General features: G+C 42.4%; 1 pseudogene; it reads right to left on the bottom strand.

Annotated features, from left to right (window-relative positions):
* Positions 1-59,526: 59,526 nt before the first annotated feature.
* Positions 59,527-70,539, bottom strand: LOC148020330 (THO complex subunit 3 pseudogene; annotated as a pseudogene).
* Between the last annotated feature and the right edge of the window lie 1,550 nt (positions 70,540-72,089).

Below are 72,089 nucleotides of genomic sequence, written 5' to 3'. Positions count from 1 at the left end.
TCTACCTTGCTTTTGGTGCCTCCACAGGTACTATCTAAGAGAAATAATGGAAGAATGAAAGAGCTTCTTACTCATTGCTTGCTTGCTCGAACCTTACTTCTTTTCCTTCACTTCAGCCTTGAAAATCAATCTCTCTCAATGGCCCAGCTCTGATACCATATTAAGAATCGTGTGGTGGGAGGACTTGCTTGAGCTGCTGCACCAAACACACATTGTATACACAAGAGGAAGCTCACTTAAGAATACAAGAAGAGAGATAGAGTCCAAAACGTTTTCTTGTTGATTTCTTCTTCTTCTTCAACACACTATACAATGTACACAAAGTATAGATAAGATACAACATAAAGGAAAGTGCCTACTAAGTCAAACAGTGCATCATTCTTTTCATATTCTTCATAGAATTCTTTGATAGACATAGAAAACACAAAACAATACTCCACTTTGAATGGAAAGATATCACATATGATTCATCTTCAAAGACTCCATAGCTTTCTCTCACAATCTCTCATAGATAGATACATTGTTTGGCATAGAATTGACTATCTCTGACTCTCTCTCTCTCTCTCTCTCTCTCCCTCCCCATCAATAGTACATCATCTCCTCACTACATTACTCAAATAATCACTCACAATAATCCTTCTTTGATCGTGGATGCCTCTTCTAAGAGGTGTGTATGATATGAAAGGTCACCAAAGCCACTACAGTGACAATTCCCCCTTGTTGTTGCGAAGTCTATTTGCTTCTCCTACATCTTTGAGAGACCTTTGAGTTACACTCCTTGTAGTCGCATACTCTTGATTGATCTTGATATTTATATGAAATTTAGGTTTGTTACTTGAAGACAACATTGTAATAAGTTATAATATTTGAAGGGACAAAAGAAAGGACAAATAAACCTCTGTATAGTAGAATAAGGAATCAAGTGAAGCTTCATGCAAGGAAAGATAGGGATGCCAAGCTTCATGGGAGGAGGGACGCGGATGCCATAGAAAAAGGAAACATGGGAGGGAAGAGTTGTTTCAAAGTTCAAAACGTCTATTTTTCTCAAAAGTAATTGAAAACTCACGAATGGCACATAAAACTTGGCAGCATAGAAAGCAAGAAAATCAACTTTAAGTCCATATGTGAGGATATGGATCTAAATATGCTTTAAATGAGCTCTAGTCTCAACATCTATATTTGGAGCCGTTTTGACTCTCAAACCATCAATAAACTAACAACTTAACCACTTTCTTACATAGCCCTTTTTGGCTTGCTTTTGGCCCTAATGAATAACATTTTAGTAGGTGTGAGAAATCCTAAATAGAGTTTACACCTTGTTTCCTATGCATTTATTCATGAGTTTAATAGAGTTTTCAACAAGCCATTTATACAAACATTAAATCTCTCATTAAAAAATATGTCAATTAAGCATTTAGAAATTGTTCAAAAACACATTTCTAGAATTAAGATTATTCAACAAAAAATAGCAAAGGACAAGAATAACAAAGAAGCTCCAAGAAAAATAAATTGATGGAGAGCCAAACCTATGATTTTTTAAGAAGAGAGTCCTATTCACCTTATGAAAGCTTCCATGCTTTGGATATGAGTACTAGCACTTCATAGCACTTCTTTCTCTCTCTCTCTCTCTCACTCACTCACTCACTCTCTCTCTCTCTCTCTCTCTCTCTCTCTCTCTCTCTCTCTCTCTCTCACACACACACACTCTCTCTCTCTCTCTCTCTCTCTCTCTCTCTCTCTCTCTCTCTCTCTCTCTCTCTCTCTCTCTCTCTCTCTCTCATCTTGTTTACTTTCAATTTGCCTTAAATCTTGCTCCTTTTTTTAATTTTTGAAATGCCTAGATTTGATAGAGTAGAGTTCTAAATCAAGCATGTAAAAAATTATACTAAATATATACTTAAAAATGTAACTTCTTTGCATGTTTTTATATGTGGTTAGGAGGGGATTTTTTGGTTGTTGCTAAAGCAAATTTAGTTGGATTAGATACCATGAATTTAAATGTGCTTGCTTATTCATATTTTCCCTCCACATATTTGCTTCCGTTACATTGTAGTGAGAGTACACTGTGATTTTTAAAATACTCTATATGATCCATTATATGAATACAAGAGAAAGGAAATTGGATAGGTAGAGTAGAAAAGCTGCCCAAAGAGGTAATATTGTTTATTGCTTAAGGGTTGCATGTAGTCATATCCAATATATTAAATCTTACAATAGGCAACCAATAGACATGCATGGTGGCTGGCTACTCTAACCATTTAATCAAGATTTTCTAGCAACTAATTCACCTATCCAACATAAGATATTTTAGAATTTTCTTGAATGAAGGTATTTCTTCTTTTGATGGCATGTTTACATCAAAATTGGTACCGAAGAGCAATGATGCTCTTGATGTGGCATGCAACTAGACTTTCTTTACAATATCTAGTGAAGTTGATTCCCTTAGCTTAGTACATCAACAAGCTATATACTATTTGTTTCATCGGCATTATCAAAATCAACACACTACACTGGACATGTACCTTTCATAAGTACTTCCTATTATTACTAAAACCATTCCTTAGGATACTAGAAAGCAATATATTACAATTTTTCACATTTTAAGGTAGCAACAATAGAGGGTGCATTGTTGAAGTTAACATTGTAAGTTTTTCATCTCCATGTCCACTTTAACACTTGTTCATCTTGCAAGAAGGATTCAATTGAGGCTTGATGGATATATCTCCAAGAGATCTCAAAAGTATAGTTAAAAGAAGATTCTCAAAATTGAAAGCACCTTTACTGCATCCATCCAAAGGAGTAGACCTCTATCTGGCTCTTTCCATTAGGAAAATTTGGACTCAAAAAGACCTTTTAAGAGGTTTAACTCACTCTCTCTCCTAAAAAATGGAGCCATGGTAAAAATGTTACAAATGAACTCAAAATTTGATAAGAACTTGGATATTTAGAACGTACTCTTTGAGATTTTTCTGTTGATCTATAGTACGCTATGAGATTCTTCATATTTCAAATATTCCCAAATTGGTGTGACCCATTGATGTGACTTCCATCCAATTCTGGTACTCCATCCTTCAGAACATGTCATGTCAAGACACTCATGTCCCTTTGGAACACATTTCATGAGAGCTAATGCTTCATAGCATGCTGGAATCCCACTTGGAGTCTTGATGTGGCACTGCATTGTGATCACCTTGTATGTCACGTACTCAAAGGCATAAGAAGGTACAATACCATGAGAAGGCACAAATGAAAGTACAACACTACAAGGGAATGGGAAAATAGTGACGACCGTTTGGAACACAAAATAGTAGTGTTGCTATTAGTGTCACTAATAGTGTCACAAATTAAAAAAAGCGAGCGAAAACCCAAGCACGGCATTTTCCGCAAACATTTTTAAGACAGCGAGAGAGATCCTTGCTTTGAGAGGGGGAGGGAGAGGAAGAAGGAAAGAGAGAGAATGAGAGTTTCTCACTGCTGCCGCTACAATATCTGAAGAAGAAGGAGAAGTGCACAAGGAGAAAGAAGGGACATCATGAAGAGGAGACGAAGAATCCATCCTCAGGCCTTTTTGGTAGGCACCTTGCCTCTTCTTACTTTGTTCTAGCATTTTCTTCTTTTCTTTTGTTTGTTTTTCTTTGTAATGAGATGCATTGAGAGAGAAAGAGAGGAAGAGAGAGAGGGAGAGAAGGAGGAAGGAAAAGAAAGAGAGAATGAGAGAGAGAAAAAAGAGGAAAGATAACAAAGAAAAAGAGAAAGAGAGAGAGAAAGGGAGGGAGAGAGGAGAATGAGTGAGAGAAACAACAAGGGGAGGAGAGTAACAAAGAGAGAGGCAACAAAGAAAGAGAAAGAGAGAAAGTGGTATTGGGAAGGATCTAGGGCAATCGTTTGGCAAGGTCTAACTAGATTTTTGGAAATAGATTCTGAGAAAAGATGGACGGATCTCCATGACACATTTTTCATGTTAGCCCGTTGGGAAGAGATGCATGACCTATTTTTAAATTTTTTTTCACAATACAAAAAAATCAAAAATATCAATTCACTCTTATATGTGATATTGAACAGGTAATTTTCCATCCAAATCCCTGACAACCTCAATGCTGGTATGTTGTGCCATCAGCTTCTCGAAGTGCAAGAGTGTATGATAAAAGCAATGTTCCCAGTGTAGACAAGGAGAGTATGCAGTTGGAGGGCTCGATGTTGGGAAGGGTGGAGCTTGAAGAGAGATTCGAGCGTGTAGAGGAGGCAGACATGAGTAACGATGATGAAAAGACAAGAGTCTAGAAATTCTTTGAGAATAAAGTGGACTCCTCATTCTATGGTGACCTATCTATATACCTTCCACTGTACGCAGAGTTGTGCTAGGAGATTGATATGGGACCATAGGCTAGGTCATACTTACTGCGTTTGCCTACTTAATTCGTTGATGATTCACTTTTAAGGGTACTTTAGAATATGCATTTTAATTAGCATAATTTTTTAAAGAGTTATATTATCGTGTTTTACTTAAATCTTTATATTTATTATGCTAACATCATTTTCTGTCTATGCAAGTTACCTTTGATGATACTTGGAGAGCATGATGAGTTGAGGGTTGAGCGATGAGGAGTTTTAGGAGATATTCATACGTAGGTCTCCTGATCAAATCACCAGATTTAGAGATATAGTGGACTAGGAGCTATCTTGGACACCATTGGGCCGTTTTGTGAGATCTACTTTGGGACACTCTCATGCTTCGGTTTCCAATAGATGAGGTCGACACTCTAGACTGGGCTCGGATATGGAGGGAGCGGTTCTGGGGGGTACTGCAGAGATGTGGATGTTGTGAGCACGCGGTCGATTCGAGATAGGGGTGCTAGTCCTTACTCTTGTATAGGTTCAAGAAACGGTGGCTCAGGTGGGTGTTGTGGAGGCACCGATGTAGTGTTTCCATCTTGTTGTTCTAGCGAATACTTGTCACCTTCAGGATTTGTCACACTTGTGGGGACATCTAGTCCAATGACTTCGGGTTTCGCTCAGCCATCTGCAGGTGGCACCCTTATGGGTACTAGTCTGAGAGATATTACCCCCGTGGGTATGCCAAATATACAAGGGTATCCTTGTTATGCCTAGGAGCACGGTCGTAGGTGGGAGAGGACACACCTTAGACATACCAAGGGTATGGATACCTTGTAGATGAAATGACACAGGTGTTGTGATAATGAATGATGAGAAGAGGAGGGTGACGTCTCGTATGAGAGAGTTGTGCCAACAAGCTTTTACGCACAATATCTTGAACCATTGTAATAATATACCAAAAGAAGAAAGGACTATATAGTGGCATGCTTGCACGAGGAGTTTGCGGTACCTACCGTGGTGGGGGGTAGAGAGGTTTTCCACTAGGTGGATGATGGAGTGTATACGTGTATACATATCACATAAACGATCGAACACATGCAAGGCACTCAAGAGTGGTGCCTTAAAGTCCGAGTGACTAGACACAGATGATTGACGCAGACTCAGGGAGGAGACTATAGATTCTCTAGAACATAGGCAACAACAGCGAGAGGCAATGAGGGCATAATTGATTCATGGGCCATGCATCATATGGGAAGTGGCAGCCACATGAATTATCTGGAGGACTTACAATTGTATTATTTTTTCTTTGCAGCACTCCATCATAAATTGCGATCCCACAGGTTTGGAGACTCAATATGCAGAGAGACACGGTCTCACTATACTCATCAATAGATTGTATGCATGCGGCAGCCCAGTAAGTCAATCATCTTTCTTGTCCATAGTCACTATTTTTCTTAAATGCATTATTTATGGTGGATTGATGTGTACTTGTTCATTTTGCAGAGTCTGTTCAATGCTCCTTTGTGTCGGGGCAAGCTTTTTGATGGCGAGAATCTGTAGCTCACACTTGGTGTTGAGAGTGGAAAAAGACTGAATTTTTGACTGATTTTTGTTATTTTTGAGGACTGAATGATTGATTTTTTATGGATTTAGAGTGATGTATGGTTGTAAGGAAAGTATTTGAGAGTGTTTTGGATGATATTAATTATGTTTGGAAGTTCATGATGATTCTCAGTGGAGATATGAAGCTCTGTGATGTTTTGATAGGTTCTGTATACCTGCTGTATAGCTTCTATTTTGTTCTGATTGTCTTCTGTATGAAGCATGGATTGATGATTGATGAAGATTGAGATATTTTGAAAGCTTATTGAATAGTTTTTGATAGTTTGGAATGGTTTGAGTATGAGTTATGAGGTTATGATGACCTTCTGTAGAGCCTCTGTCTCTGCTCTGTCTCTATACTGTAGCTGTACTGTAGTTGTTGTGATGTTGTATTGTGACTGTTCTGTAGACCTTCTGTAAGTGTTCTATAGAATGTATGTGTGACTTTGGGAAAGTTTTCTAACCTTTGGAAAGGATGAATCTAAGTTCAAAAGAGCTAAAATAAGTGGAAGAAATAGCTGCTGAAGACTGAAGAGAAGACTAAGTGATAGTTACAGTAGTGAGCTGTGAAAAGGCACTATAGTGGCTCTGGTGACTCTTCATATCAGACATACCTCTTGGGAGGTGCATCCACGAACTAAGAAAGATTATTGAGAGTTATTATCAGATCATTTTAGTGAGGATATGATGTACTATTGATGGAGAGAGAGAGAGAGATCAGAGATAGTATATGAGAGATTGAGAGAGAGAACTATGAAGACATTGAAGATAAACAATATGTGATTGATTTCCATTCAAAGATGGTGTATTCTTTTGTGTTCTTTGTTATATTGAAGAATTTTATGAAGATGTTGAAGATTATGGTTGATTCTATCAAATCCATGGGAGATATCTACTATGATACTGCGTGAAGATTTGTTATTTTCTTTGTTTTGATGATCAAAAGAATGAAATAAAAGCTTGTTGATGTTACAAGATAGATCTTATTGCAAGAGAATTCCCTTTTCCTTGGTGTTCCTCTTGGGGCTCCATGTTTTTGGTGCGCAGCCGGGGAAACTTGCCATCAACAAGCACCAGAAGAGGCTGAAAATGAAGGAAATGGCATTGCCAAGAAGAGAAGAATTCAATGGATGTTTGTAAAGTTCCTTCTTCCACTGAAGAGTTGGAATTTCTCATTATCAAAGCCAATTTTCACAAGAAGTTCATCCCACAATGGCGGAAACATATCACCATCATGATGCATGCTCTATGTGGTGGGCTGTTTCCTCTTCTTATTGAAGCAACAGAAACTTGCATCTTAGTGGCAAACTGTTTGGGAACAAACTGAAGAGCAGAAACAAAGAGAATGACCATCCGTGGAAGATTTGGCATTCATTGAGAAGTTTCTAGACATCATCAAGTGGGAGATTGTGAAGAAGCTTCAGGAGTCTTGGTCTGTAGAGGTTCTCGAAAACAAGAAGAAAAAAAGTTGAAATTTGTTCGTGGATGCTCAACAGCAAGATACATGGGATGCTTGGTGCACTGATAATCTTCTGTTTGTTCAATTAGCAACCCACTGGAAGTTGGTAGACAGAGTGTTTCTCACAACATACACTGTTAAAACCCTCAGAAGTTGGCATTATTATAATGACGCAACAACGATCCTAAGAAGAATGAGTTTTGATACTTTCAGAACAGAATATCTTCCCCTCTGTAGTGGTTTGAAAGATGAATTCAGAGATGTTGAGGAGAAGGAAGTAGAGGAGATGTTGGCTAGAGAATCCCTCAGAGAGACTGAAGCCCTCTCTGATACTATCCTGTTGAGTCCAGAACAACTGGTTGAAGCCAACCCCCTGATGAATGACGCAATAAAGAGACAAGCGTTGGAACGAGTCTAGAGGTATGTGAGAAGAGAGAAGGCAAAAATCAAAGCTGAGAACGAGCTTGCAGCAGAAGCCTCATTTGATGCCTTAAAAGCATTCTTTATAGAAGTCCCCATGGCGACTCAAGGTCCCCTTCCCAGTCAGATTCGTCCTAGAAATATTGATGGCAGGCCAGCAGATGTAGTCCCATTGCCAGTTTTTAAGGGAGAATACAATGAAGACCCTGATCTTCATGTAGCAGAGTTTATGGTAGCATGTGTGGCTAACAATGCTAGAACCCCTGAGCATTGGTTAGCAATCTTCCCCTCACTTTCAAGGGTGCGGTGTTTCAGTGGTATGAGAGACAAGTAGCAGGAAATTTTGGCACATGGAACGACCTGAAGTTGGCCTTCCTCACTAAATTCAGGCATGAAGCTTTTGAAGAGCGGATGCAGAGGAGTTCATGAACCTAAGTCAGTCCTCTGGAGAAAGAGTAGAAGCTTATGTCTCTCAAATGGAATCCATCCTGAAGAGATTTGGACGAAGGAATCCAAAAATGAGTGTTTCTCAGGGGCCTACAACCAGAAGTTTTCAAGTTCGTAGAATTGAGAAGACCAGTCAATTTGCAAGCTGCAGTAGTGGAAGGTTCAAGATTGTATGACAAAGTTGAAGCAAGGCTATCAATGACTCCAGGAAGAAGAGTCTTACCCCCTCATATTCTTGGAATGGTATACCCATCAAATGCAGTCCCAGGGACAGTTCCCTACCCCTATCCCTAGATGCAAACAGTGCCGCATTATAATGCACCTAATCCAGTGTGGTCACCGCAGACGACAGTGCCTCAAATGATGGTTCAACCACAACAAGAGTGGCCTCAAATGGTCCATCCACCAATGGTGACTCAACAACAGTGGAATCCTAACAACTAGAATCAACAACCCCAAGTCTCAACAGGAGCTCTGAATCAGAGCCAGAGCAAAGGACCTTCTGGATCTACCCAACCAATTTATGCAGTAATTACAGACGTTTCCCAAAACCCTACTACAAGCACTTCAGGAGGTGAAAATCTAAAGGACTACTTATCTAACTCAGTTGCAAGTATCAAGAAAGAGCTTCTGGATGTGATTATAGAGCAGTTACAGACGCTGAAGGTGAATATCGCCAATATATCCACTCCTGCGGGAGCTGGAAGAGATGTGATGCGCTCTAATACCTGGTGTGGAAAGTGCAATCAAGTGGGACATTTAGCCACGGAATGTACCCAAAAACCAACCATTCCTGGAGCAGAAAAACCATACAGAGGATATTTGCTCTCTGAAAGAGATGCATGAACAAAGACAGAAGGATGAAAATGCAAGATTCAACTTGCTAGAATCCAAAATGACAACATAGGATATTGGACCCAAGCCTAGAGGGTTTGGTCCTAATTTTGGTCCAAGGAGGTTTCCCTCTCAAAGTTATAGAGGACGACAGTCGTGGTCAGAGATCAGAGGTGGAATGTTATAGGTGTGGAGAAAAGGGACATATCTCCCCAAATTGTCCAAACCCTAGACGATCTGTGGATTACAAGCCCTTATGCAGCCGATGTAAAGGTGAAGGCCACACTGTAAAGGACTGTCCCAGTCCAGCCCCTATAAAGGCCAATGCCATTGATAGCCAACAAAAGGTACAAGAGCCTGCTTCCAATTTGGTTGAGTTGGAAGTTGCTGCTGTTACGCGCACCAAGAAGAAGGAACCAGTGGTTTAGAATAGAAATGACTCTCCTGCCAAGACTGTGAAGTTCAACCTACCTACAAAGGGATAGAGCAGTACAGAATAGAACACTACAGTATAGAGCACTACAGTGCCACAGAAAGCTACAGAGACAGTCCCAGAGACAGGACCAGAGGCCTAGGAGATAGAAGATACAGAAGCACTTCTAGAGGCAAAAGAAGTGCCGATGCAGCAATGGTTAGAAGAAAAAGGAAAGATGAAAATGGGTGTAGCCCCATTCCCCAGCCGACTGGAGAAGCCGGTGGATCCTATTAAAGATTATGACTTGGTCAAAGACTTAGACACTTTTAAATCAAACTTAACATTCCGGCAGTTGCTGATGCTGTCTCCTAGCTGCCGAAAGAGATTCAAAAGCATCTTGATATGAAGGCGTGGACTAAGGATCGCTCCTTCAACAGCAACCAAGACCAATAAGGCCCGAGAGCCTGTAAAGGAAGTAGATGTGGCCAATGCCTTCCTAGATCCTGGAACCCCAGAGATTAGTGTATGGATAGAAGGATGCTTCATTTCAGATGCATTGATTGATGGAGGCTCATTAGTAAACATAATATCAGATGTCACAATAAAGGACTTAGGATTGCAAAGAATTCAACCCACATAGTGGCTTATCAGATTGACAGACCAAAGTAGAGTCAAACCGTTGGGCATCCTCCCATATGTAAAAACAACCCTTGCAGGAAGAGACTATTGGCTGACATATTTGGTGGTCAAACCAAATTCTTATGGGACTTCATACCCTCTGCTGTTGGAAAGATCTTGGCTTTTTGAAGCAAGAGCCAGGACAGACTGGTTCAAAGGAACCCTAACCCTAGGAAGAGGACCCAACAAAGCGGTGTTAAAGCTGTATGGATCGCAAAAAGGAAATGGATCCACATCCATTGAAGTCATAACTGACTCCTCTAACGAGGTAACAGATGGTACATCAGGAGATGAAGAAGCTGTTAAGAAAATCTTTCCTAAGAAAACAGAGGCACAGTCCCTAATAGTGGGCACTGTAAGCTAGTTGCCAAGGGAAGTAAAATCCTTGTCCATGGGAGAATATCTCCTGCCTCAACTAGAATTAACTTCTGAAATCACCTCTGACAGTGAAATAGAAGCATGGATGTATTGTTCTCCCTGTTACATGACACTCGCAGAGATAGAGCAGAGACAGTACAGAGACAGTACAGTTACAGAGCAGAGACAACACAGAGGCAGAGCAGATACAGAGTGGCTACAGAATAAAGACAGAGCGGATACATAGACAGTTACAGAGACAGTAACAGATACAGAGCCAGAGGCAGAAGGAGAGTCAGAACTGGTGACAGAAGCAAAAGCACATGCAGAGGTAGAAGATTTGTTATTCTCCTACAGAGCCTCTACAGAAGCAGAGTTAGAGCCTCCAGAGGATGAGGATGAGACTGATGAGGAAGAAAATGAAGTAGGCTATGAAAGTGCAGATGAAGAATTCTCTCTGATAGAGGATGATCTTGTTGATGTCCCTACAGAGACCTCAGAGGCTGAATATCTCAGGGTACTGGATGGAATGACCATGGTTCCGTTTGGGTTGGTCAATGGACCACAAAGTATGCAGAATCTATATAAGCAATGGATTAAAGGCATAAAAATTAAGTTCACCAGTGGCTCCTGTCGCCCTGACTGTTCAGTCCAAAGAAAAGATGATGATGATGCCCCCTGCCAACCGAGCCCTCAAAGCCACGGTCTCTAGCAGGTCCGTGCTATGTGACATTTCTAGACACATCCTCCGAAGATGAATCCCTGAGTCTTGAAGAAATCACTACTCAAACAAAAGCAAACAAAGCTCTAATACCCTTCCAGTGCCTTAAACAAACAAATGAGTCATCTGTTCAGAAGGAGGACACTGGTTCTAGTGGGACATCAAACGAGGATACGACTCTCTTAAAAGAGTCAGACCTCTACCTAGAAGCAATTCATAGGACATTTATCCGTGAAGTGGAAGGTGAAAGACAAGTAACATTCCTGGATGCTGAGGGTACTGAACGTCACCTGAAAGTGGGTCTCAATCTTCCAAAAGAAGAACTAGTGGTCCTGCAAGACCTACTCAAGGAGAACTTAGATGTGTTTGCTTGGTCATATAAAGACCTAAAGGGGATTGACCCCACAGTATGCCAACATCACATTGACCTAGAGCCTCATGCCAAACCTGTAAGGCAAAGACAAAGACGTATGAATCCTAATTACTCTCCTCTGGTGAAGGCTGAATTATTGAAACTCCTTGAAGCCGAGTTCATTTATCCCATGGTGGCTAAGAGTGAATGGGTTTCGCCCATTGTGGTAGTACCCAAGAAGAACGGGAAACTTCGAATATGCGTTGACTTTCAAAAGCTCAATTCGAAGATGAAGAAGGATCATTTTTCTATCCCTTTTACAGACCAACTGTTGGACACAGTGGCAGGCCATGAGCTATATTCCCTCTTGGATGGATTTAGCGGATATAACCAAGTCCAAATCGCAGAAGAGGACCAATCCAAAATAACCTTCACTACAGAATGGGGGACCTATGCTTACAGAGTGATGCCATTCGGACTTTGTAATGCTCGTGCCACCTTCCAACAAGTAATGATAGCTGCCTTCCAGAATCATCTGCACGATTTCATTGAGGTGTATCTTGATGACTTCTGTGTCTATAGTTTGATCCGTGAGCACTAGGGACACCTAGAGCAATGTTTTGACAGATGCCGAGAGTATAGGATTTCTCTCAACCCTGACAAATGTGTTTTTGGCGTCTCCTCAGGAGTTCTTTTGGGCCATATTGTCTCTACACAAGGAATTGCAACACACCCGACAAAGTTTAAAAAGTTTGCCGCCTTAACAGCACCAACAAACCTCAAGCAATTGAGAGGATTTCTTGGCCATGTGGGCTATTACAGAAGATTTATTGCACATTTTGCAACTAAAGCAGCCCCTCTACACAAGCTCCTAGGAAAAGAAGCTGACTTCCTTTGGACTGATGAATGTGAAGAAGCCTTTAATACCCTAAAACAATGCCTGATCCAAGCACCTATTTTACAGTCTCTTGATTGGACGAAGGAGTTTCATGTGCACACGGATGCATCAGTTGAAGGGCTAGGTGTTGTTCTATGTCAAAAGGGCGCCTCCAAGTTAGATCAACCGATATATTATGCAAGCCGAAGTCACTGATAGGGAAAGGAACTATACAGTGACAGAGCTTGAGTGCTTGGCAATGGTGTTTGCACTGGAGAAGTTTCGACACTATCTACTGTCAACGCACTTCAAGTTCTATGTGGATCATGAAGCCCTGTCCTTCTTGATGAACAAAGCAGATGTTAAAGGACGACTAATGAGATGGTTGCTCCTATTCCAGGAGTTCGACTTTGAAGTAGTCACTAAGCATGGCCGCTCCCATGTCCTAGCTGATCATCTATCACGGATCCCTCAAACAGAAGAAGAGGAACAGGATGTGATCCAGACCTTCCTAATGCTTCTTTGTTTCTAGTTGAAACAGTTACTCCCTGGTATGCAGACATAGCCAACCTCTTGGCAACTCAACAATATCCTCCTGGCATCTCAAGCCGTGAGAAAAAGAAGCTTCTGTTAGAATCAGCCCCCTACACCTTGCTAGGCGGTACACTATATAAGAAAGCCAAAGATGAAGTGTTACGAAGATGTGTTGCAGGAGATGAAATTGGCATAGTATTGAAAGCATGCCATGACAAACCATGTGGTGGAAACTTCACAGGAGAAGCAACAGCCATGAAGGCTCTATTAGCAGGATACTGGTGGTGGCCGACCCTCCACACGGATGCATATGATTACTGTAAAAGATGTGATGCTTGTCGAATGGAAAACCCCACCAAAACAAGTGCCATGCCACTGCAACCCATTCTTCCCCTAAAGCCGTTTGAGAAGTGGGGGATTGATTTTGTGGGTCCCATTGATCCACCTACCAGACGGAAGCAGAACAGATACATCTTAGTATGTACGGATTATGTCACAAAGTGGTGTGAAGCTAAAGCCCTGAAGCGGGATGATGGTAATAGTGTAGCATTGTTCATACACGAGAATATTATCACCCGTTTTGGTAGTCCCCTTGAGCTGGTAAGTGACAGAGGTACTCATTTCCTTAACAAAATCATGGAGGAGCTGACGGAACTGTATAAGATCCGCCATCGTAAGTCCACTCCCTATTACCCTAGAGCCAATGACCAAGTTGAAGTCACCAATCGCATCCTTTGCTCAATTCTGACAAGAACGATTGATGCACATCGTCGCGACTGGTACGATTGATTTACAGAGGCCCTCTAGGCGTACAAAACCTCCCATAAGGTAGCTACAAGACAGACCCCTTTCCAGCTAGTGTATGGTACAGAAATCGTCTTCCCTGTTGAGCTGGAATTGCCCTCTTTGCGAGTGGCAGTTAAAGAACGCTTGGGAGATAGTGAGTCACTGCAACGCCGTCTCCTGCACTTGGAATGCTTGGATGAGATCCGGCGGATGGCCCTACAGTGCATGGAAACCACTCAAGCGCAACACAAGGCCTTTCATGACAGTTTCATCAAGCACAAGGAGTTCAAAGAAGGTGATCTTGTTCTCGCCTATGATTCGAGATTTGGCAAGTTTCCTGGCAAGCTCCAACAACGGTGGATGGGCCTGTATAAGGTACTGGCCGTCAATCCTAATGGCTCTGTTCACGTGCAGACCATTGATGCCTCTGATGATCCTTTCCTCATCAATGGCTATCGCCTGAAGAAGCATTTCCCTCCCTGGGGATCTTGACAATCACAGTCGACCTACCCTCTCCCTTTTGGGTATTGCACTGTCCTTTTTGTCGTGCTGCTAATAGCCCTTATGATTCTCCTCATGAGGCGGTCTCGTTCTGCTACCCCCTCGCAGAAACATCTCAACCTGACATTGTTCTTTTCTTGTCTAATCCAACAACGGTGGCGAGGTTGGTCCTGATATATGGTATTTCTACCATTCCCTTTATTAAGAAATTTTAAAAAAAAGAAAAGAAAAGAAAAGAAAAAGGTAAAAAAGAAAACAAAAGAAAAACAAACGAGAAAAGAAAAAGCAAAAGAAAAAAAAAAGAAAAACAAACGAAACTGTTATGGGAGAAAAGGAAGAAATTCCCTGTCATAACAGGCCTCTTCCCAAGAAAAGGTGGAAACACCCTTGGGCGAGAAACTGACTGTGGAAAAGGTGGTAACACCCCGCAGTTCAAGATAGCTGACTCACCAGCAGAACCTCTTCAGCAAGCAATTTGAAGCCACCTCCCTTGGTGCGCTGTCTCTACAATATCAATCCGTCTGCCCTTTTTAATAGACGACTCTTCTTACTAATCATTGAAGTATGGGATTTGTAGGCTGCCTCCCTGGGTACGCCTCGACTTTAAGATCCTGATGACAATGGGGTGTGAGTATGGGCTGCCCTCTGTATCTATCAAAGAGTGAGACAGAGGGTGGGGTGAGTGACCAGTCTTTCCCTTTAAATCAAATGAGAGGTGAGATGTGTGAATGGAGTGTTGCACGCACAGGATGGGCCTCTCAATGCACAAAGCACGATCTGTTACTGTGCATTGCACCATAAGGCTCCCTGGCCTTCCTTCTTGCACTGTATGCTGACACAGGGTGGGATGCACAGTTGCACCATCAAATGTGCACAAGGCATACAACCTCTACACAAGCGACCGTGAGGATTACATCAACGGGTTTCAGGACATGGCTGCCCTCTGTATCTTTCAACAGAGCATGAGATAGAGGGTGGGCTGAGTGTGACTGGAGTTTCTTCAATCAATTACCAAGAGGTGAGGATTGAGGGACGTTACGACCTTTGGAGTCAGGTACATTTCCATTTCCCTATGCACCCACGGGCTGGATTTCTTCCATCAACACATGACACATCATTCTGTTCTACACACTGCACTACAAGGCTCCCTTGCCTTTCTCCTTGTACCTATTCCAGACAGGTTGGACGCATTGATGCACCATCAATTGTGCACCCTGGCATACTCTCTCTACACCATTCCTTTATATGGTCTTGCCTCATCCATTTTGACTTAGATCCATATTTGAACATGAAATGCATCAATATCATGAAGCGGATGGAAGTAGAAGGTAGCAAACTTGAAAATATTATTCATTTGAGTATGATGAGTTTAATAATATTTTTGTTGACCTAATTAGGTCTCAGTGCACAATGGATGATTTTTTCAATGTGCAATGCGCAAAAGGTATTGACATGTGAACTAATATTAATAATATAATTCAATGCACTTATATTGCAATATGCTTATGATTTAGTATGCTTATCCCAAGCAAAGGTTCAACTTTGAAGTTCATTGTGAAGGTGGAGAAATCCCAAATTGTAAAGGGATGCAAGTTGGAAAGAGTAGGCCTTATGCTTATAAGTTATGCAATGGCCTATGATAAAGATGAAACACTTGTTCCTCCATTTAGTGTGTAGTCAAAAAAAGAGATTTGGTAGCTAGTAGGATCTTAGGGGCCTAAGGAGTCACAGAACATGCTATCATGGATTTTTCGACAAACCCTTTATCCCGACATGATTGCTAGGCAAACAAATGGTAAGAAGGTTTGTGTGGAAGGAATCGAAGAATTTAATGTCAATTGGCACTTGGGTGGTGGCCTCAAAACACTCACGTATATGTTGAATTGTGACACTAAGGCAATGGCATCACTATTGTGTCCATACCACATGAAAACAAATAATTGTTTTAAGTCCTTGAAACATGTCGTGTGAAATGATGGAGCACTTGCATGCAATAGAAGGGCATGGCCCAACAGGTCATACTTGGATAAGAATTGAAAACCCATATTCCCTGTTGATATCAACAATATTTGTTTCTGCACTTTACATTGCCTCATGCGCATATTTGATAGGCTTTGAAAGTTGCACATCAATTATCTGTACACAACAAAACCTTCACCTAGGTGCCAAGTAGCTATAAAGAAAATTAAGGAGTTGTTGAACTCCATAGGTATGCATGGAGGCAAGGTTACGATTCAAAATGATCAAAAGACCAAAAGATTCCTAAGTAACATGGCCGAAAAGTCATATGCTAAAGTGGGAGCGTTTGAAAGATATATCTCAATGTAGTATGGACTTAGAAAGAAATACTTGCCATGGAGGAGGTTGAAAGATATATCTCAATGTAGTATGGACTTTAGGGTTTCAACATGATGGACACAAGATTACCAAAGAAATACCAAAGATTGTTTTAAAAATACTTGCCATGGAGGAGGTTGCCAAAAAACTAGCTACCTTGTTGAAATGTTCAACTAGTTCTATAGATGCATATTTGTCTTTCAACAATCACATTAGAGAATGTAGCTCTTCAAGACATGACCTCTTTGGATGATGAAATGATCATGTATTGATTTCCAATTGTGGTGGCACATGTATATGACACTGTGAGGAGTTTTTGGACTAAGATACACCTTGTTTTGACTGTGTTTGAGCTAGCTGCAACCTATAGGAAGGTTATTTGACTCTTGTTCTTGATGTACATGTATTATTTATGTCCAGATTGACTTGTATGCACTCCCATATGTAAAGGAAACTGTCCAAACTGTTGTAGGGGTGTTTTGAGGCATATATACTCAATTTTTTGGTTGAAAAATGGCTACTGGTCACTAAAAATATCTACTCATAGAATGCTTATCTGTTTGCTCCCAATTAGCTTGAATGCATGTTGAATATGTAGTGAATGCAGTTCAAGTAAATGGATTATAATACCTAGGTGGTTTGTCACTTGACAGGGATGTATATGACATGTATTTTGGACTGAAATATCACTCATCTAAGAAGAGGTTGACGCTAAAAACTATCATTGCATTGGAAGGCTAAAATTGATTAGTTAAGAAGCCTTGTTTGCTATATGGAAGTTCTGCATGGAAACTATTCCAGCAATAACTATGCCATATGGAAGTTCTACATGGAAAACTTCCTAATAGGAAAATGATATTGGGATCTAGTAATGGGTGTTGAAGCTGAACCTAGCTCCTAGAGAGGAATCCTACAGAGTTGATTAGACATGGGCACGTCGAGCTTGGATGGAAAGAGCACGTATGGTTTTACATTGGCTGTCACTATGTATCTCAGATGCTATGGTGATGCAAATAATTAAGTGCAAGTCACCAGCAGATGCATGGAACATTTTGATGAGGAATTATGGCACAACCACAAGTGCCAGAAAGATACAGTCAAAGCAGAAATTCAATAATATGGACAAAAAGGGTAGATCTATTCAGGACTATGTCACTAAAATCAAGACCATTACAGACCAGTTAGCGTCCATTGGCACACAGGTGGAGGATGCAGACATGGTGTAGCATTAAATGGCTTGGGGCTTGAATATAAATCATTTGGTACTTCCATATCTGTATTGGCTGAAGATTAACATGCCAACTCTCTTATGCAAATGATGTAGAAGAAACAACTTGTGACATGTCTACCCAAGTTTGCATATACTGATATTGGTCATGTTTGCAATGCTTGTTATTTTGAAAAATAGTCAAGGTTGCCTTTTGTCAAGCATGTATGGAATAGTACTTGATCATTGTAGTTGATTCACTCTCATGTGTGGGGGTCAGCCCATAATGCATCTATGGGAGGTTCCAAATACTATGTGACATTCATTAATGACTTTAGTCGCTATACTTGGGTGTGCGTATTGAAAACAAAAGATGAAGTGCTGGCCATTTTTAAGCAGTTTTAGAAGCAGGTTGAGAAAGAATTTGATTGCTACATCTCTTGTTTGAGATCGGACAGCAATGGGGAGTATGTATCACATGAGTTTGACAAATTTTTGGATGAAAATGGCATATGTAGGCAGCTTACATGCATCTACACTCCACAACAGAATGGAGTTGCTGAATAGACGAACAGGGTATTGATGAAAGCTACGCGTGCAATGATGAATGAAAAGAATATGCTACTCTATTATTGGGTTGAGGTTGTTATGATACCCATGTACATATTGAATAGGACTACCACTACATGCATTCATGATGCGACACCCTTTCAGAGGTTGTATGGTTACAAACCTGATGCCAGTCACATAAAAGTATTTGGGTGTGTTGCTTATGTGCATATTCTTGATGAGAAGCGAAAGAAGTTGGATCCAAAAGCACACAAGTGTGTATTTATAGGTTATGCATAGGAAAAGAAGGCATATAAATATTATGATTCCTCTACACAGGAGACACTTGTGAGCAGGAATGCTATATTTGATGAGATGGCTACTTGGTATGCACCACCTACAGTAGTATCGTCTAGTATGCCTTCTGCACATGCTTCTAGAGTTGATTTGTAGCAAAGTAATGCATTGATAAGTCCAATTGTGACAAATGTATCTCCATGGATAGGGAGATTGCGTAGTTCTAGATCACCATCTGCTAACACCACTATGATAGTGAGGGGGAGATATGTGTAAAGGAACTTAGTGTGATGGAACTAGCACAAATGAACTAATGTAAAGGAACTAGTGGTAAGAAACTATTGTAAATGAACTAGTGCAAAGGACCTTAATTAGTGTGACTAGACTAGTGCAAAGGAACTAGTGTGAAGAAACTTAATGTGAATGGACTAGTGCAAAGGAAATAATGCCAATGAACTAGTGTGAAGCAACTTAGTATAAAGGAGCTAGTGTTTAAATTAACTAGTGCAAATGAACTAATGTCAAGGACCTTAAGAAATTAACTAATGTGAAGAAAGTAATTCAAATGAATGAGTGCAAAGGAACTAGTGAAAATTAACTTGTGCAAATAAACAACTATAAATGAACTAATGCAAATGAATTAATGCAAAGGAATCGATGCAAATTAACTAGTACAAAGAAACTTAGTGTGAAAGAACCCATGCAAATGAAATAGTGTGAAGGAACTGGTGAAAATGAACTAGTGTAAAGGAACTTATGCAAAGGAACTCATACATAAACTAGTGCAAAGGAACTAGTGCATGCACATGTGCAATGTGTGTGTGTGCGTGTGTGTGTGTGTGTGTGTGTGTGTGTTGAAGCGAAAATGTGAGAGACAGTCATAATTCATAGGTTCCCATGTGGTGCCTAAATCCTAGAAGCCACAAAACTTAGAGCCCTCAATAGTCAGCTAGGAAAGGAAATGAGAGAATGGATTACACTTGTGGACATGTGGATGGAGTTGACCAAGGAATGCAAGGTAGTTGTATATGATCATCAAAGATGGTCTATGTCCAATATGCCTACATAAAATCTATCTCTTTCAAATCCACCCTTACCCCCAAAGTGTTTCATTCTTGAGAAAGTTACTATATGTATATCCTCTACATCATGTGCGTTCAAGGCCTATTTATAAATATCCTTATCTATGATTTTTTTTTGAATAAAACATAACCATTCTCTATTCAATCTATAAATAATCCCTTATACTATATGTATATCCTCTACATCATGTGCATTCAAGGCCTATTTATAAATATCCTCCACTCATATGCTCTGGATGTTTTTCTAATGTATGATCTTGAATACTCCGTCACTGGTGCTCTTACATGATTTGTTTGAGCTTATTTTCTTGACACTTACAGCTTTTGTGCTAGTGGGAGCATCTTTGTACGTTTATTAGACATTGAGTAGTGCGGGTTATGCGCATTGAGATCTTGGATATATGAGACCGTGATCTCCTTGTGGATGATGTATTGTTGATATACCTTGGTCCGTATGGATGTACTTGGGCTGATTCGGCTTCGTATTCACTAAGAAGACACCTAGTCCGTATGGATGTACTTGGGTTGATTCAGCTTCGTATTCACTTGTGTCAAGTCTTGGCAGTGGTATGTACATTTTGCCCTGTTGTGTACCGACTTTATTGGCTGAATTTGTCTAACATGCTTGCGTGTTGGCTCATATCAGTTTGACTGTTACATGCTTGTTGATGCCTGCATGATGCTGGTTTTGCATTGACAATCAGTGATTGACTTTGAATATTGGGTTTTGCCTACTGTAAGCTCTCATTGTGCACTATTCTCATAAATTATAGCATGTATCTTCGGACTTTCATGTATTTTTCATGCTGCTGAATCATCTTGGTTTGATGTACATATGATGGTACTTGGTGGAAAACATCATTAAATACTCATTTCTTCCCATTTTTCCTTAGTTTTGGTGGTTTTTTTGTCATTTTCTACAATTTACAACAAGCAGTTTTGAACTGTTTGCACTGTTTCAACTTGTAGTATGGCATCTTCTTCCCTTGACAATACTACCTTCAACATCATTAAGCTTGATGGTATGAATTTTTCCTATTGAAAGAGCCAAGTTTGTCAGGTATTGGTGTAGAAATCACAAATAAAGCCATTAAGGTTGAGTGGAGAGTATCCTAAAACTATGACTAGTGATGAATGGATAAAGCTTGATGAGTAATGCAAGTTCACCCTCATCTTGTCTCTCACTGAACAGAAGCATTACAATGTGGTTGAGGAAGCATAGAGTGCTTGGCAGCTTTGGGATAAGATCAAGAACCTTTATGATAAGCAAAGTCCTACAAGTAAAATGTATTGGCTGAAACAGCTTATGGATCTTTGCATGGAAAGAGAATGTGACCATGTCAGTTCATCTGAGTCAATTTCATGCTATTCTTAAGAACTTGGTTTCACAGTGCATTGATTTCAAAGAAGATGTCACTCAATTGTTCTTTCTTGGAACTCTTAATGAGTCTTGGGATGTATTCCACACTGCCTTATGTGCTTCTGCCACTACTCTGAAGCTATCTGATATTGAGAGCTCTCTTCTGTAGGAAGAGATAAATTGTAAGAATTTGGATGCCTCTCGTGTGTCTCATGCTTTGAGAGTTAGATGCCGACATGATAGAAATGCAAAGAATAACCGTGGTAATGGCCATGGATGAGATTCGCACAAATCTTGGTCCAAGTCACGTGGCAAGTTGTGCAGTAATTCTTGTGGGAGAAATGCCGATCTGAATTGTCATCATTGTGGAAAGAAAGGCCATAGTGTCATGAATTGCCAATAAAAGGTGCAAAGACAAGGGAAAGAGAAAGCACATGAAATGTCTTCTGATCACAGCATAGTACTTGCTAAGTCAAGTGTTAAAATTGAAGAGATCAATGTTATGCAACCCAAGGATAGTGATGGGGATTATATCCTTGCAGTAGCTTCATCTAGTGCTTCACAGATGATAGAGATACACTCTATGTATGCACAGTGTTGGCTCTTGGACTCAAGTGCATCCTTTCATGTGACACCTTACCGAGAGTGGTTCCATTCATGTTGTTCTATTTTAGGTTTTGTGTGCTTGGGTGATGATTTGACAGGTCTCTTGAGATTGTCGGAATTGGTGATGTTAGGCTCTAGTTTTCAAGGTGCAGTGGGTTGAGCGGGGTTTCTCATGGTGAGCTGGGAGGGCGTGTGCCTATTGTGGGGGGGGTTGAGGTGGGGTGGGTTGAGCGGTGTTTTTTGAGGTGCGGTGGGGTGGGTTGAGTGGGGTTTTTCGACGTGTGGTGGGGTGGCATGGATGAAGCGGTGTTTTTTGAGGGGGGCTGCCATGTCGTGGGGGGTGAGGTGTGAGGTGAGGTGAGGTGGGGTGGGGTGGGGTGGAGTGGGGTGGGGTGGGGTGGGGTGGGGGGGAAGGGTTTACGGTGGAGTGAGGTTTTTTTTTGGGGGGGGGGGGGGGTTTTGAGCGGGGTTTTTTGAGGTGAGGTGAGGTGGCGTGGGGGGTTTTTTGAGAGGCAGGGGGGAGGGGGGATGAGGGTGTGCCGTGTTGTGGGAGGGGGGGTGAGGTGGGTTAAAGGGGGTTTTTGAGGTGAGGTGGGGTGGGATAGGTTGGAGCGGGGTTTTTTTAGGGGGGTTTCCATGTCGTGGGGGGGGACTTGGGTGGAGTGGGGTTTTTTTTTAAGGGGGGTTTGTGCCATGTCGTGAGGTGGGGTGGGTTGAGCGAGGTTTTTTTAGGTGAGGTGAGATTGGGTGGGGTGGGGTGGGGTGGGGTGGGGGGTTTTCTGAGAGGCGAGGGAGGGGGGGATGAGGGTGTGCCATGTCGTGGGGGGTGAGGTGGGGTGGGGTGGGTTGAGTGGGGTTTTTTGAGGTGAGGTGGGGTGGGATGGATGGAGCGGGGTTTTTACAGGGGGTTGCCATGCCATGGGGGGAGGGGAGGGGGACTTGGGTGGAGTGGGGGTTTTTTTTGGGGGGGAGAAGGGGTTGCTCCATGTCATGGGGGGGCAGGGGGTTGGGTTGAGCGAGGTTTTCTTAGGGGAGGAAGGTGTGCCATGTCGTGGGGGGGTGAGTTGAGGTTGGGTTGGGTGGGGTGAGGTGAGGTGAGGTGGCGGGGGGGTTTTAGGGTGGAGTGGGGTTTTTTGGGGGGGTGAGGTGGGGTGGGTTGAGTGGGGTTTTTTGAGGTGAGGTGAGGTGGGGTGGGGGGCTCTTTGAGAGGTGGGGGGGGGGGGGGGGGATGAGGGTGTGTTGTGCTATGACTAGGTTAATGATGCGAGCTACCCTTGTTTCATATTTTTTCTTAGCTCTCTTAGAATATATGAATGATAGCCACTTCACTCTGTAATCATCCATTTCTTTCCACTACTCCTCTCCGGGCACGAATGAACATCAAAGGATACAATGCAAGGCTGGAAATTCCTTAACAAATCTCTAAAGCCCCCAACTCCTCCCTCTCATGACTTAGATAATGAAGAAAATGTTTTCATCTATTTAAAAGAAAAGAAAAGAAAAGAAAAGAAAAGAAAAGAAAGGAAAAGAAAAGAATAAGAGATCACGAGAAGAAAATCACAAGAGAAAGCAAACAAATTATCCCACTATATGTAAGCCATAGTCACTGCATCTAGGGGTCCTCAAGTTAGGTGCATGTGGTGGTTTTAATCGGTTAGCTCCATCCCTAACTTGCTAGCCCATTTTGATTTCCCACATCACGCTTTGGGCACATCAAGGGCAAGGCATACCTAGGGTTGTTAACCTTGCCTATGGTTAGACCTATCTCCCTAAGCCACACTCACCGCACCACCCTTATGCACAAACTGGGTCTTGAAGTGTGGGACAACACCTAGTGGTTAGACCTAGCTCCCAGTTCCACTAGCACGAGCACAATACACCACACGGTAAGGTAGACACACCCCCAGGTAGTGCATCTTCTTTTCTTTTTAGGCAAATACAAATATTGCAAACCACCAACTTTAAAGGCCCCATCATCCACTCAATCCACTGTTGGCCTCTACCACCTTAATCATGTGATCAACCTCTCTCCCCCTAGGACCAATCCCTATGAGGCCCCATCATCATCAACTCACATGACTACCCTTCAGATCACCACAGACCCGCAAGTGCCAACATGGGATTGGCACTCGTTTAGGGGATGGGGGTAATGTTAACCCAGATGTAAGATGAGAAAAAGAAATTTCAAAAATATGGAAAAATATAAAAAAAGGAAGCTAGGAAAAGTAATAAGAGAAGAAATGCCAAAAGTGCAAGTGCGACCTTGAAGGCCAAGTCAAAGACAAAGGTGCATCTTAAAATGCAAAGGCACCACTAAAATTTTGTAAAAGAGCGCTAGGGCCCTCCTGTGCAAATTATAAAATCTGGATGTACATAGGTGAAGGGATAAGGCAACTAGAAGGAAATAGGTAATGAGGACCTTGGCAAGATGCCTGGTCATGTAAAAAGTGGATGGGTGCACAAGGGATTAAAGGTTTGTATATAAACTCAAAAAGTGAATAAGAAGCTCATTCTTTGGTGTGTGACTAAAGTGGTCTCTCCTTCTTGCTTGCTTGTGTGTGCTTGAGAGAGGGAGTGTGAGAGTGTGAGGGAGTGAGTGTGTGAGGGGGAGGATCTTGGAGAAGAAGCTCTCCATCATCTCCTCTCTTATTCTTCTCTTCTCTTCTCTTGTCTCACACACAGTTATGGAGGATGGAGCTTGAAGGTAGAGGCTTGAGGTTGCTTGAGCTCAAATCTCGAATCGTGGAGCTACTAGTTTGCTTGAGGGAGGAGGCTACTCATTCGGGCATCAAGGTAAGCTCATTATAACCCCGTGGGATCAAGGGCATGTCAGCTAGGTGAGAGATAGCCATTTGTGATCTCTTGAAATGCTGAAAGCAATAAGCGGTTTGTGGATCTTGGCGGTGTCAAACGTTTTTGTGAAAACTGAAAACCCCTAGTCAAATTGTAGTTAGGTTTGATTTTTGCTAGCTTAGTTGTTTGCATGACTGCTTGTTTTGTTGTTTCGTAATTGGATTTCTTGTGTTTGTCTAGCTTAGGATTTGTTTCTGTCATTTTGTTTGATTTGTTGAGTGTGAAACTTGATAGCCTTGGTCGAGATTGGTATTGTTTTGGACAGGTTGAAGTAGGAGTTTTTTATTAGCTATCGGACATTATGGAACAAAGTTTGTATTCTTATTGAGACTCTTGCACATCATGGGGACTATGGTTTCACGAGCACTTCACGTTGCACTTGTTGATGCACTACACTCGGGGGTCGTCTCGTGATTTACTCAAATACTTCCATGCCATGGGATGGGATTAAGCACACTTTGCACCATCATTGAGCACTAGTAGGGCATGAGGTCTGCTGCAGCTATATGCAGTAACTTTTAGACACACGCGCACATGAGAGAGCACCTATCATTGAGCACGCACATTTCTTGCACGCACAATATTTGGGATGCTCATCACAAAGTTAGGAACCTCTGGTTGAGTCTGAAAGGAGATTGGGTGAGTTTAGAGGGTCGTGAAGGACGTTGTCAATTGTGAGAAGGGTTGTTCATATCTGGTCAACATCTTGAGCACCATCATTTTCTTGAGAGATTGTGAGAATTTGGAAGGAGCGGAGTACGTCATATATTTTAGAAGAGCGTTGAGAGGTGAGAATAAGGATTTAATTAACAAGGAATTTTGTTTGCATTTTGCATGACACACGATCACATGTAGATAGACTACGTACAATATCTTTAGTGCATCCATATATTTTTTCTGTGAGCATTGTTTGAATGGTAGCATGTCATGGATTCGATCAATTGCATGCTTTCTCAAATCATGTATGGTTGTGCACGGAGTTCTCTTTCATAGCATATTCCTGTTAGGGCACATTGCATTAAAAAATATAGGTTCATATTTAGAGAATATTTATTTTAAAGACTCAAGGATCAAAGGAAAAGATCATACATTTTACATCATCATCGAGTATTTCTTGAAGGAAAAGAGGACATGTGTGGTGAAAGTGTGGGCAATTACAATAACAATAGGCCAAGGAAGGGAATAAGTCGTCCAAGATAAAAGATGGAGAAAAATGATGTGATTTATGAATATTAGTATTTTTGCCCATTTTTTATGGATTTTTGTAATTCTGCCCATGATAGCTTGTTGATCAGATGTGTTCTGATCGTTTTGAGTACTTGAACGACTATATTCAAAGTTCAAATAACGAAGTTATGATCCAAACAAGTTGCAAATAGGCATATGGCATAAAAAATGAAAATAGTGAAAAGCAGTAGAAAAGCAAAAGCCAAAAGCTGAAAGCAAAAAGCCTAATGTATGTGAGTGTGGATAGAAAACTATATAAGGAGAGGAGATTGAAGAGGTAGGGGCCTTCCCCTGAGAGTCTTCTTGTCATCTTGTGAGAGATGTGAGAGGAGGGTTGCATGCGAGAGGATATTCTTGACATGTAAAATTTGAAGTTGAAGAATCTGGACTTTGTGGTGTCGAGCATCGGCTCAAGGTTGTTAAGGTACGAGAATATATTTCTCTTGGTTTGTTTTCGAATTATTGGTAATTCAGTTGTGTGGTTGTGTGATGCTCTACCCGCATACGGGTTTTAAAATTTTTTGAGCTATAAGAGACATTGTTTTTTGTCTTGTTACATATGTGGCTTGTGGTGTATTATCGAATATTTGAATTTTTCAAGTTGTGCATCCGACAAAGTCAATTATCCCAACCGGCACTCCTTAACGTCTCGTTATCGGGTTGTGAGTGAGGCTTGCTCTCGATCACCACTTGTGTAACATCTCTTTTTTGGTGCCCCCGCTGAGGAGTGCTGAAATTGACATTGTTGTTGTTTTGAATGTGAGTTTGTTTTGATTTCTTGTGATTGTTGAAAATGGTTGATGAATTTCCTGAGTTCCATGGTAATCATACTGAAGATCCCGAAAGATTTTTAGAAAGAATAGAGCTATGTCGTTTAATAGAGAGAGTGGCTGACCCTAAGGATAAACTCTAGATTCTTAGGTATCAATTGCAGGGAGAAGCACGAAACTGGTTGCTTGACTTTGAGAGAAGACTAAAATTTAAAACATAGAAATTGGACTATGAGACTATTAAAAATGCTTTTTTAGCTAGGTTTAAAAAAAGAGAAAGTCAATGTGAGATTTGGGCGAAAATAGAAACTTGTGTTCAAAAAGATGATCAGTGTGTTGAGGACTTTGCTAGGGAGTTTGAAAGATTGTGGAATCGATGGAGTTTAACATTGTTAGAAGGTGAGATAGCCCCGGTTATGTTGAAGATCATGTATTTTGTAAATGGGTTGAAATTAGAAGATTTGAAAGTGAAGTTAGAGATAAAAAACCCTAAGACTTTTGAGGAAGCGGTGAAGATAACTCAATATCAAGAGAGGAAGACCAAAAGAAAAAAAGAGTTAGGATTTGATGAACCAAGGGAAAGGTTGAGTTCAAGGCAAGTTGAGAGAAAAAAATTTGAGGAGCAGAGTGTTAGTTATGTCTATTCTGAGAGAGGTATACTATATTCTCTATTTAGGAGAGATGAGTTGACTTGTGAGAAATCAATTGAAGTATGTGAAGAGTCTAGGAGTGTGAATTCATACCCATTGGCCACAGATACTTCTAGTTCAGTGATTAGAGATTTAACTAAAGAATAGGGATTGAGTTATGATACTTTGGAGCTTGAGGACTATAGAGATGAGCTAGAGATGGATCTGAGTTGTAAAGAAGAAAATGAGAGACCATATTGTTTTAAGGACAAAGAGTTTCATGTTCTTTGGGAGAGGATGAGAGTCAAGAAAGTTTTGATATTTCTAATGAGGGAAGGTGTGATGAAAATTCTGATAGTCATGGTAGTGTTGAAGAGAGTAAAGACAATTTAGAGAGTGAGCTTGTTTGCCTTGGTGATAGTATAGATGGATCTGATTGTTTGAAAGATGAAGAGAGAATAGAGGATGAATTTTTGAGTTTGTTAGAAGACCATGAGGGGGAGGGCTTAGAAACTGTAAGTTTTCAAGATGAAGATGAGGGTTCGAATTTTTTCCTAATGAGTTTGTGGAGATTTGTTGTGAGTTTGGTTGTGAGTTTGATGATCAAGAGAGTATGGAGGTTTTAGGTTCTGACTCATGTTGTAATTCTGGTATTGGTGTTGTTGACTCAGTTGAGTCTTGTGAGTTATTTGGTGATGTTTTGAGTAGCCTTGGAGAGGCTTTTGTTTATGGTGTTGATGATGTTGTGTTGAGTAGACCTAACCTCATGCTTCTTGATAGTTGTGTAGATAATTGTTTGGTTGGTTTAGGCAACAATGACAAAGAGAAAACGTCATTTGATAGTCTTTTAGTTTCTTTGAGATCTCCTAAAGGTTTTGATGTTGTTTGTGATGATTCTGATTGGGGTTTTGAGAATCTTGAGAGTGACATTGATGAGGATGTGAGAGGAAATTTGAATAAGGCTTTGGAAAGGATTGAAAAGTTGAGGGAAGAGAGATCTAACACTAAGGGTAAAGAGTGTGAAGAAAATTGGGAAGTTGCAGTTGAAGAAAATTTGACAATTAGGTATTTGAACGAGGATCATGATTTTAATATGTTGCCTAAGGTGTATGTATGTGATTTTTGTGGAAAGTCTTATCAGATTGTTTGTGAGAATAATGTGGGAAAGATTATTTTTTGTGTTTGTTTTTTTGAAGAAATAAAGTCTCGTTGTTTGAATGAATGTCTTGAGGAGGTTTTGTTTGATGTGGATAATGGTGTCTTTGGATATTTTGTGATGATGGGAGATGATTTTTTAGTTTTTCCTGAGATGTTTGCGATTTTTGTGGATGAGTTTGATTTTGGCAACATAGAAAGAGTTCAAACTTTGTTTCAAAACCCTAGCTTTGTCATGTTTTTCTTATGGGAGGATGGGAAGGGTATGTGGATTGTCATTGTGGGTGATGAAATGTTTTGCTTTGACAATGTGAGTTGTTTTGAGAAATTTGGATTTGAAATTTTTGCTCAAGGAACTAAAGGATGGAATCCCTAGGACCGAACATTGTCGACCTAGTACAATTAGGGTTGGGTTGGGTAAGAAGGCACCCCAAACCCTACAACTTGACTAAACATACTCCTTTTCAAGAAACACCATTCAATAGGTGAAATGATAAGCAATATGCCAATTTCATCTTTTACCCTAAGCATATTGCTCATTACTTTAGTTCCTTGAGCAAACAATGCAAACAATGCATAGTTACCCTAAGCATATTGCTCATTACTTTAGTTCCTTGAGCATTGTTTGCATTGTTTGCTCAAGGAACTAAAGGAACTCAAGAAATTGTGCCTAGAATCGTACTTGGACGCCAAGTCGAGACCCTGCCCACATTCACGAAATGTTTGGGTTAATTGGACGCCCATGCAAACAACGATCTAGGGTTTCTACCCTAAGGATCGATCGACCTAATGCTAAAACTCGGATTGAGTTTGGAAACCCTAGGTCGGCCTAGTACAATTAGGGTTGGGTTGGGTAAGAAGACACACCAAACCCTACATCTTGACTAAACATACTCCTTGTCAAGAAACGCCGTTCAATGGGTGAAATGATAAGCAATATGCAAATTTCATCTTTTACCCTAAGCATATCACAAGATGAAATTGGCATATTGCTTGGGGATCTTGCCAAGTCGCAATTGATCCCGGATCGAATTCTGGATGCATTCGGAGAGAAGGATTCACTCCTTAGCAGTTGGCCAAATAAACAACCACTAGATTGATTGTGTTTGTAACAGTTTGGGAGCACTGTTTGCATTGTTTGCTCAAGGAACTAAAGGATGGAAAAGATAATTAATGCTTCAGATTGAAGGCTTGAAGGGAGAGGCAGCATCAGTTACCCCCAACTGTCTGCCTGACCCTAACCAAGGGGGTTGTTAGCCACGCTGGGAACGTGGACCGAACCCGCCGTGAGAGGTCTCTCTGTTGGGCACTACTTGGAGCAAGAGGACGCTTGGGTGCCAGGGGGGCTCTGGCCGTAAATCCCTTGCCTTCTGGGCCCTAGACAAGAGACCGACGTGACTCGGGATTGGATCTCGAGGCCCGTATACTAGCCTACAGGCAGAATCTTGGATTAGTAATCCCTGTGGATTGCTGGATTGCCTTCGGGTGGATTATGGATTGCCTTCAGGCGGATTATGGATTAGCCTACGTGCTGGATTATATGGATGTATTCCAAAGATAAATAAGATAACCTATTGAAAAGGAACTTGTTTGACACTGTTTTTCTATGTCAAGTGCTAAGATTGTTGAGATATCGAGCTCCACTCGTGATACGCCAGGGTGACCGTTGTGTATTTATGTCACCGACTTGTCAGTTGCAGACGCGGTTGGTACACCACCCATGAATAATAGCTACATGATAGCTATCCTTATCTACTCTAGTTCGTGGCTCAGTTAGTATGCCACCTTAGTTAGTTGAGTTTGGTTTGAGACCCATATAGAGGGTTCTTCTATTTCTTTGTACTTGAGTTCTTTTGGCTTACACAACTAAGAAGAGGAAAAACTGTTTTCAGCCTCCACCCTTGTGTGTATTCCCCCATTGTGCAAGCAAGAAAGCTTCAAGTGAGACTCCTTCCTTCTCTCCCACAATCTTGACATAGTATTAGAGCCTTGTTCGTGGTAAGGAGCTCAAGAAAGCAAGCCAAGCTCGCGGTGGTCTGGTAAGAGGAGCAGTGTTGCTTTCATTTTCTGTTTTGGGAGCAGATCTCTGCAGGTAGCACAGCCGGAAATTGCAGGAGTGCATTGTCTCAGGTTGAGACGCCCTTCGCGGTGAAGCAAGAGGGCAATATATGCTGCGGGGAAGGGCTTTAGCCTTCGGCGACCTTGTTTTTTTGATTTGAGGCCATTTCGGGACCTGTTTTGCAGACGGAAGTTTTCTGCACGCACTCAGGAAAACGCTCAGTTTTATCCTGTGCAGCCACTGTTCTACAGGTCGGTGAAAAGTTACTGTAGAAATTGCATCGTATGCTTGTGCGCAGAGACATTGGGAGTTTCAGAATCATCCTTGGTTCCTGTTTATGCAAAATCGTCACTAGGAAGTGACTGTGTGGTCAAATACCACTTTCGCCAGTTTTGCAGATTTGCCCTTGTGAGGGTGAGCTGTGTTTTTTGCAGTGACAGAATTTCTTGCAGTATTCTGTAATGGCGTCTGATTCTCTTTCACAGATTGTCACTGAAAAGCTTGACAAGAACAACTTCCAGGCATGGAAGTTTAGAATGACGAATTTCCTTATGGGAAAAGGATATTGGGAATTTGTTGCAGGAAATGAAGAAGAACCAGTTCTTCCTGATGTTCCCAATCAACAACAAATGCAGGCATTTAAAACATGGCATGAGAGAGCTAGGAAAGTTATGTACTGGCTGTCTATCAGCATTTCAGACTCTATGATTGTGCATATTCAAGATGCAAGTACGCCAAAGGAGGCATGGGATACTTTGTCAAAAATGTATAGCACAAATACACAAGCCAGGAAAATGCAGCTCAAGCAAGAGTTGCACAATGTGCAAAGAGAAAATATGAGCATCAACGACTACCACATGAAGGTGAAGAAGATTGCAGATGCACTTGCTTCCATTGGGTCGCCAGTGGAAGATGATGATTTAGTTTCCGTGACCTTGAATGGTCTAGGAAAGGATTATGCACAGTTTCGGACATCCATTTCAGTTCGTGAAAGATTTCCTGATTTTGAGGAGTTGATTGCTCTTCTAATTTCTGAGGAGCAGAGAAATGGTGGTGCATCTTCTTCAGGAGGAACTTCAAAAGAAGCTGTCTTCTACTCAAATGCTGGAAGAGGTAGAGGCAGAGGTAGAGAAGGCCGATTTGGAGGCCGTGGTAGAAATCAGAATATGCAGCAAACTCAAGAAAACCAGTCCTATGGAGGAGGACGTGGTAACTCTAGAGGCAGGGGGAGCCAAAGAGGTCGTGGTGGATGGCAAAGAGGTCAAAATGCAAACAATAATGTTGAATGCTACTACTGTGGTAAAATGGGTCATATGGCTAAAGACTGCTATAAAAAGCAGAATGACATCATGAATGGAAAACTGCAACAAGGGAATTATGCATCTTCTAGCAGACAGGGTGATGACAGAAATGAGCATTTGTTCATGGTGCAGCACATGAACAATTCTGTGACAAGTGTAGAAGAAAGCAATGATGTATGGTATGTTGACTCAGGTGCATCAAACCACATGACAGGTCATGCAGAATGGATGGAGGATGCAAGGAAAATGGAAAAACCAGGATTTGTGGAGACTGGTGATGATACTGCACATCCTATTGTGCAGATTGGAAAAATTCCCTTGTCTATGCAGGATGGGAAAAAGAAATACCTGTCCGATGTATTTCATGTCCCGAATATCACCAAGAATCTGGTTTCTGTCGGTCAAATGGTTGAGCAGGGCTTGCAGGTCAGATTTAATCCTCATGGATGCTTTGTTGAGGATATGAAAAATAAAGGTCGCTTGATAGCAAAAGGAAAGAAGAAGGGCAGAATGTTTACGTTGGATGCAGACATGTCTGAATTGAGTGCAGCAATGTTTGCACATGGGACCGATGTAGTTGCAGATATTGATATCTGGCATAAACGCATTGGTCATGTTAATGTACAGCGACTTAAATCAATGCAGGCCCAAAATATTGTTGCAGGATTGTCAAAATTCAAGGTTGCAGAAATGCATAAGGTATGTGAAGCTTGTCAGTTTGGAAAACAGGCAAGGAAACCATTTCCCAGACATGTTCAAGAGAGTGAGAAGCCATTGGAATTAATCCACTCTGATGTGTAGACAACTAAAGCTGCATCTCTTGGAGGCTGTCATTATTTTGTCAGTTTTATTGATGACTATAGCAGAAAAGTTTGGGTGTATTTTATGAAAAAGAAAAGTGAAGTTTTTGGGCATTTCAAAACTCTTAAAGCTATGGTTGAAAAAGAAACAGGCTTGCAGATAAAATGCCTAAGGTCAGATGGAGGGGGAGAGTACCTCTCAAATGAGTTTGCAAAGTTCTTGCAGGAGCATGGCATAAAGCAGCAATATTCATGCAGTTATACCCCACAACAAAATGGAATTGCAGAAAGGAAAAACAGGCATATTGGAGAGGTATCTCGTGCCATGCTCAATGAAAAAGACTTGCCAGATTTTTATTGGGCTGAAGCAGTTGCTACAGCAGTCTACATAATGAACAGGACTCCCACTGCAGCAATACATGGAATGACTCCAGAGGAGAGGTATACTGGTAGGAAACCAGATATTTCTCATTTGAAAATTTTTGGTTGCATTGCCTATGTACATGTGCCAGATGAGCTGAGATCCAAGTTGGATCCAAAAGCTGAGAAGTGCATCTTTATTGGTTACTCTCTGCAGCAAAAAGGGTATAGATGCTATAACCCTTCTACTCGTAAGTTTACAGTGAGCAGAGATGTTGTTTTTTATGAGATGAGCAGCTGGTATAAACCAGTAAATGTGATTGATGATGAAGATGCACAAAATGGTAATGCTACACAGAATTCACAGCAGCAGTCACAAAATATTAGTGGACCTGGAGCGTCCTCTAGTAATGGTTCACATTCTTCGCCATGGACAGGCAGATTGAGATCAGGAGAATCTTCTCAAAGCAATGCAGATAGTGGTATGCAGGTATCACGAAAAGGAAAAGAGAAGGTTGATCAGCCCATGTTTGATGTGAATGCAGGTCACTCTTATGTGGATGGTGAATCCAGTGGCTCAGAACAGAGCATTGATGATGAGTTGGGTATTCCTTCTATTGTTACACCTGGAGTAAGGAAGACCAGGGATGTTTTGAGAGCACCTGGGAGTGAACCTACTTTGCGCAGGTCTACGAGAGCTAGGTATCCTGTGGATAGGCTGAAATATGATGGATTTACAGCCATTCACTATGCATATATGGTCAAAGTGATACAAGAACCAAAACCCACATCTTTTGAGCAAGCCATGGGAAAAGAAAAATGGGAGAAAGCCATGGATGAAGAAATGAATGCCTTGGAAGAAAATGCTACATGGGAGTTAATACCTTTGCCTAAAGGTAAGAATGCAATTGGCTGTAAGTGGGTTTATAAGGTGAAGCACAATGCAGATGGTTCTGTGAACAGATACAAGGCAAGATTAGTAGTCAAGGGGTATGCACAAACATATGGCATTGACTATGAAGAAACATTCAGTCCAGTTGCAAGGATGGCAACTGTAAGAGCAGTCATTGCTATGGCAGCATCAAAGGGATGGTCTTTACATCAGATGGATGTAAAGAATGCCTTCTTGCATGGTGATTTGCAAGAAGAGGTCTATATGGAGCAACCACCAGGTTATGTGCATGCTGTTCATCCTGAGTTTGTTTGCAGGTTGAAGAAAGCCTTGTATGGCTTGAAGCAAGCACCTAGAGCATGGTCTGACAAGATAGGACAGTATCTTGTCACTATTGGCTTTCAGATTTCCAAGGCAGATTTCTCACTTTATGTGAGAAAAACAGAGAAAGGTATTATGCTACTTGTCATTTATGTTGATGATTTGATTATGACAGGTGACAGTGATGAAGATATCCTTCATGTGAAAATGCTATTGAAGCAGAAGTTTGAGATGAAGGATTTGGGAGAGCTGCGTTATTTCTTGGGCATTGAGGTGATTAGATCACCAAGTGGGATACAGCTCTTGCAGAGGCAGTATGGATTGGACATGCTGTCCAAATATGGGATGACAGGCTGTAAGCCTATTTCAGTTCCTTTGGAGCAAAATGTGAAGCTGAGCACAGATGCAGGTGAGCTTCTAGAAGACCCTACTATGTACAGACGCATAGTAGGAAGTTTGATTTATATGACTATTACCAGGCCAGATTTGAGCTATGCTGTTGGATTGGTAAGTCAGTTTATGCAGGCTCCAAGGAAACCACATTTGGATGCGGCTAGACGCATACTCAGGTATGTGAAGTCCACATTGCAGTATGGACTATTTTATGAGACTGGGGTTCAGATACAGTTGCATGGATACACTGATGCTGATTGGGCTGGTAGCATTTCTGATAGACGATCTACCAGTGGATATGTGTTCTCTTTTGGGAGTGCTGCAGTCACTTGGAGCAGCAAGAAACAGCCTACAGTTGCCTTGTCGAGCACAGAGGCTGAGTACAGGGGTGCAGCAATGGCTGCATGTGAGGTAGCTTGGTTGCATAAGCTACTTTATGATATGCATCAGTCTACAGATGGGCCAGTTGTCATTTATTGTGACAACATGAGTAGTATACACTTGGCAAATAACCCAGTCTATCATGCTAGAACAAAGCACATTGAGGTGCACTATCACTATGTGCGAGAGAGGGTTTTACTAAGTCTTATTGATCTAGTTTATGTCAGCACAGAGAATCAGGTAGCTGACATATTCATGAAGGCATTGGGCGCAGAGAAGCTGCGCAAGTTCAGAGACCTGCTTGGTGTGCAGGAATTGGGATTGAGCTCGAGGGGGAGTGTTGAGATATCGAGCTCCACTCGTGATACGCCAGGGTGACCGTTGTGTATTTATGTCACCGACTTGTCAGTTGCAGACGCGGTTGGTACACCACCCATGAATAATAGCTACATGATAGCTATCCTTATCTACTCTAGTTCGTGGCTCAGTTAGTATGCCACCTTAGTTAGTTGAGTTTGGTTTGAGACCCATATAGAGGGTTCTTCTATTTCTTTGTACTTGAGTTCTTTTGGTTTACACAACTAAGAAGAGGAAAAACTGTTTTCAGCCTCCACCCTTGTGTGTATTCCCCCATTGTGCAAGCAAGAAAGCTTCAAGTGAGACTCCTTCCTTCTCTCCCACAATCTTGACAAAGATTACGTGAAGAAACCGGTGTCTAACTGGCTAATTAAGGAAGCTGTTTTATGCATGTCTAACTAAATGTGGTAGGTAATTAGACAACTAAAGCAACCTTGAGGAAAGTGCGGTGGATGTGGCCATGGGTCCGTCCTACGGATGGGTGGTCCCGATTGGTTGGGAACTTTTCTCAAGCGAAATGGACGGCAGGGAACTTTTCTCAAAGGAAATTAACAGCAAGCAACGCTGATCTAGAGTTCAGGTTACTAGAATACCAATTTATGCTATTTTAAGGGAACGGAATGGGACTATGCCTTATGGGCAGAGAGGTCGAGCTTTGCATCCCTCTCACTTCCCATTCTTCTTGAACCAAGTACAGCATGAATCCGCTTCGACCCTGACGTTTCTGCGTAAAGTAGTTCACGCTAGTTACTCTCTAGGAACTTCACCATTGGGGAAACCCTGATTTAGGTCGGTCCTAAGTGGGAACGGCCGGAATACTTCCGCTACATGGTAGACTCGGAAAGACCTAGATCGCAAACCCCGTAACATTCCATGGGAGTGTCGGGCGGAGCTTTCTAGACCCTCTTTCCGATGGGCTGCTAAGACGTGTCCTGCAAACGAACAGGTGGATACGTTACAGTGACATCAATGAACCTTGGTTTATGCATTATATTTTGATGGAGCTACTTGAGAACCCACTAAGCATGTGAGGGTGGGGGTTGTCATAAAAGACCCCAAGCCCCGAGTGGTTCTAAAAATGGGAGTATACTTAGGTACCTCTTTTATGAATAACATGGTGTAATATAAGGCCATGCTTATGGGATTCAATCTAGCTAGACATGGTGGTATTTTCCAGTTATCATCAGTGAAAGGTGACTCGCATTTAGTGATCAATCAATTGAATGGGACCTATAGTGTGAGAGATCCCATTCTAAGAATATACTATCGTGCAACCTTGGATGCCCTTGAGATCTTTGAGGCAGTGACTTGCCAACTAATTCCTCGACAGTGGAATCACTTTGTGGATTTCCTAGCTAATTATACCTTCATTGAAGATGTCTTTCTTAACTATGGTCCTGAGGGGCTTTTACAATTTTCTCCTAATGTTAGTCCCGATCTACTATGGGGACTGTTGACATGTCATGTTTTGGCCACCAATGGTTAGTATGGGTTATGAGCCAAGTAGCAATTGGCCATCTTCCTATTTTGTTATGGATGCATTGGATTATTCAACGACATATACGTCAGACTCCCCTTACTATTTATGTAGGGGTTAGCTAATAATTTGATACATTTAGTATAGATCCTGAATGGCCATTCCCTTGGTCTAGCTTTATGCTTCAATATGATTTATGTGGGAACCAAGGGTTTAATTTCTAGCAGTAGGATGTTGAATGGTGTGCTTTATAGTTATAATTTTGTTAGACCAAGAGGGCCATTTATTTTGTAATGAAATGGTTTGATTTCATTAGGACAAGAGGGCCATTTGTTTGTTTGGTGCGGCTGTGGTTAATGATTTTTGTCTTAGTGCTACACTAAATAGATTCAATGGAGCACCTGGAGAGAGCCTCTTGTTATGCAGAAGCTTCTTGTGTCCAAGTCTAGGTAATGTCCTTCCTTTACGAGTTCGTTCCCTTTATGCTTTATATGTATATGTGTATAGGGTATTTCTCTTTTGTTGGGGACTAACATTCGAGGCATGAAGTTCCAGGGTTTGGTTAGGTGTGTCTAGGGAGGTAGGAGCAGTTGTCTATCTCTTGTAAAAACATTGTCGAGGACTCTAAGAGCTATTTGGAGGGGGTAGTCTTAGTGACCCTATTTTTCTTACATGTTAAGTAGTTGTTTTTAGGAATCCCTATTGGTTGTGACGTAGATAGAGAAGCCTACCCACAATAAAACATAATAATCAATGAATATATCTGAAATATATAACATACAAAGGTGTGTAAAAAAGGATTCTAACCCCTAAAATAAAGAAAATAAAAGAAGAAAAATTCCAATAGTAGATTATCATTGCCTTGCAAAGGCCTGGTAGGTTCTTGGGGGGATGAGTCAACTTCCTAGGGATGGAATTTAATAAAAAAAAAAGGGATGGTCAGAGCAAAAATAAAAGTGAGCGGGAATACAAAAGAAGAATATTGTGTCACCTTGCAAGAACTTGGCAGGTTCTTGGGTATCGAGACAATATCTAAGGCCGATGCTCTATTCTCTTTGGGTCACAATACACTTAGCTCCCTCTTTTTTACACACTCGAATATAAAGTATTGAAGGAAAAAAATATGGTTTAAAAAATATGTTATTTTTTATAGACTAGAATATAGGAGTCCTCGTCGGTAGGAATTCTTAGTCCAGTTGTTTTAGGTCAATGGGCAAGCAGACCACCACTTAGGATGATGTCTTTGATAGTTCTTTTTAGCTGGTCAACATTGGAGCTGTTGGTTAGTGACTAGCTCTAGATCTCCATTATACTATACTGGGCCCATCTCTCGTGGACTTCATGCCTTGGTTTTGTCAAAGGGTAGGATGAGAGTTGTGTTTGTGCTCTGTTGTGTATTCTTATATGTACCAGCTTGATTCTCTTTATGGTTATATTTATACAAATGAGTTGGTAGACTCAACAGGCTAAGGAAACCTATCCCGTGATTGCCAATGATGGGAGCTGATTTTTTAAGCCAAAATTCAAGAGTAAAAATAACCCGAGACCCATAAAAGAGATCATTTCAGTAAAAAATGGAAGGAGTTGCAGCTTTCCTAGATGCATTTCAATGCCACGAATCCAACACAAGTGTCTGCTCATCAAATCGAAGTCTATTTAGCCCCCCATTTAATGGTTAAAAGCTTTGTCCACATGAAGTAGCTACTAGATCCAGAAGTCAGATTGCATGTGACAAAGGCTAGGCTGATAGATTTTGATACCAGAAAGTCACCCGTCTAGTCGGATCGCAATTCTGAGGCTGTTTGCCCCTCCATCCAAGTCGAAACCACTTCAGATCAAGTGTGAATATCCAAATTGAAACTAGATAATTTTAAGTTATGCTGCCGATCCCCGAGGTGTAGGAGAGTTGTAGGAGCCATAGCATTCTGTGGGGGAGCTCTTCATGTATCTGAGTCAAGGTTTTGGTCACATGTATGTTTGGATACTCCCTCTTTTGGAGTTGGAAAGGGAAAATTTTTGGACTGCAAATCGATACAAATGTGTAATTTATTCAGAGTAGTACATGGCCTCCAGACACTCCTAGCTGCAAGATAGTGAGGATGGTGAGCATAGGAGGCCCCAACTAGAGCCCTAGAGCCTGTATTGGTCCCATTTTAGGTCTCCATAGCTTATCAAAAGGATTAGGAGTACCAATTGGTTCTATTTGTATAGATTGGTCCTTCTACAGCTTGCTCCTTATACTACATATTTTTTAGCTTTTGGACATTTATATATCTAAATTTCCATTTATGCCATATATCAATACTTGCCCCATCATGAGAAAACATAGCAGGATTCAACTCAAGTATGTTTTCATCCAGTATAGATATCCTACCATGTCTCTGGCCTTTAGCAACCAACTTACATCCTCTGCCATATTCTTCTATGAAGTAGCCATCTCTATTAAATCATACTTATAGGTTCTGCTCAACCATTTACCAACAAATAACATATTCTTGGTGATCAACAAAACATGCAAGTCATCATGTAATTGCTTTTTTCCACCATCTGGCATAACCAAAGGAACAATCCCTGTGTGTGCTATGTCATGCTAAGAATCATCTTTAGTACTACATACATAGCCATTATTACCTGTTTTTAGTTCATCAAACCACTCGCCATGTGGTGTCATGTGGTTTGAGAAACCAAAATATATATACCATATGTCATCAGAATTTTCTTGTTGCTTGCTCTTGTTCCGTACATAAGTCATAGCGAACAGTCTTTCACTAGTCTTAGGCTATACATGACTAGATGATGCATAGTGACCTTGCTATCGACTCTTCTAATTACCCTACTTCTTCCAACACTCTTTTTCAATGTGACCATGCTTGCCATAGTAATGGCAATATTTATACTTGTTTTCATTTTCATGAGTAGTTTGAGTGTGTCAGGATCCTTTGCCCCTAGACTAAGATCTCCCCCTCAATGGGAGTATCCTCTACCTCTACCAGCAAATCCCTATTGACTTTTTCCATGTTAAGATGCATGTTTCTATGTTTTCCTACCATAGCTAGAGCCTCTACCACAACCACCACATCCTTGTTGATTAGAGTAAAAATATGCATCTCTGTTTTTTAGAGCTACTCGAGCTCGTAGATGAATCCAATTTTGCTTCTTCATGGATAATACCAATTCATTAGAGTCAAGCATTTCAAACCTAATTGAAATTAATGTATCAAAATACTTGTATTCCAACCCTAAACCATTTAGTGTCACAGCCACCTTATCCTCATCATCTATCTCAGCTTCTACAAGAGCTAACTGATCTATAATAGTCTTTATTTCAGTCACATAGTCTTGAATGGACCGTCCCTTCCCATCCATTGTGTTAAACTTCTATTTCAGCTATATTTTTCTAACACTAGTGGTAGTACCATAGTATCTCATTAGAATCTCCCATGCATCCTTTGATGAGCTGCAATTTATTATTTTCATAACCATAGCATTGGAAATACATAGGGGTAGCCAATGCAGTGTCCTTTGAGCTTCTCAGTCCATGCACGATGAATCCTAAGCTAATCAGCAGAGTTGGCTGAGTCTTTTCAAGAAGCTTACCTGCTCAGCTTTTGCACCTGCGACCAAGTCCCAGTAGCCCTTGCCAATGAGGAAGTTCTCCATCTTGAACTTCCAAATAGCATAGTTATTGATGTCTAATTTTTCACCCACTATTTGAGTTATGTTATCATTTCTCTCAACATTTTCCATCTCTGCAACTCCATGTTTTCAATACAGTCTGAATTAGATAGTGTCTAACTCCTTTTTGCTGACCAAGTAAATTGTGTATGATAGTTTCAGTCCGAACACCTCTGGCAATAAATCTCTGCAATAACCAATGTGTTTCAATTCATAGACATGTCAAAAAGAAAAATCCCCAATCATGTGGTAAAACATCTAGATGCAATAGTATTCCAAGTAGGTAACATTCACAGCATACAATTGACATAGGTGTCTTCCAAAAGCATATGAAATACAACAGAATGTGAGTAACTAGCACTAAATTATCTATGAAAAGTAAAGTATTTTTAGCTCAAAACACCCTCAAAACATCTTTGACATGTATTATAGCCTTCGGGGTTCAATGCATGTACATATAAGTATCAACGATGGTTCATATGACCACTAACAATACTAGACAAGCTTTTTACAGGTTGTACCACCAATAAAATCAGTCCAAATTTAACCATTCAATGATAACTGCTCATAAACCATTTGATAATCATGTAGCAAGTTTCAAGTATCAGTAGACGACAACCAAGCCAAGACAAGCTTCAAGCTTCCAAGCATTCATTATCATATATTTAGGATAGTTTTTAGCATGTTAATACTTCCCAGATCTAAGTATTCAACGTAATCAATGTCAGGTCCAAGAATACATCAATGATCTTACATCATTTGCCAAGCATCCATGATGTTTTGGTGTGACAAATCCAAGCATCTGATGGTGGCTGAAAATTCTTTGTTTGATGGGGCTGGAAATTCTCTAGTTTTCAACATCAATAAATAGGCATATTTTTCCAAATCTGTCCACATTGGATATGTTGATCATTGTATCAAGGTTAGTGCTCATCATCAATAGCCCAACAATGCTCCAAAAATTTCTTTAAGTACGATGTAAAAAATTACACAGTGCAGCGAATAGAATCTAAGAAAGAGATAGAGAGTACACAACAGATAAGAGGAGAATAACAAAATTTCTTTATCTCCAAATAACTTATACAAAGATGGCTCTGTCCACCCGTGCACCTCCACTGTGAAGCTTAGATGGCAATCTAGACAAAAGATAGGTGAAGATGTTAAGGCTAGCTGGAACAACCCTGACTGGGTGAAAGATAGATATAATAGATGGCTGTGAAGGGGTTTAGCTTTTATAGCTTGTGAAGGGGGTCATGATGGATGACCCTCCATATGCACCTGTGTCTATTGACCTTCCATGTGCCCATGTGTCTGTTGACCTTCCATATGCACATGTGTCTGTTGACCTTCCATGTGCACCTCCACTAGTTGGCCAAGGGATATTCTAGGGAATATTCCCTTTACCATTGGCTAGGGCCCCTGATAATCTCTTACCCTGCAACTCGATGCAATGTGCCTTGAGTTGCTACTAGCTTAACTACTCTGTCTAACCCAAAGATTAGACCCACAACGGTCACCTTTTTGCCATCCGGTCACATAGACCTCATCTAGCATACAAGTTAGGACTCAACCAATGTCCTAGCTCACATATGGCTTCTCCTTGTAATGGGGTCCTTACAACTTTGAGCACCATGGATCATTGGTGGCCCCTTATGAGGGTGGGTCATGGAGCATATCTAACAAATGATTGTAGGTTCAAGTAGATGAATGATCCTCTCTAGATCTGCTATCATAAACACCCCCAAAACATGCACAACCACTCAAGTATAGCTATAGTTTTGGATGTCCTGTAGATCCACTTCAATCTCTTCTCTTCAGGCTCCAGCTCTTATGATGCCAATGCCATCGCCAAGCCTTTAGGTTTGATACCATATTCAAGTTGAGAGAGAGAGAGAGAGAGAGAGAGAGAGAGAGAGACAGAGAGAGAGAGAGAGATACGGGAAAACTCACAGAGCAATGTACTCTCTTCTTCTCTTCATTATTCCATCAACATCAATTGACTAACTCAATACATGAACTAGGTCTAAGTGACCAAATAAAATAGCCATTGACTGGTTAAGTCAAGTACTGACTTATTAAAGACACACACATGATGGATAGCTACATACATAGCTGTCATGTCGAATAGTGGTAGGTGGGCAGGTGAGCTTGACTATCTCAACTAGCCCACATGTGGTATCCAATGTTGTTGTGATAGGAGCCTTTTTCACTCTCATTCAAGGAGGCATGGATAAGCTTGCCAACCTCCACCAAATGGTGCCTACTATTTGAGGGGGAAGGGAATACTCTCTAGAATAATTTAGGCCTAGAACACAATGAAAAGAACTTCAAGAAGGGGCTTTTTACAGATAAAACCTTTCCATTTTTCAATGATAGTTCATTATGAGGTGTCAAAGTTCCACTTGGAATAAGGCTTCTAATTATATACTATGTTAAAAGGCTTTGGCAACAAGTAGTTCTCTAGTTCAAGGGAGCCCATAGTGACCGTAAGATCTCCATCAATCCAAACTGATGCAAGCTAGAGAGTATTGATTCACATGTTAGATGGAAGTTGCAAGAATGCATATTAATGCCCAATATTGATTATGTAACAAATAAGAAGACTCGACATGTCCTTTCGAATGTATTTAAAAAATTCTTGGTGCAAAATTAAACATAGTCGTGGACGAATGGTTCTGCCAAGTTACGTAGTGAAGAGAATGAGTAAACTTGTCTGTAGGTTAATTCTCTTGTATTTTTAAGAAGCATGACATGTGAGGTATAAAAAATTTTGATATTTTTTATTTTAAGAAAAGAGACAGAGTTTTTCTAATAGAAGAACTTCAATGATTCAGGAACAATTAGCCTGTGGTTTCTTGAACCTTGAAATTTGAGGTAAAGAAGTTTATTGCTTGGTGATTGTTTTCTTGCTCAATATTTTATATGTTTCATAGCTACAATATAAGTGTTGTCAATTTTCTCAATTTTGGAAAATATTATTAATTTTCACACTTTGAAAAAGTCATTCAATTTATTAGCGCTCTTTTCTTTTGTATTTTTGGGTTGTGAGTGAGGTTTGTATTTTTCACCACTCATAAAACAATGTATTTGACATTAACTGACTTGTGAAGAGTGTGTATAAGAAGCAAGCTTTTGAAGTGATCTTTTGAGCGATATTTTCTAGGCAACCTCCCATTGTTGTTCCACATAGTCCACTTATTCATCCTTTTCTCTTGGGTATATATCAAGCACTAGTATTGTTAGATATGCTCAATACCCTACTCTCATAAGGTGCCACCAATGATCCATGGTGCCCAAAGTTGTAAGGCCCCCATTATGAGAAGAATCCATGTGTGAGCTTGGACATTCACAGGTTTTGACTTGTATGTCAGATGAGGTCTATGTGACCAAATGGCCAAAAGGAGACATTGCGGGTCTAGCCTTTGGGTTGGACATAGTAGTTAAGGCTAGTAGCAACTCAAGGCACACTGCATTGATTTGCTGGATAAGGAAGTTATTAGGGACCCTATTTTGGGTCCGAGGGCCATGGAAGTAGCCCTTGACTAGGGGTAGGGAACATTCCCTAGCCAACTAGTGGAGTTGTACATGGAAGGTCAACAGACACATATGCACATAGAAGGTCAATAGACACAAGTGCATATGGAAGGTCATCCATCATGACAACCCCCTTCATAGACTATAAAAATAGACCCCTTTGTAGCTTTCATGATCTATCCTTTCACCCAATCAGAGTTATTCTAACTAGCCTTAAGCTCTTTATCTAACTTTTGTCTAGATCACTATCTAAGCTTCACATTGGAAGTGCACGGGTGGATAGAGCCAAATTTGTATTAACTTGTTCGGAGTTAAAGAAAAAAATGTATTCTCCTCTTATTTGTTGTTTACTCTCTTTCTCTATCTTTTGCTCCAATTCTATTTGTTGCACCATGCAATTTTTATATCCTCTACTACCATTACCATCTCCACCATCACCTCTACTACCACCATCACCAATACCTCCTCCACTACCTTCACCACCAACTCTATTTCTTCCACTACCACCACCTCCATCTATGGTTCTCCACTACCACCAGTTCCTCTACATGTACCATTATCAACACCACCGCCATCACTACTGCATCTTACTTACCCCCTCCTCACATCAACACCACTATCAATAGTGCTACTAGAACTTGGTCTCTTTCTCCACCCATGTTTCTCACCCCATGTTAATTACCTTAAGTGCATCTCTCTCTCTCTCTCTCTCTCTCTCTCTCTCTCTCTCTCTCTCTCTCTCTCTCTCTCTCTCTCTCTCTCTCTCTCTCTCTCTCTCTCTCTCTCTCTCTCTCTCTCTCTCTCTCTCTCTCTCTCTCAAATTATTCTCTCTATCTCTCTTCCTCCTCCTGTCTCTCTATATATACATACATACATATATTCCATGTAGCAATTTTCCTCTCTCCCTCTCTCTTTCTCTCTCTTCTGGCATTTTTTCCCTCTCTCTCTCACCCATGTAGCTATTTCTTTCCCCCCTCTCTGTCTCTCCCTCTTTCTCAATTAGGAACCAATCTCTCTCTCTCTCTCTCTCTCTCTCTCTCTCTCTCTCTCTCTCTCTCTCTCTCTCTCTCTCTCTCTCTCTCTCTCTCTCTCTCTCTCTCTCTCTCTCTCTCTCTCTCTCTCTCTCTCTGTGATTGTGTCACCATTCTCACAAGCAAACCACTAAGACCCACAAACTGCTTATTGCTTCAAGTATTTCAAACTGAGAGCTATGGCTACCTCTCACATAGTCATGGTACTCTTCCACACACCAATGTAGTGAGCTTACCTTTAAATCCTATCGAGTATTTCCTCCCACAAATTCACTGATAGCTCTAGATTCAAGATGTGCCCTCAAGCAAGCTCCATCTCCAAGCTCCAAACTTCAACCTCCATAGCCATGTGTGTAAGAAGGGGGAAGAGAAGAAGATGAAGATGAAGAGAGGAGAAGAAGAGCTTCTCCATGGTCCCCCCCACACACACATACACACACACACACACACACACACTCTCTCTCTCTCTCTCTCTCTCTCTCTCTCTCTCTCTCTCTCTCTCTCTCTCGTACAAGAAGGAAACAAGAGCAAGAATCAAGAAGAAAACAAGTTTGGCCATACACAAGAATGAGCTTATTCATTTATTTCTTAACTTTTATACATGCCTTTATTCCCTCTTTGGGCGGCCATCCCCTTTTTGGTCCCATTCCTCTACTCTCTTTTCTTTAAAACTTCCACGAGAGAGAGCTCGTGAGGCACTCTTTTACAAAACTGCAATGCACCCAATGCCTTTTCTTGCTGACATATTAAGATGCACTTATTATTGTGTGCTTCCTTTTACATTTGAGATTTTTTCTTGCACTTCATGTCTTCAAATTTTTCTGAGTGTATCTTTATCATCCATCTTCCTCTTACCTTAGGATTATCTTCCATTCTCAATTTTTTGACTTTTTTGTCTTAGTCTTCGGAGGGTGTAACATTACCCCCCTTCTAGTTGGGTGCCAGTTCCATGGCACGTAAGGGTATGGATTGAAATTGTGGAGGCTAGTTTGGAATGGTTCTTGGGGTCTTTGGAGAGGTGGATCACATTGGAAATGCTCTATGAAGTGAGTTTAGGGGGTTGCTGATGGCAAAGGTAGATGATTGGTTAAGAAGGCCTTTGTAGGTGTTGGGTAGGCACACCATCATACAATGTTTCTAAAAAGAAAAAGAGTGTAGTTACTAGGGGGTTGTGTCTACCTTACCATGTAGTGCACTGTGCAAGTGATGGTGAAAGTGAGAGATAGGTCAACCTAAGGTATTGTTTCACACTTGAGGACCCAGTTTGTGTAAATGGAGGTACTGTGAGTGACTTAAGAAGACAGATCTATCAATCATGTCATGCCCTTAATGTGCCCTAAGTTGTGATGTGGGGAAGGGCTAGGGTGTCCCTAGGTGCAATGATTGTGACACTTGTAGAGTACAAATAGCTAATTTCATTGTTGTGTTCCTTTTCTTTTCACTTCTTCCTCTTGTTTTTCTTTTCCTTTTTCTTTTCTTTTCTTTTTCCTTCGTTTACTTCTCTTATATTCTTTTTTTTGAATTATAAAGGGAGCACATTAAGTGGCATCCCATTCACAAGCAAGGGCAAGCTACATGGAGGCTTAAGGGCTTTACTTAGGAAGGCCTTACTTTAAATATACTCCTTCAAGTTAGCCCTTACATTGAGTGGTATAGATGACAAAAATGGATGGTTACACCAAGTGAATATACTATCACTCGTGTCTTCTAATAAGTTCATACAAATGTTGGCAAGAGGGTGACTCTCATCATGAGGGACCATTGCATAACTATCTATTCTAGTATTAATATCAAAAAGAGGGGTGGTAACCACTCTTCCTCTACATTCGATTTTTTTTTAAATAATATTCACAACAAACAGAGAAGTTATGCATAACCTTGCTGAAAATTTTCATTTTTATGATACTTTTTAGCATATCTTTCAGCCAATTCAATTGCATCAAATAGAGTAGTAGGTTTTTGAGCTATGACATATGTGGTGGGTGGATAGGCTTGGTTCCAATCCATAGATGTACCTGTGTACTTTTGCATCATCACTAATGCTCTCTATATACATGGTCAAGTTCATAAATTGATTTGTGTACTCTCATACAGTGAGATTGTGTTAGGCAAGAGAGTGTACCATCATCATGCCAACTGCTCTTTTTACATAGGGGATACAAATACTTGAACCATGTGCATCTTGAAGTCTTCCCAATCAGTAAACTGATGATTCCCTCAATTAATAGAGTGCCACCTTGTGTGGGAAACCCCTTCCAAGTGGAGAGATGCAAAGATAATTTTATGATCATTCGTGCAAGGGTGGATATTAAAAAAGAATTCCAATTTGGAAGTCCACTCTTCCTAGTCCGAGATGGAGATGGGGACTGCCCACTGTACTTAGTGAGAAGGATCTTGTAATGAAGATCATTGGAGCCTTGCTACCCATGAAAGCCTTGTTGTCCATATGTTTCATGGTGTTTGTACATATCATGTTGTGCTTGTATTCCATGTTGTCCATTGTTTCCATGCTGCCCATTAATACACTATTGTCCATGATTGGGCTAAGCCATATAAGTGCCATTCGAGCTCCTGGAAAGAGTGGGGGATATTTTAGCAATGGTAGATGGGGGTCTCACTAGAGGATTGGATGCATGGATGATGGGGGAGCTTAAGAGAGACTCGTCATTACCATGAGAGGGCTCACCAACCTTATAAGTGGAAGAGAGAATACCCTTGGATCCAAGAAATCCCTATGGACCATGTAGTGACTCTAGTAGAGGAGGCCATCGGGACTCATGCTTTGACTCCTTTGCTTTTTCTTGTACCAAAGTGGTAGCTAACTAGGCTACAAGAGTGGGGAACTACTCTAGGGTCTGTTGAGTCCGAGAATTCAAGAGGGCCATTTTCTCAATTACCAAATTGATTTTAGATAGCATTTAGAGATGGTTGGCAACCATGTCATTATGCCTCTCCATGTGACAAAGCTTATGCCAACATAGAGTGTCATTGAACATGTTGTAGGGATCTCTATCGAGCACTTCCACTTGCATATCACAATGATAATCTTGCACTAAGCTAGGTTCGTCACTCATTGAGGTTCTCGAGTCCCTAATCTCCCTTTGGACCTCCTCATGGACCTTTATTTTGCCTTTTTGTCCTACCATTTAAGTGCAATCTACATGACCCACTGTCAATAAAGGGGCATAACTTCTAGTAGGAAGATCCAATCAGGGTGTTTTTTTATTCGCATCGAAGAGGAGGAAGTCCTCTTCAAGATGAGCTATATGTTTTTTTATAGAAAATGATCAGAGAATTTTGCAATCGGACTTCGGTTCCTGGAGTGTTCTGCACCCTATCCAAGTGACCTCAATGCACGAAATTGGCCATATCTTTTAGACTATAGATCCAATTGGGGAGATTCTTTATTAAAATTAAAGGGAACAAAGCCCTCTTCAAGTTATATGGTTTACTCCTAGATACACTATACAAAATTTAATGCATCAAGCTTTCTATGACTGTTCGTGAGTGCTTGTGACTAAAACATTATCTGTCCCAATTTCTACATGCACTATATGAGTGACTCATGGGTTGAGGAACCTGAGTATTGAGAGTGAATTTTAAAGCTAGGATTGAAGTGTGTAAAGAAACCCCAAGACCCATAAAACATGCATTTTTAGTGCAAAAACAAATGATTGTAGATCAAGGAGCTGGAGTTTTTCTAGATGCATTTCGACAATGGGAATCCAATGCAAGTGGTTGTTTATCAATTGGAGTCTATCTAACCCCCATTTAATAGCCCCACAAGGTTTGGCATTGTAAAGCAGCTACTAGATCCAAAAGCCAAAAAGCATGTGACATAGGCCACGGTGATATATTTTGATGCCAAAAAGTCACCTATCTAGTTGCGTCAAAATTTCAAGGTCATTTGCTCTCTCAACCAGGTCGAAACCACTTTGCTCAAGTTCAAGAAGACTAAAATAAACTAGATAATTTAAATCTTAGTAGTAACCCTTGATTAGTAAAAGGCTAACTAATGAAAAATCAAACAATGTAGGGAGGGGGAGAAAAGTGAATGAGAAGCTCATTCTTGTGTGTGGCCAAAAGTGGCTCTCTTCTTCTTCTTATTCTTCTTCTTGCTTGCTTGAGCTTGTGCTTGAGAGAGGGAGTGTGAGAGTGTGAGGGAGTGAGTGTGTGAGGGTGAGGGATCGGGGAGGAGAAGCTCTCCATCTTCTCTTCTCTTCCTCGCGGCAATGGAGCTTGGGGCGTGGAGTGTGAGGATGGAGCTTGCTTGAATCTTGCACTTGAAGCATGGAGCTATCGGAGTGCGCGGGAGAGGAGGTAACTCGATCGGCATGGAGGTAAGCTCACTACACCTGTAGATATGGATGGTGCATCGGCTATGTGAGAGGTAGCCATTAGTGCTCGGCTTGGAATGCTTGAAACAATAAGCGGTCCATGGGTCTTGGTGGTTGAGCGAAAGCTCCCACACTTTGGTTCCATTGTTAGAACAAACATATTCAAGCCTTGAGCGCTTGCGTACTTTGAATAGAGCATTGAAGTGGGTTTTTCCCAAATCGGTGCTTGAGGTAGGTAGGTAAGGTAGGTAGGTAGGTAGGAAGCAAGGGAGTTTGAAGAGGTATTTGATCTCCTTAGCAAGTAGGTTTTTGGTTTTTGTACTTGGAAAAGCATGATGGAGTAGTGTAGGTATTTCCCTTATGATTTTTTCTTGCATTTAGGAAGGATAGGAGCAAAACATTGGAGCACACAATAGGATTTTCTATTGCTATATAACAGGCTGAAACAGAGAAAAGAAGGGCAAAAAATAAAATTTTGGGTTAAATGTTAGTAAGCGAAGTAAGACTAAGGTGAGTACAGGCTTGGGCAGAGTGATAAGGGGCCTGGAGTGGCAAGAAAGGCCACATTTTGCATTGCAGGGTCTCAAGAGAGCTGGAGAGAGGGAGAGAGCTTCATCACGTAGACCTGCTTTGATCTGGTCATCTAGGAGTTATTTGCCCAGCCCAGGTAATTCCACACCTTTCCCTACATGAGTAGCTTGGATCTGGAGGTGCTCAGTAGGTAGGAAGCCCTCGATTGCTTGGTGCAATGAATTATTTGAAGTCCAGAAAAAATTGCATTGCACTCTGCCCGTCCGAGTGACGATAATTTTGGGTCGAGTCCCAGAATTAGCCCTCGGACCGCTCGATCATTCTACTCACTAACACTTAGATGCCTCTCACTCAGCCCATCCGAGTGAAGCATTCGAACAAACTTTGAAATTTGGCCCTCAGCTCTGCCGACTCAGCCCAACCCACACTCGGACGAGTTGACATTCAGCCCGACCGAATTCACCACTCGGCCCTCGGCCCACTACACTTGGCCCACTTGACTCGGCCACTCGGCCCTCAGCCCACTCAGCCCTCAGACAAGCACACTCAGACTAGCCGAATTTGACATTCAGCCCAGTTACATTCTGCCCTTTCTCATTCGACCCTCGACCATTTGGACGGGCCAAATCGGGCATTCGGCCCCTGCAATTCGGACCTATTGGGCCGAATTTGGATTTTTTCAAATTTGAACTTGTAGACCCTGAAACTGATCGAGAGACCATATAGAGCCAGAACCATATCATAGATCAATCACTAGGCTAAAACTTAGAGCAAGTAGTTCAAAATTTGGCTATAAATAGTCCTCTAAATCGTGCATGGCATTTGTTGTAACAGCCTTGCGGACTGGGGGGATTGCCCCCCCTGACCCCCGCAGAGGGGGCTCTGTCCCCTCCGCACCTCCCCTAAGTAGATTGGAGAGAAAACGCACGCTATGAAAGATCCTCCAAATTAGACTCTGGTGTAGTAATGGCTCTACATGAGCATGGATTCTCACTTGCAAAAGAGCAACCAAAAGCCCATACTTGAACAAAGACAAACAGAGACCCTAGAACCTCATTGGACTAATCTAGCCAACAAGGGCAAAAAGACCACACTACAAAAACACCTATGTGTTGCATTCAGACTGCATCTAGTCAAAGTGAAAATCAACAACATCAAGCTACAAATGCGAGGATGAATAGATGTGACAGTCCTGACGATAGATGCACCTTGAATAGCACTTCACAAACGATCCAAGACATCAATGGAGAATCCACATCTGGTCGTGCAGTTGGGAACTCAAGGGCATTTGTCAAAAGGCTTTAATTTATAAGCGAGGACCCGGAAGATGAAGACATATTACCGCTTGCTTATCTTAGGGTCAAACTCACTGCAAAAAGGGAGCTCCCTACTAGCCCACCAACCAAAGCTCACACGGACTAATGCAGCTCTTAGTCCTTATGGAGGACACCCACAAGCACTTATAGGGAAGTACAAAATCCTCGCAACAATTGAAATTGAGAGCTTGCCTATCCTATTTCATGTTCCTCCAAATAATTCTAATTGTGAAAAGGAAACCCTCCTAGGAAGACCCTTCAAAAGGGTGACCAAGTGTGAGGCCGACTATGTAGCACAAAGGATACACCTGACACTACCGGGTGTGAGTATAATCACAACCTTTAGCAAGAGTAATCTCATTGAACCTCGAGGGAAAGGCAAGGAAGGTGCTGACATAACAAGCAAGCCCAGTAACGAGATCAAGGACCTATTGAAAGAGTTGATAGAAACGCATGTTAAACAAAGAGAACCAGTAATAAGCGAGGCCATGCTTGAAACAAGAAGGTCAGGAGATAATGCCAAGGACGGGCTTTGGACTTACAAATATCATAGAAGACCCCAAAAGAAGCTCAAGCCTTATAGACGAAGGCATCGATGGAGGGTCAACACAATGCCGCGATGGATATCCAAAGTGTTGCTACGTACTCAAGTGTATTACGTAGGTAACTTATGGATTTGGGTGCCAAAATCCCGTGCTAAACCTCCTCTATCGATGAACTGAAGGCTAGATCATATCAAGAGCAAAGAAGCGTGGGAGGAGATCTAAACAAAAAACCAAGTCTAGAATCAAAGACATGGGAGTGACCAAGCCCCTCACAGTCAGAATCAAGAAACCAATCGGGACTATTCGAAGGGTAGAACCTCAACCTAGCGTGTGCGACAAGCAAATATTAGATGTAATCATTGAGGATAAGAAAAAGCCACTAGTGCCGAAGGAGCCTTTGATTTTCCAAGAGGATAACAGACATCATAGGCACAACATTGCTCATCACAAGGTTAAATGCTCAACAAAGCAAATGGAAAAATCATCTAAAAGCCACAAGCAAATCTTCCAACCAGTGTCAAAGCCACTTAGGAGTCCCAGATCTCCTACATCCTCTTTCCCTAAATGGACACAAGAAGCACAAAAATAGCTATCAAGTGCAGTTGCTCAATCCCAACCTCTATCTCCATCTAAGCTTCTAGATGTCCAAGAGGTGGGACATGGCACCACCCATAGCTCTCGGCCTAAGGGTATGCATGTGCAATCTATTGTGACTAGAACAGCTGAGGCTCGATTTGCACAAGTGAATGCTCAAAGAGCAACAAAAGACACGATTGTTGAGATGACAAGCTCAACACATGCGGACATTAATAATGGACCGCCTGGTTAGATGGGTCCACACATCTATACTTAGCACGTCGGTGTTCATTATGACTCTCACATGGCCACTGACTCATTACTTATTATATTCAGGTTGTTACACCTATTTACAGTTGGCATAGTTATAGCGCCAGTCGACTAGTGTAGTCGATTATGCATTGTTTGACTTAGTAGGCCACTTTCCTTTATGTTATATCTTATCTATACTTTGTGTACATTGTAAATTGTGTGGAAGAAGAAGAAGAAATCAGCAAGAAAACGTTTTGGCCTCCATCTCTCTTTTTGTCTCTTGTGTGAGCTTCTCCTTATGCATTTTGTGTGTGTTCGGTGCAGCATCTTGAGCAAGTCTCTCCACCACGCGATTCTTGACATGGTATCAGAGTTGCACCACTGATTGAGGCTGGTTTTGAGGGCTAAAGAGAAGGAGAGGAGCCAAGGATTCAAGCAAGCAAGCAATGGGTAAGAAGCTCTTCCATTCTCTACTTCTTCTCTTGGACAGTGCCTATGGAGGCACCGGAAGCAGGGCAGAGTAAAAATCTCAGATTGCAGTGAGATTTGGTGTGCACAAAGAGCGCTGTGTATTTTGCAGAATTGCCCTTTAGGGCTTCCCCGCTACTACTTTGGCCATCCGAGGTCATTTCAGGCCCCGTTTTAGACTCACAAGGTTGCGGACAGCAGTTCGAGGTATCCTGCAATTTTAACTGTGTCTACCGTATATAGGTGCATAGGTTACAGATTTCAGATCTCTAAGTTCAAAGGTGTTTAGCAGAGAATGAACACAAGGTTTATTTGCAAACTGGTTGCAGATTACATGTATTGTTGAGCAGACAGTGAAAAATGCTGTCTGGTGTATTATTGTGCACTATAGGTCGAGGGTTGCAGAAGATTTGCTTGTTGTTTGGTATTAGTTTTGTGATAATGGTAGAGAACAGTGGAAACCCCATCATTGAGAAGCTTGAAAAGAAGAACTACCCTTCATGGAAGTTCCATGTCACGAACTTCCTTATTGGAAAAGGCCTCTACAAGTTTGTTTCAGGTGAAGAAAAGGAGCCGGAGGTGAGTGATCCTCCAACTGCAAAAGAGACAAAGGCATGGAAGGAATGGAATGCAAAAGACAAAAAGGTCATGTATTTGCTATATGCAGTAATTGACAATAATATAATGGGACGTATTAGAAATGCAGAGAATTCATATGCAGCTTGGACCATACTTGAAATTATCTTTTTCGTAAATACAAAGACACGAAAGATTCAACTTAAGCAAGAGTTGAATACATTGAAGAAAGGGAAGATGTCTATCAATGAGTATGCACTGAAGGTAAGGAGCATTGCAGATGCCTTGGCAGCAATTGACACAATGCCCAATGATGATGATTTGATGTCATCTACCTTGGGTGGACTTAACAATGAAAAGGCTTGGAAGTCTTTTGTAACTTATATGTCAAAACGCCATTTTCAGATTTTGATGAGTTGGTCTCCCTTATGATCACTGAAGAGATCAACATGCAAAGTGAGACATCTGAAAAAAGTGGTGAACATGTCCAAGCTTTCTACTCCAGTTCAGGAAGGGGACGTGGCAGGTCCACTTCAAGAGGCCGTGGTACAGGACGTGGTAGTGACAACCAACAAAACAGATTGAATCAGCAATTTGGTGATATGCAGGTTTCAAGAGGTCATGGTAACTTTAGAGGCAAGGGGAGCTTTAGAGGAAGAGGTGGATGGCAGAACAGAGGTTCTAACAACTCTGATATTGTTTGTCACTACTGTGGCAAAACACGTCATATTGCAATCCAATGTTATGCTAAGAAAGATGATATTCGCAATTGTAAGTTGCAGCAAGGAAACTATGCATCGTCTTCAGACAGAATGAAGACAAAAATGAACATCTGTTTGTTATGCAGCATATGCTAAATGCTATTACAAGAAAGGGAACGCATGATGATGTTTGGTATGTTGATTCACGTGCATCCAATCATATGATCAGCCATGCAGAATGGTTTGGAGAGATGCAGGATTTGCAAAATACAGGTTATGTGTAGACAGGTGATGATTCATGCCACCTAATTTCACACATTGGAAAAGTTCCCTTATCCTTGCATGATGGTAAGACAAGGAGTCTTTTAGATGTATTAAAGGTCCTATCTATTACAAAAAACTTGGTGTCAGTCGAAGCAAGGGCTGCAAGTCAGATTTAATGCAAAGGACTGCTTTATAGAAGACTTCAATGACAAGTGCAGGTTGGTTGCAAAGGGAAGTAGAGCTGGACGGATGCTGGAATTCCTACTATGAATGCTGCTATGTATGCTAAAGGAAAAGGTGTTGTTGCAGATATTGAAATTTGGCACAAACGCATTGGACATGCAAATATACAAAGGCTGAAAAAATGCAGTCCAAAGGGTTGGTTACAGGTTTGCCTACATTTAGAATTGCAAAATTTCATAAGGTATGCAAAGCATGTTAGTTTGGTAAGCAGGCAAGACAACCCTTTTCACATGGCAAAGATGTAAGCAGAAATATCCTTGATATTGTGCATACAGATATTTGGGGGCCTACACAAAATATATCTCTTGGAGGCAGTTCATACTTTGTCACATTCATTGATGATTGTTCTAGAAAGTTGTGGGTATATTTTATGAAGGAAAAGAGTGAAGCATTTGAGCACTTCAGAACTTTCAAGGCTACAATTGAAAGAGAAACAGGCTTGAAAGTAAAGTTCTTGAGGTTAGATGGAGGGGGAGAGTACCTCTCGAATGAGTTCAGTGATTTTCTGAGGTCTCATTTGATAAAGAGACAGTCCACATGCAGGTGTACCCCACAGCAAAATAGGGTTGCAGAAAGGAAAAACATGCATACTGCAAAAGTTGCACGCGCCTTGGCTGAAAAGAATATGCCTAGCATTTTTTGTCTGAGGTTGTTCATACTGTTGTTTATATTATGAGTAGAACTCCCACAGCTACAATTCATGGTATGATCTCCGAAGAATATTTTACAGGTAAGAAGCCTGATGTCTCACACTTGAAAGTGTTTGGCTGTATTGCATATCTTCATGTCCCAGATGAGTTGCAGAAGAAACTGGATCCAAAGGCTAAAAAGTGTGTCTTTCTTGGATACTCTTTAGAGCAAAAAGGGTATCGTTGTTATAACCCTGTCACATGTAAGTTCAGGTGAGCAAGAATGTCATCTTTGATGAAATGAGTAGTTGGTATGCATCTAGTGGTGATCCATTGGATGATGATGATAATCATGACACTCATGTGTAGGTTGAAAAGCAAGAATCACGGGCTCTTAGTGGACCAGAGACATCATCTAGCAGTCCTTGGTTTGGGAGACTAAGGAGTAGCTCTACATCTTCAGGTGCATCTAGTAGCACTACAGGTAAAGACAAAGGAAAGAATAAAGTGTCAGATGGCATTGATGTAGTACAGAGAGCTCATAGTAATGTAAAGGCTCCATTGAGTGATCCGGTGGTACCCAAATCTAGCAGGGTCAGATACCCTGATAAAAGATTTGTTTTTGAAGGTTATACAGCTCACTATTATGCTTATATGGTGAAACTAGTTGAGGATGTTGAGCCCACTTGTTTTGAGGATGTTGTTGGTCATACTCATTGGGATGCAGCAATGGATGAGGAGATGGCTGCACTAGAGGCCAATAAGACTTGGGATCTAGTATCATTGCCGAAGGGCAAGAAAGCTATTGGATGTAAGTGGGTTTATAAGATTAAGCACAATGCAGATGGTTCTATTAGTAGGTACAAAGCTACGTTGGTTGCAAAAGGCTATGCCCAGACATATGGCATAGATTATGAAGAAACCTTCAGTCCAGTTGCTAGGATGGCAACTGTCAGGTGTGTGATTGCTTTGGCAGCAGAGCAAAAGGTTGGAGGTTGCAACAAATGGATGTGAAGAATGCCTTCTTGCATGGTGATTTACAAGAAGAAGTGTATATGGATCAGCCACAGCAGGTTATGAAGATTTAGAGCATCCCATGTATGTGTGCAGGTTGAAGAAGGCGCTCTATGGGCTCAAGCAAGCACCTAGAGCATGGTCTGACAAGATCAGAGAGTATCTTGTCAATATTGGCTTTTATGTTTCTGATGCTGATCACTCACTTTATGTGAGAAATGAAGATGCAGATTTGGTCATCATAGTCATCTATGTGGATGACTTGATTATTATAGGTGATGGTGATAGTGGGATTGCTGAAGTCAAGGACTTTTTGAAGAAGAAGTTTGAGATGAAGGATTTAGGTGACCTAAGGTACTTTCTTGGCATTGAGGTGATCAAATGTGATGATGGTATATGGCTGTATGTCTTGGATATATTGTCCAAGTATGGTATGACAGCATGCAAACCACTTTCAGTCCCGTTGGAGCAGAATGTAAAGTTGAGTGCTAATGTTGGGGATGAGATAGAAGACCCTACTATGTTCAGGAGGATAGTGGGGAGTTTGATCTACATGACCATTACAAGGCCAGACTTGAGCTCCGATGTTGGTCTTGTGAGTCAGTTTATGCAAGTACCTAGAAAGCCACATTTGGATGCAGTCAAACGCATATTGAGATATGTGAAGTCCACATTAAATTATGGACTTTTCTATGAGGCAAGTACAGATGTACAGGTGTTTGGATACACAGATACAGATTGAACTGGTAGTATGTCTAATAGAAGATCTACCAGCGGATACATGTCCTCTCTTGGTAGTGCAGTAGTTACTTGAAGCAGCAAAAAGAAATCTACAGTTGCTTTGTCGAGTATAGAGGCTGAGTATAGAGGTGTTGTTGTTGCAGCATGTAAGGTAGTATGGCTGCAAAAGTTATTTGCTAATTTAGATGTGCAGGTGGAAGGTCCAGTTGTCATTTATTGTGACAACATGAGTAGTATACAGTTGGCTAGGAATCCTGTGTTCCATACCAGGAAAAAACATATTGAGGTACACTACCACTTTGTGAGAGAGAAGGTACTAGCAGGTGAGATTAACTTGGTGTATGTCAATACACATGATCAAATAGCTGACATCTTCATGAAGGCATTGGGTACAGAGAAGCTTCAAAAGTTTCGATGGATTTGCAGAGATATAATTGAGCTTGAGGGGGAGTGTTGAGATGACAAGCTCAACACATGCGGACATTAATGATGGACTGCCTGGTTAGATGGGTCCACACATCTACACTTAGCACGTTGTCGAAGGGTTTCGAAAGTAAAGTCGCAACCACAGAGGACTTTGAATAATTGCAGGATAGAAGGATAGATCGTCAATAGTGGCAGCCTCCACAAAGAATCATAGTTATATTTCAACAACTCTTCAGAAGACTGATGAGACAAACAGCTTGTTAGCTTAGCAACTCTCTCTAAATAGTTACAGCAGCAATAAAGGATGAGTACAAAAGATCCTCAGAGGTGTATACAAGAGGTTTAGGAAACAGTTTTAGTGCAGATCATAATAATGTCCAATATTGTAAAGGAATTTGAAGTCACAAATCTGTTCTTGGCAGAGGACCTGACTGTGAAGATCACAGATTTTTAGGTAGCTTGTTTTGAGTCAGAGTGATATTGTTTAAGGAGTGAGGATATTGAAATTTCTCGATGGATGACACTTGAAATGTAGTAATAAGTCTTGTTAAAAACTCTTGTAGATCCCTTGTTACAGCTGATTAGACTTATGGTTAGTCCAGAGTAGCAACACAGTTTCTGTTTACCCAGGTGTTACACTCTCCTTTCACGATCTTTCAGACTGCCTCCTTCCCATTCTGCAACTTTGTAATCCTCTGGAGTCATAATAAATGTCTTGAGAAGATGATTAAAGGTTCCCCAAGTCTTGCAAAATCATTTGCATACAGATCTGAATTCAAAAACAACTGTACATTAAAGCTTCTATTGCCTCCTTTAAGCGCTTAAAAAAGATCACTTGACGTCTTCTCTGAGTGAATCTGTGATTCGTCTTCTTCATCGACTAAATTGGCATGATACAAAACAGAATCTCCAGAAAGTGTACACCATAAGCTCTGTTAACCATCTTCCTGTGTTTGCTGAAATGGGAGCCTCTGTACTCAGCAGGCCACAAATGTGGAATCCCCTATTTGCGCTTGCCGGTTATAGCATACTTTAGTCCAGAGACACGTTTCTTGGCATATTGAAAGACAAGCCTCCCTCCTGGAGTTTTCACAATGCATGTCTGATTGGATTTGGTGGCATAGCTATGGTGTCGTGCTGAATGACTACGAGGATTTGCACAGGAATGTGAGTGGCAAAGGGCTCCTATGACTCGTATGAATGCTTTTCTGTATGCTCTGAATTCTCTATGTACAGTCCGATTCCTGGATGCTATGGCGCGCGAGAGGCAATTCCATAATTGTTAGTGCAGGATTTATGAATGCTCTCGATTCTGTATGTGCAGCAGTGATTGCTCCCAGAGAATCAAAACCCTGATCTCAGTATAAAATCAGGCAGCCTGGACAACCTACGCAATCAATGTAGCAGCAAGAAATCGAAGGTCGTTCTCTGTTATTGAGTCGATCCCATCTTTTCGTGATGGAGACATTGCTTTGATCTCCTCCCATGAAACATAACGAATAGCTTTGCAACTGCGTTTCCGTCTGCTGCCAACGTATAGCTGTGGTTATCATTGATGAAGCCTCGTCACATGTTGACAGACTTCTACTCTTTAGATTAGCATCGCTTTAGTTCATCGCAGTCCAGTTCATCACAATCCAATAGAGAAAGCTCCCTTCTCCTCTGTTCTGAACGCAGAGCTCGCCCTATTGGTTCATCCTCCCTACAATTCCTCAACTGCGGCTTCTAATTCCTTATTACTTCCATCTTCTTCGTCCATTTCCGTCCTCTATTGTCGATGCCTTTCTCTTGCAGCCTTCCTCCCCAGTCGATCCTTCCCCCCAAAGCTTTTTTCTTCCGTGAACCAGAAAAAGCCCACTTTTTTAGCCACACTTTCCTCTCATACACACACAGAAAAGCGGCATCTTTCCTCTTCACGTCGCATGTCCCTTCAACTTTAGATCTTTTGCTTTGCTTCAAGCTTGGTAAAAGTACGAACACAAAGCATCTCAGAAAGATCCCAGAGGCTCACAAGAGCATCTGCACTCCCCACTGCAAAGTACCTCCCAGTCGGATCAATGGCAAAATAATAACAACCTGTTGTGTGAGCATCAAGTGTGTGTAATGTAGAAAGAGATGGGTAGGACAAGATATCCACCGTTCCATTCCCAGTTGTGAGGAAGAACAGTTCTCCCGTGGTATTCCACGCTATTTCATTCACCTCATAAGGAAACTTGCGCTTGTTGATTGGCTTGAACTTACGAACATCTATAATAGTCAGTTCATCATCTCTATTTCCAACAGCAATATGTGACCCATCAGGCTTGAAAGTGATATTTATATTCTCACCACTCAACTCCACTTGTTGGGAGCACTTACCAGCACGAGCATCCCAAAGACGCACAGTTCTATCTCCTGAAGCTGTTGTTAGTAAATCTGCATGCTTAGGATCCCATGAGGTGAATCTGCACTGTCTTGATCTGGATCATCCTCGAAAACATCAAAGCGTCCAATATGCTTGGGCTCCTTCTTTCCAACTCCTGGATGTGGAGGCTTGGTATCATTAGGTATTTTTGATGTAGCTGAAGAAGGAGAAGGCAAAGTCCTGAACGAATACGTGTAACACGTTCACCAATATCAGTTGTGCTTTCCACTTGACCTTGCTCAACATTGGCTGAAAGCATCTCATCATGTTCACCACTATGCCTCCAACTCCTCCCCACTATACTCATAAGCAGAAAATAAATGTAAACACAACAACTAAGTATGTACAAAGTATCAAATCACACACACAACTTTCAGGTGGTTTTCACACCTCGAATGCGCAGCAATACAACATCCACCCCCTCTAATCCTGCTCATCCTCTGGATGGGCCAACTACCCATGATCGTTATCATCAAGATCCACAAACAGATCAATCTCTTCATTATGCATTTCCGGTATATCAACAAGATTATCTGTCATGTCATTTGTCTCTTCCATTGGAGTTTCTTCTCGTTGCTCTTCTCTTGCAAATTCTTCCAATGCATAATCCTCATCATCTCTTTTCTTGAAAAGCTTGATTCTTTTTCCAGCAATAGGCACTCTAAGCACTGTCCCATCCAATTCTGTCAGCTCATATGTTGCATTATCAAAGACATGTCTGACTATGTACGGCCCAAACCATCTTTTCATCATCTTCCGAAGTGCAGTATGCTGATTTTCAAGGCTGCTATCAAAGACCAATACCCAATCTCCCTCTTCTATTGCTCTAGGCCGCAAGCGATGCCTGCTGTCAAACCTGTCCTTATTCCTTAGTCTAGCAACCTTCAACCTGTCAATAGCTAGCTGAATATCCTCTGGTCTCCTCTCTAACTGTCGAATCCGAAGAGCTAAGAGCTCCTCTCTCGTCAAATCCTCCTGCCAAGGTAAAACTGACCAAGTCAAAGCACAAGTCTCAGTCGGCATAACAGGTTTCTGACCATACATCAACTCTACAGGCATATATCCTGTGCTAACACTATGAGTCATACGATCAGCCCACTATTCTCCAATCCGTCCTCTGCATGCTTTGGCTAATGCTTTCACTATTGGCGGATGCCCTCTTTCACTCTTCCCATTTCCCTCTGGATTATATGATGTAGTTAGAACCAACTTGATTCCTAGCTGAGAGAAAAACTCCCTAGCTTCATCTGCATCCAATTCACCACGATCCGCAGTGATCTTACCCACACAACCATACCTGCAGAAAATTTCCTCCAATAAGAACTTACACACTGCACTAGTGGTCTTCGTTCTCAAAGATCTGCCCTCAACATGATTGGTAAGATCCTCTCTAGCCAAAACAATGTACCTCATCTGCCATTGACCCATAGGCACGGTAACCAAATCAACTACCCACTTATAATGAATGCATAGTGGATAGGTCAGATGAAGCTCATCTCGAACAGCTTAGGGAGAGAAGCATGAGGAACTCCAGTCGGGACAGTACAAGCCAGAGAGCTCCAAAGCGGACCATGGCGTTAGAAGAGAGAGAGAACTCTAGCACACGGGATAAGGAAAAAGGTGTTGATCAAGGCCAAGAGCTGGCTGAGGTAAGAATGGAGCTTGCATGATTGCAAGAATAGATGAGGAAGCCTGCGCGGTCTCACATGCAGTGTATACACTGTGGTGGAAACCACCTCCCAACCGAGTGTCAAGATCCTAGGTCTAGGCCGTGCTCAAACTGTGGTAGGTTCAGTCATGACGCATTGCACTGCAGATTTCCCAGGAGATTCCCATATGTGCAGCAATACAACCCTCCATACTTAGGCAACATGCCACCTAACCTCTTTGGCAGGGGAGCCCAGCTGACGCTTCCAGCACCAAATGACGTAAGACCAGCCATTCCTAGGCTAGAGATGAACCCAACAGGCATACCCATACCACCAGGGCCCTATGTGACCCAACCACTGAGTGATGCTCATGTTCACTATGTGGAAAAACCTAGTGAAGAGGAAAGCTATGTGAACCCATACATCTCCTATGACGAGGAAGGCAATCTAGTCCTGATGGACTATCGATCAGGACCGGTAATTGTGCTGGGCAGAGGAAGAGGTAGAGGCTTTGGAGGACCAAGTCAAGATCCAATCTCATGCTGGACTTGAGGTCATCCAGGCCATATCTCATCACGCTACCCGAAAAGGGAACAGGCAAACCAGGACAAAGTTGATCTTCGATGCACTGAGTGTGGGATCACACACCTGTTTCCTAACTGTCCTAGATGGAAGCCATCAGCTAGTTCTGCCAACATGCCCTTCGTATCCTTGGGACTATTCGATGTGGAGACCTTTGGCAGTGAGGATACACCCATCCCACTGCATGTCATGACGCGAGCGCAGACAAAACGAATAGGCATCTCATTGCCTGGGCCAAGTAACCTGGATGCAGCCTCATTGGGAAAGAAAAGCCAGAGGAGAAGGAGAAAGAGAACAGACGCAAAGATTACCCTTAATACTGAGGAAGCTACAACCTTAGTGGTAGGAAAGGGGGTCACTGATACCAAGGCAGAGACCTCAACTCCTAAGACAGCAGAACTAGGGAGTGCCAAGGTAGGGGAGTACCCTCATCCCAAGGCTATAGCCAAAGTTAAGGAGTGGGTCAAAGACGCCCAGGAACACCTTAAAGATGTAGAACCCATACTGGAAGACCAAATGGAAGACCTCTCTAGTGTGAGTACACCCGTTTTGCCATCGCGACCTCAATCGGGGAACGTACCCACACCACGAGAGATGCCACAGAGGCAAGACCAAGGAGAATCTTGTCAACAAGCTAACTAGGACATATGGCCAAAGAATGGTGACCAAGGAGGAAGCCAACCACCCAGCAACCTCCTCACCACCTTAGTAACCACCCCAGTAACCGTGAGCATGGGAGATTTGCTTCAGCAGCACCCTCCCTTATGGTAAGAATTAAGGTAGTGGGTGGAGGGAAAAGGGGAGCATGCTGCCACTAACTTGCAAGAGCAAGATGCAGTCATGCAAATTCCAAGCCTAATGCTACACTCGGCTTCAAGGTCACTACACATCAATGTTTTCTAGGAAGGCATGGAGATGCATGCAGTCCTACCTATCTTAGCCTTGGGGCACGCAACACGAAAAGGAATCGTAGACACAGGCGTTGGGGTCACTGTCTTGAGCCACACAGTTCTACAGGCCTGGGGAAACCCACCTGTGGAAGTGGCTAGGTTCAATGTTACATTGGCCAACAGAATGAAGGTCAAACCATTCGGGGTCCTAAAGAACTGGCCAGTGAAGGTCGCAGGAGTGGAGTTTTCTGTAAACTTCATTGTCATGAAGGGTGTGGACTACGACATACTGCTAGGCCGACCCTGGATGAGGAATGCACGAGTTATTGAAGATTGGGGGAACAATCTCATCTTCTTGGGGAATAGGACGAAAGTGGTAAGGGTTGAGATGGACACCTGGAAGACTACCCTAGCCGACCTCGATGCTATCTCAACCATGCTAAAAGGTGATGCCTAGGGAGGCAAGCAAACCCTATGGGTCATTGGCCAAGTACATCCCTTGCTCTGAGGACGAGCAAGATTGGATGCATGTCTTGGCAACCATTGACCTACCATTCTCAGATGAAGAAGAGCTATATAAGCAAGCTGCTAAATCACCAAGCAGGCCAGCAAAGGAGCCCACCGTGCCACTCTACATGATGCAAGAAGCTCATGTGACCCAGAGAAACCAGTTTCATTCCATATCCCCACCAATAAGCTCGAACTTTAGAAATCATAGAGTGCCTGACCGATAAACTGAAGGGCAACAAGGCTGCTAATCTAAAACCCCTAAGTGATCTCTTGGCTGGGCCTAAGTGGAAATGGACCAAAATTCACGATCTTAACCTATTATACAATTGGGCCTTAGTCACTGATGAAGAGGAGATTGGAGAGGAAAACTTGGGGGATGACGAGCAGTCAGAGGGGCAAGATTCTGATGATGAGGGGTACGAGCATTGTCGCTCTGTGGGGGACGAGAGTCGAGAGGAGTTAGACACGATAGAATATGACACTGAAGGGAGAGCAATCGAACAGATCAAGGCAGACTCTAGGCCTAGAAGGGAAAGGGTAGGCTGGAATGAAAAAGGAGTCATGATGATGGAGTGCAATAGGACCTGGCTGGAGCACATGGGAGCCATGGATTACGAGCAGGCAGGGGTGGCGCCATCACTGGTAGCTCTAGTACTAAAGACGGATTCACCTACCGAACTACGATCCCCTGGTGAAACTCCTTCCTCAAGCGAGGGATGTGAGTTTAACTCGAAGTCTGAAGTCAGTGCAGAGAGTGATCCTAAAATACCCCAACCCTCTAAGGTCAGACGCACCAAAGGGGACTTGCCAGTCCACCTAAGGCGCAGACGATTAAGGGAGGAGGCCAGGAAACAAACTAAAGACTCAGAAGCATAGAGGCAAAAGAAGCCGCAGGACCTCCCCAATGCTTCGCAAAGTTTAAGAAGGGTGATAGAGTGGTAGTGTTGCTAGGAGCAAAGAGACAAGGGCAAGCCAATAAACCAATTGAGGGACCCACCAGGGTCAAGGAAGTCGATCTGGCAAGGGAAGGCGAGAAGCCTCGACTTGTGTTCATCACTGACGACCTGACCAAGGATGAGGAGGCTAGACTTGTTGCTCTCCTGCGAGAGTATATCGATGTGTTTGCTTGGTCCTTGGAGAAACTTAGAGGAGTCGATCCTAAGGTTGTGACCCATAATATTCCAATGGTTCCAGACGCGGTGCCAACAAAGCAGCAACCTTACCCTATGAATCCCAAACACACCCATGCAATGAAGGAAGAAATCAATAAGCTCATGAAGGCGGGATTTATATATGAGATTGAGCACACGGATTGGGTATCGCCCATAGTGATTATTATGAAAAAGAATGGTAAAATTTGGGTATGTGTGAATTACAAGAAGGTTAATGCCACTACGAAGAGGGATAACTACCCCTTACTATATACCGAGCACATGCTGGAGAGGGTGGCAGGCAAAGAAGCTTATAGCTTCCTGGATGGTTTCTCTGGCTATAATCAAGTGCAAGTGCACCCTGACAAAGGCAGCCTTCACCACGGAGTGGGGTATATTCGCCTATATCGTTATGCCATTTGGGCTAATGAATGCACCTGCAACCTTCCAACGATTAATGTGCACCATCTTCAAGGATATGTATATTCGCCTATATCGTTATGCCATTTGGGCTAATTAATGCACCTGCAACCTTCCAACGATTAATGTGCACCATCTTCAAGGATATGCAAGTGCACCCTGACGACAGGCACAAGACTACCTTCACTATGGAGTGGGATATATTCGCCTATATCGTTATGCCATTTGGGCTATTGAATGCACCTGCAACCTTCCAACAATTAATGTGCACCATCTTCAAGGATATGCTATGACGCGAGTTAGAGGTGTTCGTAGACGACTTGTGCATACACTCTAATTGGACCGAATACTTAGGGAGGTTGAGAGCTGTCTTTGAACGATGTCGGTTATACAACCTCTCGTTGAACCCCTTGAAGTGCCAGTTCTGGGTGAAGCACGGATGCATCCTAGGGCATGTAGTGTCAAGGAATGGCATTTCCACCGACTTCTCAAAAGTCAAGGTCATTGTCTACCTACCACCACCCATTAACTACAAGGGTGTTCAGTGTTTCTTAGGCCATACGGGATACTACCAATGCTTTATACTGAACTACGCACTGATTGCTAAACCATTGTACAAGCTATTGATCGTATTCGAGTGGACTGAGGAATGCCAGCGTGCATATGAACAGTTAAAGAAGGCTCTCACCACTACACCCATCTTACGAGCCCCAAACTGGAGTATAACATTCCATGTACACATAGATGCCTCTAAGTTTGCTATTGGAGTTGTTCTATGCCAGCCTGGTGAACATAATCTTGATTATCCAGTGAGCTTTGCGAGTAGGCAGCTCACCGAAACGGAGATGAACTATTCCACTATAGAAAGAGAAGGGCTAGCCATGGTGTTTGCTGTAACGAAATTTAGGCATTATCTGTTGGCCACACCCTTCGTCTTTTTCGTTGACCATCAAACCTTGTTGTATCTTGTGAACAAGCCGTGTGCTACATGTCGCATATAGCGAGATGGTTACTTCTCTTGTTGGAGTTTGATTTCTCTGTGGTTGTACGTAAGGGAAAGCAGCACTACATGGCGGATCACATGTCCCGCATACCCATAGGAGAAGCTGTTGGACAAGGCATACTTGACGACTTACCGAACGCTCATCTCTTTGGCATGTCTAGCAAAGGAGACTTGTTTAGGGCTGATTCGACACCATATTGGGCCGATGATGTAGTCCAAGTGCTAGAGAACGGTCTGCCTAATATAAGTATTGAGAAAGCCAGACTAAGGAGACTTATCTTGAAAATCCAGCCATACCAATTGATCGCTAGCCAACTCTATAGGTTGGGACAGGACGGTTTGTTGCGTAAATATGTGTGTGAGCACGAGATGCACGATATATTGAGAGAAGCGCATGGCGGGATAGCTAGCGGGCACTTTAGTGGGGATACGACCACCCGTAATTGTTACAATCCCAGCTATGGTGGCCCACCCTATTCCGTAATGCTGCTAAGTTTATCAAACACAGCGATGAGTGCCAGAGGACTAAGGTTCCCATATGAAAAGATAAGATGGAGTTGACCCCCATAATAGCTCGACAACCCTTCAAAAAATGGGGCATTGACTTCATTGGACCTATCAGTCCTGCGGCACAATACTCCCAAGCACGCTACATCATTGTGGCAACAGATTACCTGACGAAGTGGGCAGAGGCAAGAGCCACTAGAAAGAACGATGCTAGAACCATTGCGAAGTTTCTGTGGGAGCAGAACTTTTCACGGTTTGGTTGTCCAATCGAACTAGTGAGTGATCAGGGCACGCACTTTATTAATGAAGTGATATCCCACCTACTCTCAACCTTCCTAATCATTCATAGAAGGTCCTCTCCCTACTACCCTCAAGCAAATGGCCAAGTAGAGTCCACGAATAAAATCCTAATTAACGTGCTTACTAAGATAGTATCCACATCACGAAGAGACTGGGATAATAAATTGATGGCGACCTTGTGGGCCTATCATACATGGCTGTCGAACAGACGCCCTTTAGGTTGACCTATAAAACGGAGGCCATTCTACCTTTAGAGTTCTTTGTTCCTAGCTTAAGAATAGTAGCTCAGGAGCATTGGGAAGGAAGAGAAGCTTGGACCGACCGCTTAGTGGAGACAGAGCATCTCACGAAGACTCGACTTTTAGCCACCCACACTCTGATTTGTGAGAATGCATGACAAAAGATGTGGTTTGACAAGCATGTCAACCAGCGCAACTCTGATCAAGGAGACCTTATCCTACTATACTCGGTGAAATGTCACAAACAGAAAATGAAATTTCGAGGATTGGGACCTTTTCGAGTGTGTGCAATTAGTAGAACGGGCAATGTCGAGTTGGAGACGCTCGAAGGGGAAGGAATAGGCTTCTTCAAAGGTAGTCGCATGAAAAAGTACTATCCTCCTTCCCATCCATTGCACGAGCCACCTATGCGTGAAGCCCCTATCAACGTCTGCATGGCCACAAGTATCGAACTAATAGATCAAGATGAAGAAGCAGTAGCACCCGCCTATCTACGAATCAGGATCACCTCAGAACGAACGTATTCTTTGGATGCCCTGATCAACGAAGGTGCCAACCGTAACATCTTGATGCATGACCATTGGACATGCATCGGTCAGCCTAAATTATAGCCCACAAATGCAAAACTCGGCCCATTTGGGGGCAACACTTACTCTCTTTTGGGAAAATGCCAAGTGGCTATCTCCGTCAAGTCTGAAAGCATCCCAGTCGTCTTTTATGTGTTACCAAATACTAAAGGGACCGGTGATAAGTCACTATTAGGCCGCACTTTCAAAAAGCAGACAAACTACAATGTGGACTATAACCTAGATCGCATCCATCCCATTTGTGACGCTAGCAATGGAGTCACCACTGTCCAGCCCAATTGCGCCATCACCACCAGCAGGTCTTAAGCCTTCGTACGAAAGACGATCTTTCCTTTCAGTGGCCAAGGAACTTGCTGAGACCTCGGGAAATGATGTAGTAACATGCATCAAGGAGTTGGATGACACCTTCACCACATTCGCTAGGAGCTATGAGAGGCTTGACCTAGGACTTCTTGACGAACCCCTTGCTTCTAATGTTCATGCATTGCCATGCACTTGGGAAGACTATGAGTTTATGACCATCAAATTTCCCAAAATTGTAGCCGAATTAATCGCTAATGGAGAAATCTCAAAGGAGCAAGTTGTTCTCAGACGACTAGTCACCTCTTACCGCAAGCCTGCACGCTCTACACTTAAACGAGAGCTGGAGGATCTCACGCAGCTTGCCAGCTCTGCTTCTCCATTCTTACAAATGTGGTATGCCTTACGAATCCAATGGGAGAAAAAAGGCCATTGTATCATGATCAATGCTTAGCAAAGGAGGGCAATCAAAAAAATTGAACGCGACTCTACTTATGTGGCACCTCTTTCATTTAGAGTTTTGGCCAGTACATGCAACATACACTTAGATGATTAGGTATTGGCCCACCCGTACATTGACTAGTTGCTCACGGAAGAGGAGTTGCACGTTGCTAGTCACCTTAACTCCGGGGACATCTTTCATGATGTCTTGACCTACATCACTCAAGCTTCCATACAACCATGCGAACTTGATCGTCATGCCCAGTTTGAATATAACCCTAACCTTTATACTTGGCTGTTGGCCAAGTAGCTCACCCCACACAGCCCATGCGAGCCTTCCTCCTCCCCTCGCTAATCCTAAAAAGGGTTCCCTTAACACTTGGGAAAAAAGGGGGGGAGGAACGAATGTGAACCAAGTGACGAACCAAGTGATGTAGCAAGAGGTATAAAGGCTGAAAATGATCAACTGAATTCAAATAGGAAAGAATGCAAGGAGGAAATAGACATTGGTTGTGAATTATTTCTAAGTTTCATTCCTCTAAATCTGCACGGAAAACTGTTACACGCATTCTTTCTTGGGTTTTGTTAGGAATGAATCAAGTTATAACACTAACGCTGACTTGGGTGATGATAGGCACCTACCATGGCAGGACGGGGTAGACTCCCATTCACGGAAGCGGAGCTGACAAAGTATGGAATCAGCATTGAGATGCATGGATTTAGCCAATTCACATTCAAGCATACCATGAATCTAGATGAAGCCATCTTGGAAGAGTCGGCCGTGAGGGAGCTGGTGGACAAATGTAACCTCCAAAAGTATATAGAGAAGATCGGACAGACAGTAGACTACAGCATGTGCGCGGATTTCTTAAGGAGCTTCAATGAAGGACGGAGCTATGGCACGGTCACAGTGAGGGTGGGTGATCAAGAAAGAAGGGTGCAAGTGCCTCTGAACGCAGACATTGTCAAGAGAGCCTTGGGGCTTGTGCCCAAAAAAGAAAGATGCCCAAAAAGAGATGTGTATGCCATGCTAGGAGTCAGAAAAGAGGACGTGCACACGGTCGATGGAATCAGTCTGGCTGACATTCAAGACCCTGCGACGAGGATGCAAGCTAAGATGATCCACCCTCTTTTCTCGGGCCACAGATACAACGCACTCATGAATAGAATCGGCGTGCCACTACTAGAAAGCATTGCGGCAGGAGTTCCGAAGGAGGTGGACTGGAACGGCTTTGTCCAGAAGACTATCAAGAGTTCAGCTGCCCTTCTAGCTCCAATCGCAGCACCAGCTGGTGGGGAATCTCTAGCCTCTACCGCACGATCCACAAGAAAGAAACCTGCCACAAAAGCCTCTACAATCAGATATGAATTTAGTGAATCGCTTAGGGAGGTCCTACGGCTTCCGCTGCTCGTCTGATCGTGTATCTTTGGGGTGCTTTGTCCTATCCTGGTGAGACCGTCTGCGTCTCAGGTGGACGGGCAAGTCCCCCTTGGTGCATCTGGTCATGGGCGGCCTAGGGATCTCTGGGTCGCTATCCGAAGTAACTTCCGATTTGGAGTCAAACCCTCCATCTTCGCTCAAAGAGGCAGTGTCCCCTAGTGGAAGCAATTCGGATGGCGATTCGGTTCTAAGTATTGACGTCGTTCTTGCTTGGGCTAGGCATGCCTGCTCTAGGTCTATGGCCCCCATACATTCCAACCACGCACGATCACATTCCATGCGCATGACTCTGTGCTCCAGTCTAAGGGCCTGCCTTTGCTGTGGCTTGGCGTCTGCTCATATCTGCTCAATTTCGCATCCATCCGTGTCGTACTCTATGGTGTCCACTTCACCCTCGCTCTCACCGCTGAAAGATTGGCAATCTTCGTATTCATCGCAGGAATCTTTGTCGTTCAACTGCCCATCGTCTCCTGGGGCTTGTAGTGCTCCGTCTCGTTGGTCTCGTATCAGGGCCCAGTTATACATGAGGTTCAGCTCGTGCACTCTGGTCCATTGCCACTTAGGATCCTCTAAGAGATCCTGGAGCAGCTTGAAGTTGGCAGTCGGGTTACCCGCTAGCTGGTCTGCTAGATATTCCAGTACCCCCTGGAGTTCCCTTTTGTTGGATGGTACTTGAAAGATGATAGGCTTAGGCCCTTCATGGAGGCTTGCTGCCATCATGTAGACAGGTGTAGAGAGTGTTTTGTTTGGCTTGCCAAATGTTTTGATAGCCTGCTCGTACGCCTCATGGTCTGAGAATGGCAGGTCAAGTGTAGCGAGAACGTGCATCCAATCCTGCTCATCCTCTGGGCATGGGATATACTTAGTTAAGGACCCATAGGGTTCCTTGACGTGAGTGTTCCCTTTGAGCATAGTAGAGATGGCGTCTAGGTCGACTGGTGAGGTCTTCCAAGTGTCCATCTCTATTCTCACGGCGTCAGTTCGGTTGCCAAGGAAGATGAGGCTGTTACCCCAATCTTCGATGACTCTAGCATTGTGCATCCAGGGTCGACCCAATAGGATATCATAGTCTACTCCCTTCATGACTATAAAGTCGACAGAGAACTGGACTCCTGCAATCTTTACTGGCCAATTCTTCAAGACCTCGAATGGCTTCACTCGCATACCATTTGCTAGTGTGACATTAAACCGAGCAGCTTCGACAGGCGGGTTTCCCCACATCTGCAGCACTGCGTGGCTAAGCACACTAACCCCAGCTCCTATGTCTACAATTCCCTTCCTCGTTGCGTCCCCCAGGGCTAGGACCGGCAGGACTGTGTGCATCTCCGAGCCCTCCCAGAAGGCGTTGACGTGCAAGGATTTAGGCCCGGAGTGTAGCATCAAACTTGGCAATTGTGTTTCCACATCCTGGTCCCGAGGATCTGCCTTGGCCTGCTCTTGCGATCCCTCGACCCACTGCTTGAGGTCTTTCCATAGGGCAGGGTGCTGCTTAAGCAGATCTCCCAGGCCAAACGTTACAGGGGTAGTCACTAGTGTGGTCAGGAGATTGCTAAACACTCGTCCTTCCTTTAGCCTAGACTGTCCGGGCCAATGGCCGCAACTGATCTGCGGCTCTGTTGCGTCTAGGCTTGGCCTCAATGGCACTGCTTGTGGCATAATAGCCTCGGCCGACTTAGGTTGAGGCGGTGACATTGGCGTGCTTATGCTGGAGAGATCATCGATCTTGTCCTCCGTGATGGGTTCAACATCTTTGAGGTGCTGTTGAGCCTCCCTCACCCATTCCTTCACCTTTTCTATGGCCTCTAATTGCCGCTTGGGGTGTGGGTATTCCCCTATCTTAGCGCTTCCCTTTTGGGCTGTTTTAGGGGCTGAAGTCTCTGCCTCTGCGTCTGAGACTTTCTTTCCATTAGGTAAGGTCGTAATACTATCGGTTTTTAGTGCGACCTTAGCTTCCGATCTCTTCTTTTTCCACCTACGGCTTTTCTTTCCTACTGAGGTTGTGTCAAGATTGCTAGGTCGTGGCAGAGAGATGTCGGTCTGCTTCGTTTGTGCTCGGGTCATAACTCGCAAGGGAA

This window comes from Lygodium microphyllum, chromosome 19 (assembly GCF_053477565.2).
Source record: "Lygodium microphyllum isolate KBCC chromosome 19, Lygodium_microphyllum_v1.1.10, whole genome shotgun sequence".
NCBI lineage: Eukaryota > Viridiplantae > Streptophyta > Polypodiopsida > Schizaeales > Lygodiaceae > Lygodium > Lygodium microphyllum.
This window is presented reverse-complemented; position numbering and strand designations above follow the sequence as displayed.